This window comes from Euprymna scolopes, chromosome 14 (genome assembly GCF_053919585.1).
Source record: "Euprymna scolopes isolate OS-2025 chromosome 14, ASM5391958v1, whole genome shotgun sequence".
Taxonomy (NCBI): domain Eukaryota; kingdom Metazoa; phylum Mollusca; class Cephalopoda; order Sepiida; family Sepiolidae; genus Euprymna; species Euprymna scolopes.
This window is the reverse complement of record NC_136495.1, coordinates 124,373,808-124,443,673: the sequence shown is the minus strand read 5'-3', so window position 1 is coordinate 124,443,673 and position 69,866 is coordinate 124,373,808. Positions and strand designations below refer to the sequence as shown.

General features: G+C 35.0%; 2 protein-coding genes and 1 long non-coding RNA gene across 3 annotated transcripts; all 3 read right to left on the bottom strand.

The window, feature by feature from the left end:
- Nucleotides 1-9,989: 9,989 nt before the first annotated feature.
- On the bottom strand, nt 9,990-15,982 carry LOC145293262 (uncharacterized). Its single transcript, XR_013869702.1, has 2 exons — nt 13,860-15,982; nt 9,990-13,826 (listed from the first exon to the last, which is right to left on the bottom strand). It is a non-coding gene; the product is annotated as an uncharacterized LOC145293262 (long non-coding RNA).
- A 2,803-nt stretch (nt 15,983-18,785) lies between these two features.
- On the bottom strand, nt 18,786-35,789 carry LOC145293371 (uncharacterized). Its single transcript, XM_080140006.1, has 3 exons — nt 35,133-35,789; nt 24,611-24,706; nt 18,786-20,640 (listed from the first exon to the last, which is right to left on the bottom strand). Exons 1-3 carry the CDS (start codon nt 35,166-35,168, stop codon nt 19,324-19,326), a joined length of 1,449 nt encoding a protein of 482 aa, XP_079996132.1. The 5' UTR covers nt 35,169-35,789; the 3' UTR covers nt 18,786-19,323.
- Nucleotides 35,790-50,624: 14,835 nt separating this feature from the next.
- On the bottom strand, nt 50,625-52,576 carry LOC145293370 (uncharacterized). Its single transcript, XM_080140005.1, has one exon. The coding sequence runs from the start codon at nt 52,574-52,576 to the stop codon at nt 50,633-50,635; it is 1,944 nt and encodes a 647-aa protein (XP_079996131.1). The 3' UTR covers nt 50,625-50,632.
- Nucleotides 52,577-69,866: the final 17,290 nt, after the last annotated feature.

Sequence of the window (69,866 nt, the reverse complement as noted above, 5' to 3'; positions counted from 1 at the left end):
TACCATATCCATGACGACCTCTGACGCGTTTGCGTGCATTAGATAAGTATGTAAATATGAGTAGTCTCGTTACATGGCTTGTTTCACTTTGCTATGTTTTAAATAAATATAATTTATTGTTTAATTTAAACATCCGCGGTTGAACGGCTAAAATGATAAAATTAAGTTTAAAGATATATTACGATTAACTGGCAACTCGGCGTTACCCGGCCATACAATGCGCTTAAACATGATATTTTAATTTATGCAGATTGCGTATGTATTATTACATAATCAATCCCTTACTGGTTATTAAGAATAATTTGCCCGTCGGACTAATTCGCAAATATATAAATAAATAAATAATGATACTGTTTTTCATCAAATTCCGTCTGTGTTGGTTTACAATATCATGTCAGCTGATATTTGAGGTCGACGACGAATGCCCTGAAAAAAGTCACTTCTGATTAATGTTTACTTTTAAAATATGCAAACGAAGAAATGATTTGTGCCGATCTTAAATTAAACTCAGAAGAAGAAAAGAATAAAATAAAATGATGAGATACACATGGGCTTGAACAAGGGGCTCATTTGATCTGTGATCGAATGTTCTACCACTAAGTTATATCGCCAGATTATAATAAATATGTTGTTTGTTTGTAATTTTTTTAAAGAAGAAATGATTTGCTCAAATTGTATTATTTCCCTTAAATAAAATAATATAAAATATTCCCATGTAAAAATGATAATTTTTATCTATGACAGAGAAAAACTATTTTTAAGACCGGATTATTTCGATTTTCGATACGTATCGAATGAATTTCTGTACGAAATATATCTAAGAACACTGCCAGGCATATGAGTTAGCTTTGTGCGAAATTTGTAAAATATAGACTCAGTTATTTCTGAATAGAACGCACAAAATTATGAAATTTGAGACGTCGACAGTGATTATGGTTCAGTCACAGAAAACTATGCACTGTTTCTATTAATTCAGTAGAACCAAGTTAAATGAATTCAGTTTTTTTTTTTTCAGCAAGAATTCTGTTTAGTTATTGATGTTTTGGTCTTTGACTTCTTTTTAACGTGAGTTTTTCAAACTCCTTTCCATGTGTTTATTAATGTTATCGACCGAAGCGGCACTAACTCTAGGCTTGTTGAACTGTCTTCTTCCAAAGGAGAAAGTTTCATAGAAGCACAAAATTTACAAGCGGTCCCCACGTGCATGTATATCCTCGTTAGGGAAGAGGGCACGTTAGGTTTTTATAGTTCTTGCAAGGAATATCGATGTTTTCCCATACACAGTGCCTAGAATTTCCAAATGGTCACTCATTTGGTATTGACTAGACCAAACGTTGCTTAACTTCTGTGATCTAACGATAACTGGCGTGTCACCGTGATTGTGTTGTGCCATACTATTGATTATATCAAATCTATTTAGGATTCATATCAGTACAAGTTGGTTGTGTTGGAATTTACTACCAACTTTTACATTCCATTACTACACCCGCCTTAATGTAAAACAAATTTATCATATATATATATATATATAAAACCATTCAATATTATCCTTGTTACTATAGTGTCAATGAAAAATCTACCTAACACTTCCAAAGTATATCTTTCACTTAATGAAGCATGCGTATTCGAAACTTCGTGTACATTTCATCTTCATTCACAAATTATTACATTCAACCTGAACAAAATGCCTTTTTCAAATACGTATTATTACAATGATGGTAGCAAACATTTTCACTCTATATCCATTAGGTCCCTTCATCTGCCTCGTATCACTGATAGAAGATACTTAACAGATATCATTATTATTAGAGCAAAGGTTCTTCTCATATATACGTCTCTCACTCTTACACAGGGTTCAAAGAAGAGTCCCAAGCTACTAGGTTCCCCATTGTCAGCTAGGTTTCAATCGCTGTCCCATAGACGAAATGTTGCATCCTTCTGCCTGTTTTACAAGTATTTCAATGGTAGGTGCCCCGATATACTACAAACCCTTGTACCTACTGGACGAAAACACCCGAACAAATTCAACACGCAGCAAAATCCCATCCCTACACAGTAGAAATTTCCAGATTTAATACAGCCTTCTACCCTTATACTTTCTTTCATAGCATTGCTACACTCTAGGGGTCCCTGCCTCCTGACTGTATTGACACGCAAAAATTCAAGTGTAATTTAGACAGACGTCTTGCTGTTCAACTCCCTACATAGTACCCCTGCAAACTATGTCTCAGATCAAAGTGGCACTGTACTATGTTTGGGGTGAAAATTTAATTAAAATATACGCAAATCCAGATTTTCGATAAACATAATAACTCTAGATTTCATCAAACTTTTGCAACACCATTATTATATATCATTTATAACATTAAACAGACAAGTCGTATTAATAGCATTTCTTTCAAATACTAGAGAATCGTACACGTGTACAAATTTATTATACACTATACAAAAATATAACTGCACATGGACAATTCAATACATTTAATAATACCGAAAATATGATCCTTAACGAATAACTCATATTCCAACATTTTTTTACCACTGCATGTCCACGTAGAAAGCTTGAGTAATTCACAATTGTAATCTTTATATCGCCTGGAATGATGGCTGAATCTTTAACCCCCAGAAGATTCTCAGTAAGAACTTGATTTCACGAAATACTTAATTTGTTACGCCACAAGGACCCATGGCTGAATTTCGTGCAGATCTCCTGGTTCGACAGAAAGATTCTAGAGTCCTAATATAGACCTATGAAGAAGGTCGGAGATTTCCCCGACCGAAACGTGACATTAATACTCAAGCTAAGAACAACAGCCCGAATAATCAAACTAATACAAATTATCAACCGCCATCTTAAAATTCACAAAGTTCAGTGATTTCAATATTTTGTAGCAAGTTTACTGTAACCGCATTAGCAAGTGCGAATACATTCAACATTACTTCGACCACCACCATACTATAAAAACTGGTCCACTTATAAGGGTATAGCTTAGGGCATTAACAGTTTGTAGCCGCTAACTCATCATCAACGAGTATTAGGTATTTTAGATAGGCTCGCACTAAAGATTCTTCCTGTTTGATTACTTCGACCCCGAATCATGGACTGCCGCGGCGGCCACTTCGAGTTCGTATAGAGTCTGGACATTCATGGGACTTTCTTCCCTATGAGTGAGAAATTTGGTGTGGGAGAATGTTCTGAACATGGATTATCTTCTCTTTGATAATCCAAACTATAAAAGCTGTATGTTTCCGCTTGTCAAGTAGACGAGTAGTAAGATTTTTAATTTAATAAAACATTAATAGACGCGATCACTCGTCCTGTTTTCATTAAGACTTATTCAATTAAGAATGGAACCATTTATGCGAGGGTGGCGATTTACAAGAGATCCAGAAAGCGACACAACCGAAAATGCTGGAAAATTTGGTGGAGGACATTTACAAATTTCGTCGAGGTTCTACATTCAGAAAGATCGGGACGTCCCATAAAAAGCGTGCGCCCCCTATCAACTACCTATCTCACACTATCAACGAAATTATCTTGTATTGCGTTACCTACAAAAAAGCAATCGATGTATAACGGTACATACATAAGCCCCAAAATTGAGATATTTTCTAGACACTTACTTGCGACTCGCCGACAAGAATCAGGTGAAACATTGGACCATTTCCTTAAGAGCTTTCAGACACTGGACAAAGATTGCGACTTATGTCTAATGTCGGCATTAGAAGCCCAAAAGTAACATATTTTGGAAGCCTTCATTACCGGCTTACGTAATGCTCAGCTAAGAGAGCGTCTTCTTTAGAATAAGAGCCTTGCACTTAAAACAGCTTACGAGCAAACCTATACCTTCGATTGTGCTATACAGCAGTCTAGTTCTTATTTACAGCCAGACACAGTGGGCGCCGCGCAAAACCCACCTGTTCCTTCAGCCTCCTTAATGACGATAGTCAGACGAAGCTTCAAGAACAATCAGTTACTGCCGCTTTGAAAAGGGGCACCTGCTATTTGGTGGCTTATCTAAACACCTACAAGTTTCATGTTCTGCCAAAGATACTTGTTGTCGTAAATGTGGACAACTTGGTGATTTTTCCAAGGAATGCAAATCTCATAAAACTCGATACAAAGCCACTCGTCAAAGTACATCAACTGTAGCCGCATCTCCGGAATACCTTTCAAAAACTATTGTAAAAGTGAAAATTTATGGGAGATCTACAAATGCCTTGCGATTGCTATATTGTTGTTTTCAAGTTTCAAGTAATTATTATTATTATTATTATTATTATTATTATTATTATTATTATTATTATTATTATTATTATTCAGGTTTTCCATTGGATAATTGCATTCATTTAACTATTTCACTTTAATTCGTTTATGAAACGTTTTATATTGTGCATAGTTGGCTTTAGTTAAGGATGAAAATATTTTAGCATAAGGACCTATTTATATATATATATATATATATATATATATATATATATATATATATAACACCCCGAATATATCATTAACCACGTCCCTAATTCATTGAAAATAGAATTAGTACAAACTCATCAAAACGGGGAAATGCTTAATAGACAGAAACCTTTTCATGCAGCAGCTCTAAAAATAGTCGACATAATAATATCATTATCAACTATATTAAACTAACCTCCCCAACAATAAAAAGATCAAGGAAAGTTATTTAAAATAAAGATTAAAGATAAACTGGGTGAAAAAATCTTCAAGTTAGTTAACACCCACTTCTCTCCAAATAACATATTGCATAAACTTTTTAACAAAAACACTATCAAACTCAGCTACAGCTTCAGTGATAGCCTAGAAAGAATAATTAAAAATAACATAATAATAGATTACTTAATAACGACAACAATAATTACAATAATAACCGTAACACAAAAAAAAACTGCAACTGTACAAATCAATCAGATTGTCGACTCGAACAAAAATACCAAAAATACCAAAAATATGAACGTGATTTTAATAAAGATACACAAAGCTACGAAAATGAGGAAGAGGGTGATAGTTATAAGAATAAACTTAGAATAATTTACGTCAACATAAAAATCAGTATAAAGGCCATCCGTCAGATAAATACTCGGAGACACTCCCACTCAAGTTAGCGTTTTGTAAAGCGGTGGAAACCACGAGGATTCTGATAATTGCCTGCGCTACTTGCCATAAATTTAATGAAAAAGCGTCACATGTAACACTTTTTCATTTGTTTTGGTGGGGTGATGCGACATAATCCTTAAATTGGATCATGTATTTTAATGAAAATTTAATTGTAGGCCGACGAGAAGTGTATCGTTTTTGTTTTTATATTTTATCACCGAGGCAAAATGAACATGGAAGAAAAAGGAGAGTGTAGAAGAAAGAGAAGGAGTATAGGAGAGAGAGAGAGTATAGAAGGAAGAGAGAGAGGTGAGAGAGATATTCAGCTGGTGAATCAGCAGGTGACCTGCTCACCTCTGTCAACGACACATGTTATGAACCCTGCTAGTTACTAAGCAACAAAGAAAGAAAAGAGAGTGATAAGAAATGTATAGAGGAGAGAGCGAGATAGAGAGGGGTGAGAAAAAAAAGAGACCTTTTTGTTCAGAACAGAATCGCGCCGAGTGGAGGTGAAACATTTTCTACTACTCCGCCAAACGACAGATAAACGAACCGATGTCGAGATCCCCCCTCCATAAACAACGAAAGAAAATAGATAATGCCTGGGATATCAAGCCGGCGCCATCAAAATGCAGCATGTTAATTCCACGGACACAAGAGACACGATACTCCAAGAATAACAAAAACGTTGAATGGATACTATAGAGGAATATCGCATGTTATGAACTGTTGCCCGAGGCGAATGAAATGAAGATTAAAGCTGACTTTGAAAGTTAAAAAAAGAGAAAAGAATAAAAAAAAACCTGTAAGTTTCCTCTCTCTCATATATTAAGACAACGAGTTCATTTTACCAATGTTCTCTTTGGACCGATATATTTTTTGTATTGATATAGTTTTCGTTAGCATTTTCAGATAAAGATACCCCTTCAACGCACTCGTGATCCGTTTCTTTTATTTTTACTTAATCTCATGCCGCCCTTCCTGCCATTGTTTAAATTGGTATAATAAAATTAATTATGGAAACCTTGTCACTGGCGTACCTGTTCGTTTTTTTATCGGCTTTTTGTTGTGCCCGGGCTTCGTGTCTCTATTCTTTTTTTATCCACGTCACATGTGCGATAAATTTATTTGTTTTGTTTCCCATAAATTCCTTTTTTTACCCCCCCCCCTTAGGTAACGTGTTACAAAGATATACATTTATTGGTTTTTATCGTAAATTGCCTTTCACACCCCTACGTTTGCTTATTACTTAATTCTCAGCCCCCTTTATCACATATGTTACAGTATATATATATATATATATATATATATATATATATATATATATATATATATATATAAGTGAAATGTATTCAAGAGGGATAACTCGTGAATTAAAACGAAGTAATTAAGAATGCTCAATCAAAAAGAGCAAAATATATTTCTATTTATATAGACAAATATTGCAAAGTCGATACACTGAACATGATAATGTTTCAGACAACTGGTTGGCAAGAACCAAAAGTACTCGTCAGGCGGCGTAATAAATCTTATGTGCCAATCAAAGCATTTGGGGCTTTCTCCGTTTTCACATTAGATTTATTACGTCGCCTGACGTGGATTTTTTGTTCTTGCCAACCAATTTTCCGCAACATTAGCATGTTCAGTGTAGCGACTATGTAATATCTGTCTATATAAATAAAAATAATATATACTAGCAGTTCAACCCGGCTTTGCTCGGCCTTATGTACTGTTCATAAATATATATATATATATATATATATATATATATATATATATTAAGAAGTTTGGCTTATGTCCACGTAACCTACATCCAACATTTCAAGTGTTTAGAACTAAAATTGGCGGAGGAGTTTATTAGAGTGTGCAACAGTCAACTCTTTCAATTTGGCTACTTGATATCTGATTATAAAGTTTGCTGCATGTTTGAATACACTTTATGTAAAATTGCAAATGTTTAACCCTGTAACTTTTATTGTTTTGGACTCAAATAAAATTAAAATTTTGATCCATGTCTAAGTAACCGGCATCTAAATTTTCAAGTGTTTAGCCCAAAATTTAGCGAATGAGTTTGGTAGAGTGTTCAAATTTCAAATCGTTGAACTTTGACCTTTTGACAAACACATTTCTGGCCTAAAACCGATTGAAAAGATTTTTCCAAATCTCAATACCCTTATGTCAAATCTCTAATATTTCCCTTTTCCTATATGGATGGCTCTTGTCACTGTAGTGGTTAATGCGCCTATGGGTTGTATAAAAAATTTAAAACGTATATGTTATCTACTTGTGTGTATTTAAAGTTTTCATACTTAAGGAAGCGGCTAAATATACAAAATCAATTACACCGTTTACAAATTTTATCTTTTTGTATAATTCTTTTTGCCAGCGGTTGTTTTTCTTGTGAACCACTAATCGAAAACACCTTCCTTTAAGGAAACCCCATAACACCGAATTAGATTTTCATATGACCATTATTTGTTTTTATGAATGATCCCTTTCTTTGAAATCGGTACATTGTATCTCTACAATTTTCTTGTTTGTCCACTGGGGTGCTTCCTGTGATTTCCATGTCCGTTTCCTCCAACTCATTAGCTCGAAACTTTCTGTTAATGATTAGGTTTATTTCCAAACTATCTCGTTACATCATAACTCCACGTGATCAAAGACAAAAATCGGATGATTCACAGTTCTTACATATTTTGTTAATGGTAGTTAAATTTTTTTTCACCAAGTTTACATTTTGTGGAAACATGTTATCATAAATAATTGTATCTTAAAATATTTATTTGTATTATCTATATTTAAATAAATATTTATGATAGCATTCGGGTATTAAGACAATCTTTTCTTTGTTATCAAAATATTTCTAACCTAAGCACCGACAATATGTAATTGTAGGCTAATCGGTATTTTCCGAGAGCCAATAGTATAACAAACATAGTTGGAACATCTACTTTCCCAGAGAATGCAGTTCCTGCATCAACTAAGTTGGGAGTCAGATGAGCGTGTCCGTGCGTATATCGCACGGCAAATTCATTCATATCTTGTCGCTCCATCTCTTCAACCATCGGCGTGCGGTTTCATTACCAACACTGAGGTCTTCGTCCGTGCAGTTGGGCCCCAGTGGGCAAAATGTTAAAATGTGCTCCATGGTCTGAACTTGGGCACCACAGGGGCATTCAGCAGTTGTAGAGTAACCCCACATGAGGAGGTTGTCGCCAGTTTTTGCAACTTTTGCCCTTACCCTATTCAGAGTGACCCACTCCGAACGGGACAGGTGTGTGCCAGGTGGTAAGGTTCCACTGGGCTCTGACAGTGCTATATTTGTAGACTGAGGGTCTACCTCTCTCCACATCTGCAGCCGGTAAGAGGATGTAGGAGTTTCCGGTAGTTCCTCCGCTGTGGCAAAGCTTCGCCGGGACACAAGTCGTCTAGCCACCTCCGAGTAGCCATAGAGAGGGTGTCTGGGGTCTTCGAGTTGTTTAGTACGCTCAACTCTCGCAATTATATCCCGGCGGACTTTAGGTGGTGGTATGCCACTTAATCGGTATAGGGCTGGTAGAGGTGTGCTTTTTAACTTTCCGGTTATGATCCGGCAAGCTTTGTGGAGATCTGCGTCAATGCGAGACCATACTGCAGCGCCATATTCAGCCGTGGAGTAACATAGGGCTAATGATGCTGCAAATGAATCTTGTAGATGAGCTTTGAATAAATGAAAGTACTGCGTTAATATTACTCTACAGCGTGTGACAGCAAAAGGTTGATCCGGCTTATCGGTGTAAAAAAAATAAAGTTTCTCTTTAGTTAAACACATGAGATAAGACACCGTTTTGTTCCGTATCTATAAGCAATCACCACAGGTAAATCCGATGCTTTTTAACAATCACGGCCTGAATTTTCGAAAAATACAGGGTGGAACAATAAAATTGTCGCCCTGGAAAAGACGACATGATTCCATTTCCCTTCAATGAAAACCGGTTTTTTTTTCGTTGTAGACTATCTACTATTTGACCAATTGTTCACAAATCTCCAGACTGTATCCTTCTATTATGTTTGAAAGTTACACAATGTGCAACGAGTGAAATCGGAGATGGGCTACTGTACAACTGATGCTCTCCATCGATCCAAGTTATGACAACAGGACCATTGCCAGCACCCTCAAAATTCATCTCTGGGTTGCCATGAATAACAGGTGATAAAAACAGTATCCTGCAATGGTTATATTCTTTCGTGTTGTTTAAAGTGAGGGCCACATCATGCTATCTCACATCTTAGAGGTCGGCTTGAAAAGTCAACACCAAAGTGTACTTGGATGTGCTGAATAGTGTGGTGATCCACTAGTGAATAAGGTGACCGCTAACAGACCCATGGTGTGGCAGCATTTCTCTGTGCCCCAAAGATCCTCAGGCTTGTCTTCCGAAGGAGTGCTATGACTTTGTTCCTCTCTCTCACTAACCCCCTTTCTCCCTGACCTGAACCCGCCGGACTACTTCGTTTTGTAATACGTCGAAAACATCACCAACCAGCCTGCTCGCCGAGCTCCCGCCGGCGCTTGTGCAAAAGGACTGTTCCCAGTTCCGGACCCGTATTGAGGGGGTGATTAAGTCTGAATCAGCAACATGGAATAGACGTCAGCTCTACTACATAATCAACTTACCCGAGTTGAGCTTTTTAATAAAAGTTTTAAAATAAAGCTGTAGTGTTGTTTTCTTTAAGGCGACATATTTATCATAACACTGTATTATACATTCATCTAATCCCTATTTTTTTCTATTTGGTTGAAACTTGTTTAGGCAAAGTATTTTCAACGGTTAACGTTATCTCCTCGATAATTCTGTTGAATAAATGAAAGAAAGAAAGAGAAAAAAGCAAATATTGTTTTACTCATTTTATTTTTACTATAAAAATAAATGACCATGTTGGTATAAAATGAAAGAGATATATTTACATATTCTTGGCCATCAGACCATGTGGACATAATAAGATAACTGTTATTACATCATCACCGACGATAAATATTTGGGATTTTTATTTCTGTTAATCCCAAAGTTACAAAATAAATTCACTGATTGTTTTGAATGATTTCAATTTTCTTTTTTTTTTTTTCATTTATAATAAAATAATATCAGTGCATCAGATTCGAATTGACTGACAAATTCCTGATTTGTTTTTTGAAAGTTTATACGATAGTTTTTCTATCGTTAAACACAAAACTTTTCAATATGGTAATTTGTTTATAATTCACCGACGTAACGATATTGGATGGGTCGGATACTTTTCAGCTATCATCACAAAAGTTCAGCTTCGTAAACACTTCTTAAAAAAAAACAATCTGTTCATTTCAAAGAAACATTTGTTAAAGAGTGCATTTCATTTTAATTCGTAAGGAGAAATAACTCGTTAACAGTTATCTTCCTTGTTTTTTTAAACCTGATTTTTTCACAAACATTCAAAGACTTAATGTAGGTTGATATTTTTATGCATTTTATACGCAGTTTTATATGTTAGATAATTCATGCGCATTCCTTTATAAATGCCCACTAATTCCTTCCCGAATACATTTTTAGTCGCGTGCAAGCGACTCTATAAGTCACTCCGTCGGTCGATCGGTCGGTCGGTCGGTCTGTCCGTAACACTTTTGTGCTTGGCCTTTTTAGTTAAGATCAAATGTCTGTTGATAGATGCTGTTCTTAGCTTTTTACGCTTTTCTTGGCTTTTTGGCCAAGACCGTTCTTACTACATGCTGTACTTGTGTTTGTAACTTTGTGATATAAAGTGGGGGATCACTTTCATGTATTAATTTAATGTAAAATGATCACCCACTTTACAACCAGTCTCAAAGCTTTCAATTCATTCTCCATGTCATTCAAGTGGTTTTTGAAGGATTCCAGTTATTTTTAAGCATTCAAGTCATTCTTAAGGTCATTCAATTCATCCTTAAGTTCATTAAAGTCATTCTAAGTCATTTACTTTTTATTTATTTAAGTCATTTCAGCCCATTTTTCGGTCATTTTAGTTTATCTCTAAGAATTTCATGTCAATCGTACATTCACGCATTCATTCATTACACGAGAGCACGCGACTAATGGCTATCGGCCTTGTTTAATTATATAAACGAAAATTAATGATTTTTTAAGAAATGCAAATACTTGTCTTGCAGAAGTTCAAACTTTTGGAAAAGAGTTATTTATTTAAAATGGACAAAAAAAAACATGGCAGATTTCTTCTCAGCCAAGAGAGCTTATACGCTTGCACATGGACAAGCGGTTATGACAACCCGTATTCAAAAGATGTTTTACAAAGTTAATTGCTCTTACAATTAAAAGAATGAATAGGGTAATTCATATATACATGACAGACACTCACAGCAAGTATATATGAGAGAAATATGAAAGAGCAACTACGTGTGGTCTGTATGAAGTGTGAAAGGCAACATTTATTACAAAGTCATGAAAAATGGTTTCAAAATCACCGGAGAATTTGCATTCCAGCGCGCACACGTGATTCGCATTAAAAGTTTAAATACTGCATAGAAATATCAGCAATTAGATTCGAAAAATCTTGTAATACCTACAAACAAGCCTTTTCGCTGTATTTTATCAAATAGTAGAATTATGTGAATGCATAAATGTGTATTGTATTTTTGGTAATAAATTTGTTTAAATTGTATAAATATGTAAATATAGAAATGTGTATTATATTTTTGTATAAGATTTATTTAAATTGTATAAATATGTGAAAGTAAAAATGTGCATTATATATCTGTATTAAATTAGTTTAAATTGTATGAATATGTGAATGTATAAATGTGCATTATATTTTTGTATGCAACAAAATGTTACTGGCAGACTACTATTGAGTAATGACGCCGTATGTACTGCTTAAAAAAATTTCATCGCCAAATATGTAATGAATACCTTTCGAATAGTAATAATAATAATAATAATATCAATGTTCTTCTGTTTTATTTTATATAATTTGATATAATATCGATTAATTTTTTTTTTTAAATCGATCCTAAAGGGATTTCTGAGCGACTATTTATACTACCATAACATAATATTTAACTGTCTACTAAAACTATTACTACTCTTTATCTCTATAACAGCGTCACTCGATGCTTGCTAGAATTAAAGAGAGAAAGAAGGGCGAGGAAAAAAGACAGCATGTTTATATATACTCTCTCTCTCTCATATATATATATATATATATATATGTTTTAGTGCATTGAAATGTATCGAAAGTTATCGGCAACGGATAAAGCTATGTATTTGTGTTTTGTTTTAAATGATCAGCAATTTTGCAAGGTCATCGCTTAGCAACAGGAAAAACGACGCGACAACGTAATTTTTGTTATGGGATTATTTGTACTAATACTAAACACACACACGACCATTACAGCGTGATTTTGTTTCGTTCGTTCTTTTTTGCTTGTTTGACGACGTTTTGTACTGTGTGTGTGTGTGCGCAATTATTTATAACTATTTATTTAACAGAAAAAATATTCATAAAATGTTATTTTCTTCACAGAACAAAATATTATATGAAAAAAACTGAAACTTTGTCGTGTGCAAAGCGTAAAACTTGACATAAAATATTTCTTAAACATATTTTAAAATATCTAAATATGTAAAAACATATTTGAAAACATTAATTCGTAATATCGTGAGTTGATGGTTTTGCCCTCAAATATGATTTTAAAAATATTAAAATATTTTTTTTTAAACCGTGAAACTTTGCTGTGCGTAATAAAAGGAAAGACAAATAAAAATATTTGGCCGACGTACACGAGTGCTACACGATTAGCGAAATACGGATCGGCTCCGATATTGAACATTATGGAATTAAACCTACTTACAATCAAACCATACATTAACTTCTCTCTCTCCCAAATAAATCCTGTTACAAATTTAGTTGCTTCCACTGCATGAATTCCTACCTATCCCCACCTTCCATTTACAATGAAAGCAAAGCAATCTCCTTTCCAATCACTTCGAAGAGTGTAACTTTCCAGTAGATATATAACCTACTAAATAACCAATTATCATTAACTACCAATGCAGGGTACATAAATATCTGGTTTAGGACCCAGGCGCGGGGCAAACCCTCTCGGTGCTGATGGAGCCGTAGATCCTCCCAGATCCTCCGTCTAGGAGAAGAAAATTCCAAAGCTAAACCTAAGGGAGGGAAGTTTCTTCAGTCCTGGACGACAACCTTCCTAGAGCTGGCGACTAAAACAAATTACAAATTGGCAAACCTAAACCACTTAAGTAAATGGGCTCTGTCTATCGCCCTGCTTTCATACCCCTTTGCCTATTGGCCAGGCGTTGAGGCGCTATCACAGGGACTCGACAGAATCACCCAATGGTCGACCTTGTTTCCTGACTAGGGCAACGAACGCCGTTTTCCTCACTCCCGCCACATCCCATCCCCCTAAACTGGACACTGGAGTGCTTCAGTACCATATATGCCGGTACAGTTGGACTGGGCTGACGTTTGTCTGATGGGTTCTGAGTACCGGTGTGACAGTTCCTGGCTGCTGCTGTACAATATCGGGATGTTTGTAGTGCCATGTCGCGCATGGAAAGGAACCCTGCACTCATCCCCGGTGGGCTTTCATGGGGCCACAATCCACAAAGACAGCTGATGGTCTACTTGTATTGCATGTCTGATATTCTGCAGAACCACTCGTCCAGCACCCCTCACTCACCTTTATTAAACCCTAACCCTAACCCTCACTCACCTTTATTAAAACTTAAATTAAATAAAATCGAATGACAGTTCAATCAAAAATTACGTTTAAACCAGGACCAAAAAAAAAAAAAAAGCCTCTTCTCTTTAAGCTTGCATTTACGAATATCCACAGGCTTAGAACTAACATAGATTACGTTGAATCATTTCTCCTAGCAAACACCCCGGATATCTAACCTACACTTCTCCATCTCCTCTAACCATTTTAACATGCCTGGTTATCTCCCACTCTAGATTTCTAGGTGTATGAAAGCCTTCTACTCCAATAGTTTCTTCCCTAGAACTGCTAAACTTTGGAACTCGCTTCCGGGATTCTGCTTCCCCAACTGTACTGACATGCAGAAGTTCAAGTGTAGTGTGAACAGACATCTTGCTACTCATCTTCCTTCATAATACCCCTGCAACATATGTCCCTGATAGTAGTCCCCTACTTCAAAGTGCCACTGTGCTTTGTTTGGGATGAAAATTTGAATAAAAAAATATATTTTTGGCACGAATTTCAAAGTAAAAGCAGCTATTCTGCACACTTTGCATAAAATCGATTTGGGGCATTATACTTGCATTGTTAGAAATAATAATAACAAGTGGAATATTGTCAGTCACACCAACATTTCTAATGTCAATTTTTTTTTTTTTTTTTTTTTTTTTGAAAAATCATGAAGGAAGTTAACATTTGACAAAAAACAAGTCGTGTATCTAATCTAAACAGAAAAAAAGTTAGTGGTGGCTTTCTCCTTTAACATTCAACCATCACCTCGGCGTGGCATGTGGTTTAACTGCATCCCTGCAGGCAGCAGGCAAACAATGGCACTGTTATGAATCATTAAAACTCAATTGGAAAAAAGATTTCTGCTTACAACAGATAAATGTACAATAAAATGTTTAACCGGAAAATTATTTTACTAAAAACTATTGATCAATATTACACTTTAAAAAAAGGAAGATACTAAAAATCTATTCACACTCAAACAATTCAAAAGTTTGCTCAAAACTGACTCTTCAACTCTCAAACATTGTAATGAATGTCAATAAAATACTGAGCACTTGGAAAACAGTCACTAGAACTTTTCCTACTGCGATGAAATATTTGTGTGTTCAAATATATTTATATTTGAAAATTACAATCCTCAAAGAATTAATTCTAAAATTATGACTTTCAGTACAAAAAAAATGCATAAATTTCAATGTAAAAACAGCTATTGTGCACACTTATTAAATTTTATTTTGGGCATTATACTTGAATTGTTAGGAATAATACTAACAAGTGGAATATTATCAGTGGCACTAATATTTCCCATAATTTCAATTTTCATTCCAAAATGTCCAACAATATTGGAATTTCTTTTGAAAAATACAGGGTGGGCCAAAATAAGGGTCCTATTTTTAAAAATTCATAAATTCATGTAAGTTTTAAGAAGTGTTTTTCGGCCAAAATTTGTTTTGTTTATTTCAAAAAAATCTCGGAAGGGTCAGTCTACACACACATAAAGTTTGGTGAGTTTAACTTTTATTTTGTGGAAGTTATTCAAATTTAAAGATAGGACCCTTATTTTGGCCCACCTTGTATAAAAGAACAAATAATTGAGAAAAATCAGGCCATATATCCAATAGAAATAGCAGAAACATTAGTGCTGACCTTCTCCCTAAAAAGTAACCCACTACCTCAGCATGGTATGGGTTTGTAACTGCATCCCCACAGGCGAACGATGCCACTTCTATGAATCATTTAAACTCAAATGTATATTTTTTTGTAAATATTGAATTATGTGATTCTTAGCACGTGTTATTAATAAATGTAATGCTATTATTTCTGTTAATGTTGTTGATAAATATAATTTTAAAAAGTTAGGTATTTTCTTGAAAAATGTTTCTGCCTCAACAGAAAAATGTTCAACAAAATGTTTAACTGGAAAATTATTTTACTGAAAACTATTAACATTAAATTATAAAAAGGAAGATACTAAAATTTAAAAAAAATAATATTTTATTTACACTCAATTAGATGTTCCCTATGCACTAATAAAAATGTAATTGACATTTTGTTGCACTTTTTAAGATTTTAAATATATATCAATTTTCGAATTATAAAAAAAACGATTATTATATTGATTATAATTTTTTGACAAGAAATAAAATGAATTGCATATAAAACATTCGAAGAAAAATTTTAAATAAGAAAAATCTAAAATCAGTGAATTATCAATAAATTTTGTCATAATAAAAATACGTTTATTAGATTAATTTTAAAAAATTGTAAAAGAAAAAAAAACATTAAAAAAATCAAAATTTTAGTCTATTTTGTCAAAAAAACGATAGTTTTAATATTGCTGAGAAAACATGTTTCATTAATGTTGCTGAGAAAACATGTTTCATTAATGTTGCTGAGAAAACATGTTTCATTAATGTTGCTGAGAAAACATTTATTAATGTTGCTGAGAAAACATTTATTAATATTGCTGAGAAAACATTATTTAATATTGCTGAGAAAACATTTATTAATATTGCTGAGAAAACATTTATTAATATTGCTGAGAAAACATTTATTAATATTGCTGAGAAAACATTTATTAATATTGCTGAGAAAACATTTATTAATATTGCTAAGAAAACATTTATTAATATTGCTGAGAAAACATTTATTAATATTGCTGAGAAAACATTTATTAATATTGCTAAGAAAACATTTATTAATATTGCTGAGAAAACATTTATTAATATTGCTAAGAAAACATTTATTAATATTGCTAAGAAAACATTTATTAATATTGCTAAGAAAACATTTATTAATATTGCTAAGAAAACATTTATTAAGATTGCTAAGAAAACATGTGTTATTAATATTGCTAAGAAAACATGTGTTATTAAGATTGCTGAGAAAACATTTATTAATATTGCTGAGAAAACATTTATTAATATTGCTGAGAAAACATTTATTAATATTGCTAAGAAAACATTTATTAATATTGCTAAGAAAACATTTATTAATATTGCTAAGAAAACATTTATTAAGATTGCTAAGAAAACATGTGTTATTAAGATTGCTAAGAAAACATGTGTTATTAATATTGCTAAGAAAACATGTGTTATTAATATTGCTAAGAAAACATTTATTAAGATTGCTAAGAAAACATGTGTTATTAATATTGCTAAGAAAACATTTATTAAGATTGCTAAGAAAACATGTGTTATTAAGATTGCTAAGAAAACATGTGTTATTAAGATTGCTAAGAAAACATGTGTTATTAAGATTGCTAAGAAAACATGTGTTATTAAGATTGCTAAGAAAACATGTGTTATTAAGATTGCTAAGAAAACATGTGTTATTAAGATTGCTAAGAAAACATGTGTTATTAAGATTGCTAAGAAAACATGTGTTATTAAGATTGCTAAGAAAACATGTGTTATTAAGATTGCTAAGAAAACATGTGTTATTAATATTGCTAAGAAAACATGTGTTATTAAGATTGCTAAGAAAACATGTGTTATTAAGATTGCTAAGAAAACATGTGTTATTAAGATTGCTAAGAAAACATGTGTTATTAAGATTGCTAAGAAAACATGTGTTATTAAGATTGCTAAGAAAACATGTGTTATTAAGATTGCTAAGAAAACATGTGTTATTAAGATTGCTAAGAAAACATGTGTTATTAAGATTGCTAAGAAAACATGTGTTATTAATATTGCTAAGAAAACATGTGTTATTAATATTGCTAAGAAAACATGTGTTATTAATATTGCTAAGAAAACATGTGTTATTAATATTGCTAAGAAAACATGTGTTATTAAGATTGCTAAGAAAACATGTGTTATTAAGATTGCTAAGAAAACATATTTTATTAATATTGCTAAGAAAACATGTGTTATTAATATTGCTAAGAAAACATGTGTTATTAATATTGCTAAGAAAACATGTGTTATTAAGATTGCTAAGAAAACATGTGTTATTAAGATTGCTAAGAAAACATATTTTATTAATATTGCTAAGAAAACATGTGTTATTAATATTGCTAAGAAAACATGTGTTATTAATATTGCTAAGAAAACATGTGTTATTAAGATTGCTAAGAAAACATGTGTTATTAATATTGCTAAGAAAACATGTGTTATTAATATTGCTAAGAAAACATGTGTTATTAAGATTGCTAAGAAAACATGTTTTATTAAGATTGCTAAGAAAACATATTTTATTAATATTGCTAAGAAAACATGTGTTATTAATATTGCTAAGAAAACACGTTTTATTAATATTGCTAAGAAAACACGTTTTATTAATATTGCTAAGAAAACACGTTTTATTAATATTGCTAAGAAAACACGTTTTATTAATATTGCTGAGAAAACATGTTTTATTAATATTGCTGAGAAAACATGTTTTATTAATATTGCTGAGAAAGCATGTTTTATTAATATTGCTGAGAAAGCATGTTTTATTAATATTGCTAATAAAACATGTTTTATTAATATTGCTAATAAAACATGTTTTATTAATATTGCTGAGAAAACATGTTTTATTAATATTGCTGAGAAAACATGTTTTATTAATATTGCTGAGAAAACATGTTTTATTAATATTGCTGAGAAAACATGTTTTATTAATATTGCTGAGAAAACATGTTTTATTAATATTGATAGGAAAACATGTTTTATTAATATTGCTAGGAAAATATGTTTTATTAATATTGCAAAGAACACATGTTTTACTTCATAATCAATCATACATAAATTATGTCTTTAGTATGTGAAGAAATTGTTTATGACAAAATTTAATTATTTGCTGTTTTTGAATTTTTCGATATCGTTTTTTTTTGCAATTTAAAAAGAATCCAATAATCCTTTTGTATATAAAAATATTTTGACAATTTACTGATTATTAATATTTCAATTATTTTTTTAATTAAACAAAATTAAAATCAATTCAATAAATAATCGTTTTTGTTTTTTTTTACAAAATTTGGCAATATTTTTAAATATAATTGGATGATTTAAAATTTTTCTTCATAACAGTGCCATATACCATTATGCATGTATTTTGCCTTTATCCGTGAGGAAAATTTGGAGTAAGAGACCCTAATCTAATACGTAACAAGAATAAAAGTGAAAAAAGAAAACAAACTAATAAATGCTAAAAAGAAGAAAAAAACTAATAAATGCTAAAAAGAAAAAAAATACTAAAATGAAAAAAAAACTAATAAATGCTAAAAAGAAAAAAACTAATAAATGATAAAAAAAGAAAAAGAGACGGAATAAAAATATGCGTGTATATATATATATATATATATATTATATACACATATTTATGTCTGTGTATGTGTGTGTATTTATATGCACTTATTTATATGTATGTATATGTATGCTAATGTCTGAATGGCTTTGTAGACTAATTTATAATTGTTCTTTTTTATTCCTTTGTTTTGTGTGCTATTTACAAACTCTGGTTTCTTTTCGCGCATATGACACTACCAGGGTCTCCATATATTCACTTCTCTTTTTGAAGAACACGTAGAACTTCTTCGGAACTCAGCGGGAGTGTTTTCGCTTTCGGTCTGTTGGTCTCGAAACGCTTCATTGGAATGACTGAAAGTAGACGCGAAGACAGACGAATTGTAGCTTGATGCACAGAGAGATGCAGGGACAGGGAGACCGGGAGAGAAATTTCCTAAACCTGAGTATCCGGTTACACAGGAGGGAGCTGGGGTAGCAGCTTGAGGGCTACGAAGTCCCACAGTGGGTGGTGAAACAACTGCTGTACCGACTTGTGGTATCTGAAATGACAAAGTTCTGCCTGTATATGTTGGTGTGGCTGTTGTCATTGTAGGGGAGGTATTTGTCGCCGAAGATGTCATATAGCATGTTGTTGTTGGCAATGCACTAGTTGGAGCTAGGTACCAGGTCACTGGTTGCCCACCGTAGATTGGAGCTGGGATAATTTGGAACGATCCAGCAACTGTTGATGGGGAGAATTCGACCAGCATGGGTTTTGACACTGTAGATGTACTTTCATCTATAGCTGTCTTGGGCGTGATAGGTTTTACTATTTCTGTTGGGGTGTCATTTGTTCTTGGTCGAACTGTTGTTGCAAATGGGTGGATTGAGACTGTTTGTTTTGTGTGATGGATATACTGCCCTTGGTTTGGTGGAATGTCTATTGTTATCTTAGCTTCTGAGGATTTAAGCGGGTGTTCAACAGTGGGATTTGCCGCAACTTTTGACCTTGTCCTATAATGCTCTGGTTGTTTAAAAGGATCAGAGATCGAAGAATTATCACAGAGAGAGATAGCGCCTGTTGGGGGGCTGGGAATTGAATCAGTGTACGATGGCAGCATTGGGATCGCCATCTCTGAGAGCGGTAAGGAATTTGGAATATTGACTTCAAGGGACTTCATTGGGTAAGTATTTGATGAAGAGATTTTGGAAGGAAGGGAATTTGGTAAGTCTTGCTCCATCGCTTCTGGTTTCAGAAAGACATTTTCTGAAATATTTTCGTTTTCAATGTTTTCTACACACGATGGCGGTTCCAAATCCTGCTGTGGACCGTTTCCAATCATCTGAATTCTATTAGCGATGTAATCATTAATCCGATCACGAACATCTTCATCGAGGTTAGGAATCGAATTGATGTATCTACTGATTTCGTACGCGCAGTGCTTGTATCCGCTTCGGTATTTGGAAATTATTTGGATCGACTGCATGATCAATCGATTTTCAAGAGATTTTATACGATTGACGGTCATTTCCAAAATGTCGGCTTTCTCCAATTTAGAAGGCTGGGTTTTCTGAGGAAATAAAAAGAAAAAAACAGTTAAAAGAAAAAAAATTACCGGTGATGCTATAAAAATATTAGTTTCAAGAAGCTTAATCCTTACATTGTAACATTCTCATTAATATGTTAACACATCGCAAGGAACAGTGGACTACTTGATTCCTTTTTTGTTTGTTTGTAACAACGATATTTATTTCCTCATTCTACCGCCAGGCGTGATTTGTCGTTAATGCTGTGACGTCATCCACATCTATAACGTGATCGTCTCCTCTAACGTTCTCTCTCCTATTTTTATGTTCTTTCTTTTTTCTATACCGTGACATTTCGCTCGTGGCTTTGTGCTTGCATATAGCGGCCATACATGCTGTTGCAACATAGATCTTAAAAAAAAATAAAAAATAAAAAATAACAAACAGTGGCAAGGAGCAAAGTGTAGTTCCTTTTCTGAGACTATTCATATTTTCCGTCCTAAATCAGTGAAAGAGAAAACATTATAAACCGAGGAAAGTTTAATTGTTGGGCTAATCCTGAGTTCCTCTATTTGTGGAAGAATTGAATTGTTTCCACATCTATCTTTTCGTCATCAATGCTCTGATGTCTATCTGTCATCAATTAAAATGAATGGGTTACATCTTGGGGAGGCTTCATGCTTTGACAAGCTGCTGGGCTTAACCTTTACCCCCGATCTAAAATGGAACACGTATATCAAATCCATTGTCATGGTCGCTGGAAAAATTGTGGGATCCTTCTACCGCTCCAATAGATATCTCACTCCTGGTACAATTCTCTACCTATATAAAAGCCAGATACGGCCAACGATGGAGTACTGTAGCCACATCTGGGCAGGCGCTGCTAGAAGCAGCTGATCCTGCGTTGACAGAGTTCAAAATAGACTTTGTAGCTTCGTGGGGGATGCCCTTTTCTCTTCCCTGCAACCACTTTTCCACAGAAAAGACGTTACCAGCCTTTCTCTGCTTTACGTCATTTTCCTGGCAAGTGCTCACCTGAACTTCAATCTAGCCAAACTTTCACGAAAACACACGTCTAGCCAAAACCACTATCAACAATTTCCCATACTCTTTATCTGTGCCTAAACCTAAATGTAGATTCCATGAAGAAAGTTTCCTTTTTAGAACTGCACGCATGTGGAACTCTCTTCTGATTGCCTGCTTTCCAGCTGACTACAATCTGATTGTCTTCAAGTCAAACAAACAAGTTCTTGATGATCCATCCCCCTAAGTAATCCAATTTACAAAATTCCCACTACCTATGTTTACTACGCTATAATCACAATGTATACCCATTAACCCTTATCCTCAAGTGGCCTCCAGGCCCTGATAAGTGGTGATTCCTGTGTAAAATAAATTTAAAAAATATATTGAGACTGTCTACTCTTCTTCTCGATTGAAGGCAATTAATAGGGACCATATTGGAGGGGATCATGTACTGAGAATAAATCTAAACGGACCGGCTTCCAATTTTGCTTGGCGTACAGTAGAACCCCGGGATACGACATTAAAAATACAGTGCAGTATATAATATATAAGCATATAATCAAATAACATACATAACACCGAAAGGCGAGGAAAACATCGTAACAGGGACCGAAAAAATATATTATTCCACATCGTAACCTGAAAAAAAAAAGTATCCTTGGGCCACCGTACCCCGAAGTTTCACTGTATAGAAAATTAGCCGAAATACATCACAGAAAGAGTTCATTTTCCTACTATTATCAAGGTCAATTGCTACTCAACGAGAAATCTTAATGAGACTGAATGACTAAAAGTTAGATGATAAATATTATGAAAGTAGTGGTACTGACTAATAGCGATCATAGGATTACCTGTGTATCTTAAAAGTTATAAGACCCAACAGTAAAACACTTCGAATAAATTAAAAAAAAAAAACGTGTTCGTTATAAATAGGGAAAATACAGTTTATAAAACTATTTCTAATAATTTTATTAATTTTGTCTTGATTTTATGGCTTTGATTCCATTAAATTCAGAGAGAGAAAAATGTGAAAGGAATTCCATAATCTATCGTGGATAGCATGTTAGGTGCAAAATACTTTAAAATACAAAAGCAATTTTAAGCACACAACTTTTAGGAAAACTCCATAAAAATACACCTTAAGATATTGAAGTTATTGCGTTAAAAAGGTTTTAACTTTGAGAAATTGGGAATCATCACAACTAAAATAATTGAAAAGCAGCATAATTCATATATCCTCGAATCATACTAAAATTAAATATGGGTTAATTCAGTGTCACGTTTATGAAAAGACAAATATTTTCATATATAAATTATGGATAGTGTATTTAAATAGGGGATTATGTGTCAGTATGGTATCCATATCTATTTTAGAGTATTCTTTCCCCTTTTTTATATTTCTGTCAGTCTGCAATTCCAGTCTCTCAATCTTTGCAACTTTAAGAATTCATATCATGAAGATTTCTTTCTCAAAGGTTCATATTGATAATTTGCATTTAAACATTGATGTTGACCCAAATCGATTAAGCATTGCAGCTTTACAAATATCTACGAGTTTTAGGGTCCATAGAAAAAATAAGCCTAAAACTAAACTATTTCTATAGATTATACGGATAATGAATAATATGTATATACATATATAAAAATACACATATATATATATACATATACATATATATATACACACATCATCCATAATATACACACACATACATGCAAACATACATGCACAAACAGCTTTGCTCAGGCTCTATGTACTGTTTATAACTTTATGTGCATATATATATATTAAAAAATTTGACTCGTGTCCAGGGAACCTACATCTAAGATTTCAAGTCTTTAGACGCAAAATTGGCGGAAGTATTTGGTCGAGTTTTCAAAGGCCAATCTTTCAACTTTGACTTCATGCTAGCCAAAGTTTCGTCTCATAACTGATTTACAAGCTTTCTGTATGTCTGAATACGCTTTATGTAAAATTTCAAATATTCAAACCCAAAATTGGCTGAATTGTTTGCTAGAGACCAGAGGTCAAATCTTTTGAACTTAGACCTTTTGGCAGCCACATTTTCGGCCAAAAACGGATAAAAAAAGCTTGCTCTCTGACTGAATACACTTATGTAAAATTTCAAATGTTTAGACGAAAAATTGGCTGAGTAATATTGTAAACTTCAGGTCAAATTTTTTTGACTCCCTTAACATTTTTTTTGGGGGGGATGGCTCAAATCAATTTAAAATGTTTGACCTCTGTCCACTGTACATCTAAACTTTCAAATGTTTGGACGAAAAATTGGTGGAGGAGTTTGGTAAAATTTTCAAAGTCGTTGAATGTTGACCCCCTTGACAGCCAAATTTCTACCGAAAACCGATTAAAAAGACTTTCACAAAATCTCAAAACCCCTTATGTCAAATCTGGAATCTGTAGACTGAAAATTGACGGAGTAGTTTAGTAGGGAAATGTACACACACAGACACACACAATTCCATTTCATAGATATATAGATACGTATACTCACACTTAAGGACGTGTGATTTTCTATCAATTTATTTAGAAAGATAAAACAAATATTTGTACATTTAAAAGCAATAAAAATGACATAACATTTACACGTAGTGATTACAAACATTTTTTTTATTTAATTTCTTATTCAAAAACAAAACAAATATATGGCTAAATTGAAACATGAATGATTCATTTAAAATTAGATTCCGATAATTAAAAAAAAAAAAAGAATTATCACATGAAACTAGAAAAGATCTTTAAAGTTTATTTTTAAAAACATTTACTGTTCTAATTAAGAAAAGAGGCAAATTCTATTATCAATAAACAAAATCTACAAAACATTCACCAATTAATTGTAAATCACGTAGACTAATTTATGAATTATTGTATTCCATGCTACTAATCTCGTAGGACGTCACAGCCACATAGATTCCCCTGAACTTTTAAAATAAATTAATTCCTGTAAATGTGGAAAAACTCATACTTACACTTTTTTCCTGGTCTTTCGAGAGATCAACGGCGAGAATGTTGAGGAATTGATTGATCCGGGCTCGTCGTTTTTTCTCCATTAAAGGTTTATTGCCCTGGAAAAGAAAATATATATATATATAAATATTAGATAAAATGGAGATTCACTAACTGCCTGCAACAAAAAACTACGTCACATTACATATATTTTATGTTTTTGTCTAAAAATGTTCTGAGCGATCAGTGTGGAGCAAATAGTGATACTATTTCGCTTATTAACTGCAGTAGCTATCTGAGACTATTGCAATATTTTGAGAGAAAAAATTCCTTCAAATCGTGAAGAATGACATAAACCCGGCCGACGTTTCCAATTCATGCTTTTGTTTAAAAATATTAAGTACGTTTTTTTTTTTTTTTAATTTAGGTATAATGTAAATATAAAAAAAAATAAAAAATAAAGTTGTTTACTTTGAACTAAGAAGGAATCTCTATTGGGGAAAGGGGAGATCCATTACGGCAGTTGAGAGCTTTAAAAATAGTGCTTCGAATCAGACTTTATCTAGCAGCTTCTATCTTATAATTCCCCCCTCCCCGGAAGTTGTTAAGTCTTTTAAAGATTGTACAGTGCTATTGCAAAAGCAGCACTCAAAAAGAAGTGACACCTTTACAAATACCGTTTAATTAAAAAAAGATGCAAGAATGTTATACGCATACGGCAGTTACTTTGCAAATAAATAAAATCACGTGCTCACTTAATTAAAAAAAAAAGACTAGCGTAGACTTTGTTATGCAATTACGTTCATTGAAAAAGGGTACATTGGTTTCTTTCATTACGAAAGGAGAGTGTTTAGTTTATCAACACCGAGCACCCCATTATCCCTTAAAAAAAGAAAAAAAAATTGTTAACGCCTTTGATAAATATTGAGTGGGTGCAGTCGGGTTTTTTTCCGGGTTTGTAGTTTTCCGTTTTATTTTATTTTTTGACATATGGAATGATTGACCGATTAATATATAGTAGAGGTATAAATAGAAATACACGTTAACACCATTACTGCTCTATGCGGGTGAAATGCACACGCATGCCCCAAACTAGTTCAAATAACATGCATATTATAAAACTGATTTACAATGAAACACATACAACACATACAGACAGTTCTAATAACATACACATTGTAAATATTGGTTTCAAAAGCTTACACATCTCTAAAACACTACTTATTAAGACAGACACACACACACATATATATATATATATATATATATATATATATATATATATATATATATATATGTTTAATTACTCACAGACATTAGTGTTTCATCTTTTCGGGAATGATCAGTGCAGAGTGACAGAATTACCACCAATATACAGTATCGGCCATAATATAAGGAACGGAAAAAAAAAATTACAATTATTCATGTATATTTCAAAAATTAGTGCATGGATTTTTTCTGAAATACTCAGAATAAACAAATAGAACCAATGTGTATAAACTAGTACCAAAAAAATAAAAATAAAATTACGATTCAATATTGAGAAATATTATGGTCGATACTGTATATATATATATATATATATATATGGGGTTGTATTACTGTACACACAGATTCGAAAAAGTTGTCAAAAAACAAATATATAACAAATAAATGTTATCAAAGGCAAGATAAGTTACTTTTAAACCTAACTGGATATTTTTTTGTGTGTTTTTATTTAATGTAAAACGTTTATTCAGCTCGAAAAACATCCAGTGGTGACTGATGCGTTGAGAAATTCAAAATGGCGCCGAACTCTCTGCTAAACACGGTAAGTTTGGGAAAATGAGTCAAAATTAAAAAACTATACAACATACTCTTAAAACCCCACCGAATATATGTCAGCGTAAGCGTATGTCATGGTAACATATTGCGCTAGTTTCTGACAGTATTTTGTGTATTTGTTTATTTTTAACTCATTTTCCCAAACGTACCGTGTTCAGCGGAGAATTCGGCGCAATTTTGAATTTTCCAATACATCGGTAAACACTGTATGTTTTTCAAGCTGAATAAACATGTTACGTTAAATAAAAACACTAAAAAAAATGTCCAGTTGGGTAGAAAAGTAACTTATCTTGCCTTTGATAACATTTATTTGTTACATATTTGGTTTTTGACAACGTTTTCGAATCTCTGTGTACAGTAAAACAAACCCATATATACGTATATATATATATATATATATATATATATATATATATATGGTATATATTTTTACATACATTAGTATATACTTTTATATACATTAGTATATATTTTTTATATTGTAATTTTTTGTTGATGCTCTTCATAAGCTCCAAAACAATTTGTTGAGCTTTGCATTATTCCGATTAGTCACCTCTTGAATAATCGATCTTATTCTTAGAGAAAAACCTTTGCGAAAAAATGTTCAATAATAAATAAGGCTGTTTTGTGTGGTTTTTATTCGTATGAATATTGGTTGCTTCGCATTGCACTAATACACACACACACAATGTGTAGCTATATATATATATATATATATACACACACACGGCAAGTGAAAGATATTCAGGAAGGAAAACTCGTAAATTAAAACGAGGTTATTAAGAGTGCTCAATTAAAAAGAGAAAAAAATATTATTTTTTATTTATATAGAAAAATATTACAGCCGTTACACTGAACATGCTAATGTTTCAGGCAAATGGTCGGTCAGGACAACAAGTCTTCATTAGGTGACGTAATAAAGTTTGTGTTCCACTAAGGAATTCTGGTCCTCAAAATCAGTGGAACACAAACTTTACTACGTCGCCGGATGAAAACTTGTGGTCCTGACCGACACTTGTTTGAAACATTCAGTGTAGCTGCTATGAAATATTTTATATATATATATATATATGGTAAATATCCAGATTACGCTACTACAGAACACCGACCACTCTAATTTGTTTTTTTATAGGTAATTGAGGTCGCTGACACCACTTACAGTTAAAGAAAAGTACAACAAATTGGGGGATTTTTTTTTTTTTTTTTGTCTCGCGTAGTTTTTAATGTGGTTTACAAAAACATAAGCACCAAACATCTTTGCTTTTCATTCTTTTTTTGCGCGAGGGGGGTTCAATTATAGAACTTATGTGACTTAATAGGTGCTTTTGCAGTTTAGTTAAACGTTTTTCCGTCAGTAACGCACCGACATTTACCAATGAGAACACCATTTAACATTTTCCGTAGATTTTACTGTGTACATTGTGGGCGCGAGCGGGGGTGGGGCGGATGTGATGTTCGCCCCAACATCACATCCGCCCCCCCCCCGCTCGCGCCCACAATGTACACAGTAAAATCTACGGAAAATGTTAAATGGTGTTCTAATTGGTAAATGTCGGTGCGTTACTTTTGGAAAATTTGAAAATTCTATGTTCCAGGTAAAAAAAAAAAAAAAAAAAAAAAAACAGATAAATTACCCCCCCCTACTCCAACTTGGAGTGCTTTCCTTTTCTTGTTTTTTTCCACCCAAAAAGTGCTATAATGTATTTTTGAAAATTAGAAAATTCTATGTCCTGGAAAAAAAATCCCCTCCCCCCAACGTAGTTTGCTTGGTGAAGCCGTCGTTTATGCTACAGCGTGCATGCGCGTAGTATAAACGGAAGCTGCAAAATGGTGGAAAGTAGTTCGTGGGTTCAAGGGTAAATACCATGCAAACGGTAAATTTGCCCCAAGTTTGACTATCAGATTCGTTGTCAGCGACCTCATTTACTTACAAAAAAACAAATTAGAGTGGTCGGTGTTCTGTAGTAGCGTATCTGGATATTTACCGTTTTTTGACAACTTTTTCGAATCTATGTGTACAGTAATACAAACCAAAAACAAATTATTCTTTAACCTCTATAAATGTTGTTTTTTTTTTTGTTTTTTTGTTTTGTTTTTGGGTTTGTATTACTGTACACAGATTCGAAAAAGTTGTCAAAAAGCAAATATATAACAAATAAATGTTATCAAAGGCAAGATAAGGTACTTTCCTACCAAATTGGATATATTTTTCGTGTTTTTATTCAATGTAACATGTTTATTCAGCTCGAAAACCATACAGTGTTTACAGATGTATTGGAAAATTCACGATGGCGTCTGATTCTCTCTTTAACACGGTAAGTTTGGGAAAAGGTGTTATAAATAAAAAACTAGGGAAAATACTATTAAAAACCCGCCGAATATATGTCAACCTATGTCACGGTAACAATTATTGAGCGAGTTTTTAACAGTATTTTATCCGGTTTTTTTATTTATAACACATTTTCCAAACTTACCGTGTTAAAGAGAATAAGACGCCATCTTGAATTTTCGGATACATCGGTAAATACTGTATGTTTTTCGAGCTGAATAAACATGTTACATTGAATAAAAACACGAAAAATATATCCAGTTTGGTAGAAAAGTAACTTATCTTGCCTTTGATAACATTTATTTGTTATATATTTGTTCTTTTTTTACAACTTTTTCGAATCTATGTGTACAGTAATACAAACCCTTGTTTTTTTTTTTGTTTTTTTTTTTAAATTATATTTTACATTTTATACAAACTTACCGAAAAAAAAAATTCTAAAAACAATCTTTTTCGGTAAGATTGTATAAAATGTAGTAAAATATAATTTTTAAAAAAATCTTATATTTATTATTGAGTTTGTATTACTGTGCAGCACATAGATTCGAAAAAGTTGTCAAAAAACAAATATATAACAAATAAATGTTATCAAAGGCAAGATAAGTTACTTTTCTACCAAACTGGATATATTTTTCGTGTTTTTATTCAATGTAACATGTTTATTCAGCTCGAAAAACATACAGTGTTTACCGATGTATTCGAAAATTCAAGATGGCGTCTGACTCCCTCTTTAACACGGTAAGTTTAGGAAAAGATGATATAAATAAAAAGTGGATAAAATACTGTTAAAAACTCGCTCAATATATGTTACCGTGACATAGCTTGATATATATTCGGCGGGTTTTTAATAGTATTTTGTATAGTTTTTTTTATTTATAACACCTTTTTCCAAACTTACCGTGTTAAAGAGGGAGTGAGGCGCCATCTTGAATTTTCCAATACATCGGTAAACACTATGTTTTTCGAGCTGAATAAACATGTCACATTGAATAAAAACACGAAAAATATATCCAGTTTTGTAGAAAAGTAACTTATCTTGACTTTGATAACATTTATTTGTTATATATTTGTTTTTTGACAACTTTTTCGAATCTATGTGTACAGTAATACAAACCCTTATTTTATTTTCAGTTATGAATGAATCACTCATTGAAAAAAAAATATTAATACATTAAAATTCTATTTTGTTATTTTTTTTTTATACTCTAAACGTTTCGATTTTCATATATTTTGTGTTATTTATTTCATTATTATATATTTTTACGTTAGTGTAAACACTTGTTTATATTTGAGGTTCAGGTTCATATAATGGCCGCTAAATGTCAGTTACCTTCCTAAGAACAGGGGTCGATAACTCGTCCGATAAGAATTACGCCATCATCGAAAATTCCTTGAAAATTATCACTTTTGCTTTTGAAGTTTTTCAGGGTCGCTGAAAACGAAAATAACATTTAAGATTACGGAAAAAGAGTAGTGTTCAAGATATGAACAAATGTAAGTTTAAAAAAGTGGGTGATCACTTTTCTATAATAATTTAACATAAAATAAGCATCCATTTTTGGCCACCCCCCTTTTTTTTTTTTAGGGGTGGGGGCTTTCTTTCCGCCCTCGGAAAATACTTCAAAATTACTGTTTAAAATTCCAGGAAACAAGTAGTTTCCAAGATATGAAGATGCACCCACTTTACGGCCACCGTTTTTTTTTTTTTTTTTTTTTTTGAGGGGCGTATAGTTTTTTACGTGCTTCTGCAGTTTAATTAACCGTTTTAACGTAAGTAAAGCGCTGACATAAACCGAGCCGAAGAACCGTTTAATATTTCACCAAAATTCTGTTTATATTTGATTGGAGGCGGTGGTTGTGGCGCCTCCTCCCCCCTAAAAAGGTGGCCATTAAGTGGGTGCATTTCTTCATGTCATGGAAACTAGTTATTTCATAGAATTTTAAACGTTTGTGATAATTTTTTTAAGGATTTTCCGAGGTTGGAAAGAAAGCCCAAACAAAAAAGGTGGCCACAAAGTGGTTGCTCATTTTACGTTAAATTATTATAGAAAAGTGATCCCCCACTTTTTTTAAAACTAACATTTTTTCATTTCTTGGAAACTACTCGTTTGCCGTAATTTTTAACGCTATTTTCGTGTTCAGCGCCCCCGAAAACCTATTTAAATGATAAATTTAAAGGAATTTTCGAGAGCGGAGCAATTCTTCATATTCACCTTTAAAATTTTTCGAGTATACTGAAAACTAATATCGCATTTAAAATTCTCGCAAATAAGTAGTTTTCCGGATATTACACAATGTGATTCTTATGGTGAAAGGGGTTGGCAGTGTTGCTTGATAAGAGGTACTCAAAATGTTAGTGTCGCTACAAAGAGGGAGTAAGGATATATGAATACATTTATACTATAAGACGCCGGTGAGCACTTTTATAAGCCATAGACTTTCACTGGATTTCCATCTAGGAGATGAACAACAAAGCAAGTATATATATATATATATATATATATATATATATATATATATATATATATAATGTGTGTGCGTGTATACTTGATTTTTTATTCTTTTTTCCGAGATGGAAATTCAATTGACGTCTAGTGCTTATAAAATATTGCTTAACAACACACACACACACATATATATATATATATATATATATATATATATATATATTATATATATATATATATATATATTATACTAGCTGGGTAATCTGCCGTTGTGCGGGATTGAATAACGATTAACATCTCTTCCACTCTTGATTTTATTGTCACCAAAGTCCGTGAAATCTGTATTTTTTAATTAAATCGATTGATTGACTGCTCTGGTTGAGGAGTCCCTCCTCGCCGTGTACCGAATCTACTGTTGATTGTATAAAGTTATCTGTAAATAATGGCTTCACTTAAATTTTTAATGCAAATGTCAAAATCTTCGTTCAATTGTGCTATAAACAAATATTTATTTCGAACGTGCTTGCATAAAATCAACAGTTGATTCGGATATGTATTACTGTACACATAGATTCGAAAAAGTTGTCAAAAAACAAATATATAACAAATAAATGTTATCAAAGGCAAGATAAGTTACTTTTCTACCAAACTGGATATATTTTTCGTGTTTTTATTCAATGTAACATGTTTATTCAGCTCGAAAAACATGCAGTGTTTACCGATGTATTCGAAAATTAAAGATGGCGTCTGATTCTCTCTTTAACACGGTAAGTTTGGAAAAATGTGTTATAAATTACCAAAACAACGGATACAATACTGTTAAAAACTCGCTCAATATATGTTACCGTGACATAGGTTGACATATATTCGGCAGGTTTTTAATAGTATTTTCTCTAGTTTTTTATTTATAACACCTTTTCCCAAACTTACCGTGTTAAAGAGAGAATCAGACGCCATCGTGAATTTTCCAATACATCGGTAAACAACTTTTTCGAATCTATGTGTACACAGTAATACAAACCAAAAAAACAAAGAAAACAAAACAAAAAAAAAACATTTATAGAGGTTAAAGAATAATTTATTTTGGGTTTGTTATACTGTACACAGATTCGAAAAAGTTGTCAAAAACAAATATATAACAAATAAATGTTATCAAAGGCAAGGTAAATTACTTTTCCACCAAACTGGATATATTTTTCGTGTTTTTATTCAATGTAACATGTTTATTCAGCTCGAAAAACATACAGTGTTTACCGATGTATTCGAAAATTCAAGATGGCGTCCGACTCTCTCTTTGACACGTTAAGTTTGGGAAAAGGTGTTATAAATAACAAACTGGATAAAATAATGTTAAAACTTGCTCAATATATGTTACTGTAACATAGGTTGACATATATTCGGCAGGTTTTTAATAGTATTTTGTCTAGTTTTTTATTTATAACACCTTTTCCCAAACTTAACGTGTTAAAGAGGTAGTGAGGCGCCATCTTGAATGTTCCAATACATCGGTAAACACTGTATGTTTTTTTTTGGAATAAAAACACGAAAAATATATCCAGTTACATAGAAAAGTAACTTATCTTGCCTTTGATAACATTTATTTGTTATATATTTGTTTTTTGACAACTTTTTCGAATCTATGTGTACAGTATAACAAACCCTTTGTTTTTCTTTTTTGTACAGAAATATTGTATAAAAATATATAAAAATATAATCTTAGTTTGCACTAACTTTTAGAAAATGCAGTTTTACCGGCCTTTGACAAGCGACATCTGTCGGCGGTTCTTGAAACTAAAATACAAACGTTCGCCTCATGTAACTGTCATGTCGATATTTATGTCAAATCTAAAGGCTTAAAACTTTTATCAAATATGTCTTAACACAAATAGGCCACAGAATTAATTGTTTTTGACTAATTTCCCATTTGTCTTTTTTTCTAAAATTTTTCATGTGGAAAATTGTTTGAATATTCTGTGCCCCCAACCCCAAGAAAAAAGTAAAAACGACGCAGCCTCTATTACAGATACCTGTCAACGATTTGATATAAAAAATTAAAAAAAAAAAAACAAAAAAAAAACGGTTCTTGTCTACATTTTATCAAAGGTTTTTCAGAAAAAATGTTTAAAAATCTTTATGGCAAATGCGCATTTCAGCAGCGGAAATTATTTGACGGAAAAAAAATTTATAAAAATTATTTATTTTTATATAACATACATTATGGTTCATGGAAGAGCATAAAAAGGCCAAATTTGGCCACAAAAATGCCAATCTGGCAAGTCTTAGGAAGGCCAAAATTTCTAAACAAAATGGCGGTCTCGATTGTTGTACGTTTTGTGTAATAAAAAAATGTTGAAAAAATAAAAATTAAATTTTTTCAGGTTTTATTTCAGCGTTAGTGTCTAATGTGTTTTATATAAACATAAATGTTATAATTTTTTTTTTCCGTCAAATAATTTACGCCGCTGAAATACACATTTGCCATCTTTATCATGTATGTACCTGTCACCGCACGAAGATATGTTCCAAAAATTGGTTATCCTTTACGGAGATGGTCCCGACGTCTGCCTCGTTCTGAGTTCGGGAAGGGGCCGTCTGACGTAGGCGGTGTCGAGGCAGAAAATTACCCTAACTCTAAAATATGCGATATGTCCCAGACAGATGCTTTTACAAATATTGTGAAACAAATCGCAGAATTTTACAGGGTGGAACTATTCTAGCCATGTGGACTTTTTTTTTTTTTTTTTTAAATTCTAATTATTTGAACTGTTTATTTTGTAAAATTCCAATTATTTGAACTGTTGAATTATCAAAAATTTGAATTGTTTATTTTGTAAAATTCTAATTATTTGAACTGTTTATTTTTTTGAAATTCTAATTATTTGAACTGTTTAAAATAAAAATAAAAATTCTAATTATTGGAACGGGTTTTTTTTCTTAAGTTAACAACTGGGCACTTCATTGAAGGGGTAATTTGCTGCCTCGACGTCGCCTACGTCAGACGGCCTCTCCCCGAACTCAGAACGAGGCAGACGTTGGGACCATCTCCGTAAAGATTATCCATAATTTTTTTTTTTTTTTTTTTTTAAGTGTTCAAAAGACGTGTAAAACACGCATTTTTACGGAGTCATACTCTCGTACAGGTCAGCTGCTACATTTGATGTCGGACACAGCTACGGAATTCTAATAGGTGAGAGAGTAAAAAGGAGACGGTGGGCTGGGGAAAAAAAGCGCACGAGAATCGGATATTTTACTAATTTCGACATGACAATTGGTTCGTAATTAAAATGTAGCACAATAATAATAATTATAATAATAATAATAAAAAGTGTCGGGTTTTTATTACTGTACACATAGATTCGAAAAAGTTGTAAAAAAAACAAATATATAACAAATAAATATTATCAAAGGCAAGATAAGTTACTTTTCTACCAAACTGGATATATTTTTTGTGTTTTTATTCAATGTAACATGTTTATTCAGCTCGAAAGACATGCAGTGTTTACCGATGTATTGGAAAATTCAAAATGGCGTCTGATTCTCTCTTTAACACGGTAAGTTTGGGAAAAGATGTTATAAATAATAAACTAGACAAAATACTATTTAAAAAACACCAAATATATGTCAACTTATGTCACGGTAACATATATTGAGCGAATTTCTAACAGTATTTTGTCTAGTTTATTATTTATAACATCTTTTCCTGAACTTACCGTGTTAAAGAGAGTGTTGGGCCCCATTTTGAATTTTCCAATACATCGGTAAACATTGTATGCTTTTCGAGCTGAATAAGCATGTTACATTGAATAAAAACACGAAAAATATATCCAGTTTGGTAGAAAAGTAACTTATCTTGCCTTTGATAACATTTATTTGTTATATATTTGTTTTTTTTTGTCAACTTTTTCGAATCTATGTGTTCAGTAATACAAACCCAAAGTGTCTTACCTTTCGAATTGATAGAGGTATTTTCGGTTGACCCATGATGCTATATATATATATATATAAATATACTGTCTTTTTTTTTTTTTTTTTTCCTCCTAGAAAATCCTTTTGCGCGTAAGAATACAAAAATAATCACAGTGTGTTTAAAATAAAAAACGGATGGCAAAGTTTGATCATCTCATTATAACGGAAGAAGACGGCTGCCCTTCCTTATCGTTTTGGATCGCGTACGATGAAAACGGATGGAGCGCACACAGAATTACATTTTTTAAAAAAGATAGGAAAACCACGTGCAAAGCGTGATGATACAGCGAGACAGTAAATAATAATTTGTATACAAAATGAAACTGCGCGTTTCTTGATCGCGTTGGTGATATTATTTGTGTTGTTGTCGTTGTTGTGTTGCTCTGTAAATGAATTCAATACATAAAACTGCGACGTTTCATGTGGGAGAACTAAACTGGAACACAGGAAAGCATGCGAATGAGTAAAAGCGTAAAGAGACCGCCGGTTGTACTAGAAAAAAAAAAATTGTATAAACTAAAGTAACAATGGGTGGGACTTCTGTTTCTTCCACTTTTTCTTTCTTTTTTCTTTCTTTTTTTTTTATAAAAAAGGGGGGTAACGGTAAAAACAAAAGAAAGAAGAGACTCGCTTTCCGCGTGCGTGTGGCGAGGAAATAAACGCGCGCAAGTGGGCGGAGCTAAAATTATTTTGTGTTTCTTCTTTTTTTTTCTTTTGCAGGTGGGAGGGGTAGGAGCAAAGGAGGCGAAAAACTATCCCATTGATGAGAAAAGCTATGAAGAGGAATAGCGGCGTAAAACGTGGCGCGCTGGCGCGGTAATATAGAAAGGGGGTGGGAACAAAGGTAAGAACGATAGGAAATAGATTTTAGTGTAAAAAAATTTTTTTTAAATAAAACTTTGTAAGCCGGAAGTAAAAGTAACACACACACACACACACACACACACACACACACACACACACACACACTCTCGCTCTCACACACATATGTATATGTGTATATATTATATGTATATTTGTATTTTGTATATATATATATATATATGAATTTAGGTAAAAATGGCACCGGTAAAAATGGCACTGGTAAAAATGGCACCGGTAAAAATGGCACTGGTAAAAATGGCACCGGTAAAAATGGCACAAGTGAATAAATAGGTAAAAATGGCACCGGTAAAAATGGCACGTAATGGATTAATGAGAAAAATGACAAAACGAGAACATGCATGAGTATCTCACAGTATATTAAAATGGGAAAACGTGCGAAATTTGTCGAATTAAAAAGGGTGCTAGACGACCGATTGGTCTCAAATTTTACCCTCGTTTTGAGTTTTCCAAAAGTTAGGTCATGTACTGCGACGTCACCGGTGTTACAGAAAATAATGAGAAGTGTGTCAAATTTAAATAGATCCTAAATGCGAATCTCGTTTTTGAGATTTCCCAAAGTGCTGTTACGTCACAGGTGTCAGAAATAACTTTTTTCACCTCTTCTCCCCTATTATAAGTTGAACACTGGGCAGAAATAAATTAAAAAAATCTCTCTTTTATTTTAATTAGTTACTTCTATTTATTTGTTTCTTTATCATATATTCGATTCGATGTCTATACTAATAAATGCCTTAAAAATAAGAATTATCGAACATTTATTACTATAGACAACAAAATGAAAAAGTAAAATATACAACAAATAAATGCTACCAAACGCAAGATATGCTAAAAGTAAAAATAAAATAAAAATAAGCAGTTTATATATTTTTCAAAAATACAAACAAAATAACTTAGGTATAAACAATTATAGCGAGGAACAGTCCATTTGATGACGGCTTCTGATATTGAAATCAGAAATCAACATTATGTTATTCGTTCCTCGTAATTTATGTACACTTAGTGTTGTTTCTTTTTTATGGAACTCCTGCATCGCAACATGTCGGCAATGGAGACGAGTTATCGACCCCTTTATGAAACTCAAATATAAAGAAGTTTCTTCATAAATATTTCATGTTTTTTAAGTTACTACATTGATGAATTAAAATTATATTTTGATACATTTTATACAACCTTAATGTAACCCCCCCCAAAAAAAATACTAAAAACAATCTATAAATGTTTTTTTGCATATTTTTTTTTCAATTATGAATCATTCATTAAAAAGAAATATTAAAACTTTAAAATTATAGTTCGATACATTTTTATACTTGAAAATTAAGTACTCCTTGTGCGTTGAGTCTTATAGTTCACAGCCTAAATATTCAATGACCTCTTCCCTTGGTGCGGAAATAAACTTTTTTTTATTTTGTAAACAAACGAACGTATTGTACTTATGGATGTTTGATACCGAAAGAAATATGAACTTTAAAAAAGTAATGTTACTTTTATTTCATTAAATTGTTAGGTGAAAGTGCAAAATAGTTCACCCCACCTCCATGTTAAGAATGGCTTTCTAAATAGTTATTATTTCAACGTTGTTTGTACTCTCGGGGTGTCAAACATGTATAAGTACCTATTTTAGTGAGTCAAAACTGAACTCTGTCATATTTGGTCAGTAAGCTGTTATTTATATTGGAATCAGTTTATAATTTTATGTCAGTGACCGATTGACCCCAGAAATGTCCCCCAGAACGGTTTCATACTCAACTATGAGCATGAAACTGTGAGATGAATTGGTCATAAAACCTTTTCGCACGTATACGCGACAACACGTGTTATCTTTCACTTTAGTTTATGTGTCTGTTAAATTTGTTAATAAGGCAATAAAACTATTTTTGGTAATTAACAACATTGATACAGTTTAGCTTTGAGAATTTTGTGTTACTGTTCCCATTCCAGCTTTGGACTACTATTCTCATCTTGAGTATTCCTATTTACTTGCTTCCCCAAGAGGGCAAAGTTAGACACAATGTCGTTTTTTTTTATGTGGGCAATATCCAGCTCTCCTACAAGAGGAACTCTAGATCAGAACAAAAATTAAAATTGTCTCAGTCTGAAAGGATTTATTAATTCTTCGTTGAACAGGGAGATAATAGGTGGAGTGTAGCATCAGAAGTGATACTACACTTTGTTAACGTATCAGTCGATGCAACCTCCGACAGAAATTCTGTGCAGATTCTCGAGTTCAATAGAAACATTCCAGAGTTCAATATTTATTCAATAATAGCAGTTTTGGATAAATAAGAAAAAATGGCAAAGCCCAACTTATCAACGATAAAATACATTCAATGATAAAATAAATTTAGAGTGCACCAAAATTAGTTTTTTTCTTTTATCAAAGATAAAAGCCAGTCGAAGATAAGTGTCAACCAGGGAGCTTTTAATTACACTAAACAAAGTGCATCTTTTCTGGATCATTTTTATTTTGTTTTGTTTTAGGGAAAAAAACTTATCCCCGTGTGTGTTTTATCCTTGATACCTAGCGATTCATTATGAAAAAAGAACCCAAAAATACAACTAGAACTTGTCCAGAAAAGATGCATTTTGTTTAGTGGAATTGAAAACTTCCACATTAACCCTTATCCTCGAGTGTGGTTTATCCTTGATAAGTTGCGATTCATTAGTCCTAAGTACCCCATTTTGGGGAGCTAGATAGTCACCAGATTAAAAACCGACATTGTGTCTAACTTTGCCCTCGCGGGGTGCAATTAAATAAGAACCTTTAGATAAACAATGCTTCTAAACTGAGGTAATTGTAATTTTTTGTTCCGATCGAAAATGCCCCTTTTTGGGGAGCTGGATATTCCCCAGATTTAAAACCAACCTTGTGTCTAACTTTGCCCAAGCGAGGTGCAATTAAATAAGAACCTTTAGATAAACTGAGGTAATTGTAATCTTTTGTTCCGATGAAAACTGCCCCTTTTTTTTGGGGGGGGGGCGCTGGATATTAAAAATCGACCTTGTGTCTAACTCTGCCCTCTTTGACAGCAAGAAAATAAGAACTTTTACAAAACCCAAAATGAGGTTAGAATTTGGGACCCCATAGCTTCAGTAGCACCTTTTGGTGCCATTTTTACCTAGTTATTCACTTGTGCCACTTTTACCGGTGCCAATTTTACCGGTGCCATTTTTACCGGTGCCATTTTTACCAGTGCCATTTTACCGGTGCCATTTTTACCGAGCACCATATATATATATATATATATATATATATATATATATATATATATATATATATATATGTGTGTGTATTAATGTATATGTATACGTATATATGTATATGCATATATATATGTGTATATATATGCATATATATGTGTGTGCATATATATGTGTGTGCATATATATGTGTGTATATATGTATATATATATATATTAAGTAGATATATATGTGGATATATTCGTATATATATGTGTGTGTGTCCATTTTTATCTACCTATATATATATATATATATATATATATATATATATATATATACACACACTAACTGTACCCTGCCACGCGTTGCTGTGGCTTAATTTGGTGCAATGGAAAAATCTAATAAAAAGAGAAAATGCATGTTTCTTATATTCTTAGTACAGCAATCCACTCTAAAAAAAAAAAAAAAAAAAAAAAAAAATGATACTCTTGCAGAATTGGATCCTGATCCTCAGGATTACCGTCAATCATGGCTTGGGCTCGACCAACAATCAATGGATAAAACTAACGTTGAAACGCTAAAAGAAATTTTTTCTTTCTTTCTTTTCTGTATACAAAAATGTGAGTTAGTAATTAATATTTGAGTGATGGGGGGGGGGTTACTATACACAGATTCGAAAAAGTGGTCCAAAAACAAATGAAAGCAAGGGTAAGGTAAGTTACATTTCTACCTAACTGGATAATTGTTTAGTGTTTTTATGTAAGGTAAAATGTTTAATCGGCTGGAAAAACAGAAATGGTTGCAGACTGTTGAATACGTTAAGTTTGGGAAAGTAAGTTGAAAACTAAAAACTATACAATACAGTGTCAAAAACCCACCGAATATGTTACCATGACATAGGCTGACATGATCGGTGGGTTTGTGACAGTATTTTGCATAGTTTTTTAGTTTTAACTCACTTTCTCAAACTTAACATAATCAACAGTGTCCGCCACCATTTGTATCTTTGAAATACACCGATAAACACTGTTTTTCGAGCTGACTAAACGTTACATTAAATGAAAAGGGTTTGTATTAACAGATACAAAGAAGTTGTCAAAAAATGAATGTATAACAAATAAATGTTATCAAAGGCAAGAAAAGTAAATGTTCTACCTAACTGGATAAGATTGTAGTGTTTTTATGTAATGTATAATGTTTAATCAGTTCAAAAACATGCAGTGTTTATCGGTATATTTGAAAAATACAAATGGCGGCAGACTGTATCGAACACGGGAAATTTAGGGAAAATTAGTTTAAACTAAAAAACTATACAAAATACTGTTAGGAACTCACTCAATATATGTTACTGTGATGTAGGCTGACATATAATCAGTGGTTTTAAATTTTGATCGATACAGGTAACGACTTTTAAGAGTCCCTTTTAGTGATTACCTGGTTTGAGGATAAATGGCAAATCTGCCCCCAAAATCCGGTATTATTTTACTTTAAGGCCCGTCTCATGTTCGTATATAACGAAATATTTTATTGTAGATTTCAGTGTACTAAAAACGAATCTGCAAACCGTTTCCGTCGCAAAAAGAAAGTTTTCATGATATGAAGAAATTATTTTTTCGAAAAGTGGGTGATCACTTTTCAATTAAAATTTAACTTAGAATGAGCACCCACTTTCTGAGAGAGGGGCATTTTTCTGTGTGTAGGGGGGGGGCGGCCGACCCCCCCCGCCCCTCTAACCAATTTAAGCAGGTAATTTTAAAGGATTTTCCAAGGGTAGAAAGAAAGCCCCCACCCCAAAAATCGTGGCCACAAAGTGGGTGATCATTTTACGTTAAATTATTATGGAAAAGTGATCCTTCACTTTTTTAAACTAACATTTCATCATATATTGGAAACTACTCGTTTGCCTTAATTATAAAGGTTATTTTCGTTTTCAGCGACCCCGAAAACCTATAGGAGTGGTAATTTTAAAGGAATTTTCGAGAGTGGAGTAATTCCTCATATTTACCTTTGCCCCCGCCCCCCAATAACATAAGAAATTAAGAATTAGACAAATTTATGGTGCTAATGCACTTACCGATCCGTACTATTTTTTAAATCGTATTTCCAAGTTTAATTAAAGTTTGTTTTTTTTATTATTCAATTGTTTTCTAAATAATGTTAATGCTTCAGTACTGTTCCTTGTCTGCTTAAGTTTAATTTTTGTTTATTAAATTGTTAGGTGAAAGTCCAGAATAGTTACAAAACACCCTCTTCTCCCTATGTTAAGAATGGCTTTTTTAAATAATAACGTTATTATTTCAGCACGGATCAATAAGTGCACGAGTACCCAATTTCTTTAATAAAGAAAAAGCATTCATATTTTAGAATAGATGCAAAACTCCCTCCCCATGTTAAGAATAGCTTTTTAAATAACGGTATTATTTCAGCACGGTATTTTCTCTGCATAAGTACTATCTTTTTGTTTATTAAATTGTTAGGTGAAAATATAAAATAGTTACAGAACACTCTCCCTTGTTAAGAATGGCTTTCTTAATAGCGTTATTTCAGCACGGTACCTTCTCTACAAAAGTACCATGTTTTGTTTATTAAATTGTTAGGTGAAAGTACAGTACTAATGCAGAGAGTGATCCGTGTTGTAATAATAACGTTAATATTTAAAAACCCATTCTTAACATGGGGAGGGGAGGGTGTATTTTAACCTTACAATTGAATAAAAAACATATAATAAAACTGTAATTGCCTGAAAATACGATTTAAAAAATAGCGCGGACAAAAAAAACTGTACTTTACCAATCAATCTTATATCGAAAAACAAAACAAACAAAAAACTCAAAAAGCAAACGACCAACCCTTTTTTGGCCTTATATAATAAAGAAAAAATGTGTAAATTAAAAAATTTGGAAGATAAACAAATGAATTATGTTTTTTTTTTTTTTTAATAGCGTTCTTTCAGCACGGCATCTTCTCTGCATAAGTACCATCTTTTGGTGATTAAATTGTTAGGTGAAAGTATAGAATAGTAACAAAACGTCCTCCCTATGTTAAGAATGGCTGTCTAAATAACGTTATTATTCTATTATTGATCGTGTTGTAATAATAACGTTAATATTTAAAAAGCCATTCTTAACATGGGGTGGGAGGGTGCTGGAAATACGATTTAAAAAATAGCGCGGACAAAAATAAACTGTACTTTACCAATCAATCTTATATCGAAAAACAAAACAAAAAGCAAGCGACCAACATTTTTTAGCGTTATATAATAAAGAAAAAATGTGTAAATTAAAAAAATTGGAAGATAAACAAATGAATTATGTTTTTTTTTGTTTTCTTTTTTACTTCTCGAGTTAACAGAAAATGAAATCTTTCGACAATTCGTGGCTGTGAAATGAATCGAACCGGAAGTTCAGTTTTATCAACAGAACAGATTCGCAGTAACGGTAAAAAATATATATATTTATTTTATTTAATATTTTAATTTTAATAATTCGCGAGGTAATTTTTTTTAATAACATAAAAACATACCTCGACTCTAAAAATGGGTTGTCTGAAAATTTCAAATAAATTAGTAACGTAGAAATATGGTTTCATTCGGTTAGAATGGACCACACTTATATATATATATATATATATATATATATATATATATATATATATATATATATATATATGTTTATGCATAAATATGTGTGTGTAAACGTATATATATATATATGGATATGCATATATATGTGTGTGTATAAGTATATACATATATAAAAATAAAGATGTATATATGTATATGTATTATATATATCTATATATGCATTAAATATGTACGTGCATGTATACATATATATACATATATATATATGTATACATGTGTTTGTATGTATGCATATATATAAATATATATATATACACATATATATATAATATATATATACATATATATAAAAGTATATGCACTGTTACTTCGGGCTTACTAAGATTTAACATTTTAAACGGTCGTTTTTTTAGAGGCAGCGAAATGTAAATTAAAGAGAATCACAGAAAAATATTTTTATTATTACAAAGATTCATACATACATACATACATACATACATACATACATACATACATACATACCTTCAAGCAGACAGGTGAGATTTATATTATAGTTAATTTTGAGAATATAGGCCCGAAGCTTGAGCATATATGGCGTAATTTAGTGATCCGATTTTCACAAATTTAATTAGTAAATAACGTATCGGATGTGATATCTCAAGTAGTCTATCGTGTCTGGTTTATCAGCGTAGACACGCGACTTTACATAACTCCAAAATAAAATAATCTAATGGGCTTAAATTGCACGGAAGATGTGACGCCAAACTTTCACAAGGAACACTCATCTGTCTGAAAACACTATAAATAATTCCCCTCCCCACTCTTCATCTGTGCCTAAACCTAAACGTAGATTCCATGAACAAATTTTCTTTCTTAGAACTGCACACATGTGGAACAATCTTCCGTTTTCCTGCTTTCCAGCTGACTACAATATGGTTGTCTTCAAGTCTAACGTAAGCAATTTTTGATAAGCCGTTCCACTTAAGTTAACAAATTTACCGAATTTCCATTACTAACGATTACTATATTGTCCAATTTCTACTGTACACTCTTTAACCCTTATCCTCGAGTGGCGTTTGGCGAGGGGTTAACTATAGATTGAAGCTCAGTTGAGCACTTGAATTGAATCAGCAGTGAGATATCGACTGGACGATAGAAGGACCCTGCCATTTTTCCAGCGGCCTTGGCAACAGATTTGCTGTATGCGTTCCATTTCAGATCAGAAGTAAAGGTCAAGCTCATGAGGCCTTCCCAAGACGAGAGACGTTCATTTCAATTGATGCGAGATGGGGATCAGAGCTGTGATAATGTGAACATAAAAGCTAGGTTTTAGATGTATCAAAAGTAATCAACCACTTCTTTCCCCATTTTACCACATGCTGAAGATCAGAGGAGGAAGAATCGGAGAGAACTTAGTCGTTTACAGTCTTAGATGTGCTACCATAGATGGCAGTGTCGTGAGCATATATGTCTACGAGTGATCTAAAAGTCGCAGAACAGCTCAAATGATTGGATTTTTATGGACCATTGTTGTAATAGAACTTCAGCCGGTTTACATAGTTTTTAAGGGATCAAAAATGTGTCAACATTGAAAAAAAAAGCGTTATACATTTTGTACATTAATCTTACTTTATTTTAAATCGCTTCATATGCATGTCATATTGGTACAATGTAACGTCACCAGCTTTAAATGCTACAGTTCAGTTTATGGTTTCGATTCTAGCTGATGGCACCCAAATACTTTCTTTTTTTTATTTTTGAAATCATGACTCCATAATAACATATACGAATCTAGACAAATTAAAATATGATATTTAAGCGTATTTTATGACTAGACAAAGCCGGCGCCCCCTTCCAACACGACTTGTATTGAGAAAATAGTACATTCAAAATTAGTTAGGAAACAGCCCATCAGAATCGTTAGAATACGGATGTCGCTCGTCATTCTTGTTCTATAATGATAGCGATGTCGGTCTTACCCTCGATTATAAATATCTAGTTCAACACGATACTATATTTACATCAGGTGCCATTCTACCTAAGAAAACTCCAAACTGATTAGAATTTTTATTATATATATATATATATATATATATATATATATATATATATATATATATATATATATAGAGAGAGAGAGAGAGAGAGAGAGAGAGAGAGAGATACTAGCAAAAGTACCCGTCCTTGACTGGGTTCAAAAACAGCCTACAGAAAATGGACTCTGATTTATGAAAGTATGATAGGTTATGAAAAAGAAGGGTTGTAAAGAGATAGTTTCGAATTTGGGGGTATCAAACCAAAAGCAAAATATGATGAAAGTAAAAATAAAATAGATAAACCCCATGATTTATTATACCATACCTGTTCACACTGAAACACTTATCACAATAATCTGTGGATCTATATTAAAAAACCTTGTTAAACTTTGTGACATATTTCCATTCTATGGAGATCAGGTGCGAACGAATACCCCATAATTTTATTATACCATATTTCTTCAAACTGAAACATAATTATCAAAGTATACTTACGCAGATAGATATGAAAAGTCTTTATTAAAGTTTGTGCCTATTTCTATTCTATGGAGGCCAGGCGCGAACGCAGACCCCACAATTTTATTATACCATCCTTAGTCAAGTTAAAACATATTTATCAAAGTATTTATATGTACATCTATATCAAAAAAACTTTTTTTTTTTTAATTTTTAATTTTTGTATTTCCATACTTTGTGGACCAAGCGCGTATGCATACCCCGCAATTTTAATGAACCACCGTTCTGTCAGATCAAACATACCCATTCCTGTGTCTCGATACATCTTCTATCATTATATGTAATCAGTTTTTTAAACTAGTTAACCATATAGGAGCCTATTAATGACCACACACACACACACACACACACACACACATACACACACATTCAGCTTTATATATATATATATATATATATATATATATATATATATATATATATATATATATATACATACATACGACATAATCGCGTTGACACCGGTTCTCGTCAGATCACTGAAGTTAAGCAACGTTGAGCCTGGTTAATACTAGATGAGTGACCATTTGGGAATTCTAGGCACTGTATGTTCTCTCTGATTATCTCGGCATTTGTTTACAGTCGTCCTGTACATACACTTCACTTGCCCCTGGTATTTAACTATGTCGACGCAGGAGAGGTGTGAAATAAAACGAAGTTAGAACCAACCACATCAAAGCAAGGATCGACAAGACACAAATAAAAAACAGCAAATCCATATTCTTCGGACAAAGAGACGAAACAATAAACCACATAAAAAGTGAATGCAAGAAATTTAGCCGTAAAAAGAATATAAAATAGATACGATCAAATAAGGAAGGTAGTACATTAGGAATTATGCGAACAATTGCATCTTGGACACACAGACAAACACAACCCGGCATCCGGACTGGAAAATGAAAATTAAAAGATCCTATAGGGCAGGGCTATACAAATGGGTAAACCCATCCAAACAAGAAGACGGGATGTCATAATAGTTCCTATTTACAATGCCTCCCCACGGGACAGAGTTAGACACCAGGGTCGTTTTTTAATGTGGAGAAAAGGAACAAAAACAAAAATTGTCTCATTCGTGAAGGATTTCTCCTCCACTGACAGAGAATAAGAAATTGAAGTGCAGCATCCGAAGAACAGATGGTATTTATTTGCTCCCCCACCGAGCAAATTAGGCACAAGGCCGATTTTTAATGTGAGGAGTGAAGGGAGGGGAAAGGGAAAAAGGGGACCAGCTCCCGAGAGGTGGGAAATGGGAGCTGGTTAATGGTCAGGCATGTGGGGTTGCCCCCACATCTGGTCTTTGCTAGTCATAGCTTGCAGCATCTGCCGGAACAGATGGTATTTATTTGCTCCCCCACCGAGAAAATTAGGCACAAGGCCGATTTTTAATGTGAGGAGTGAAGGGAGGGGGAAGGGGAAAAAGGGGACCAGCTCCCGATAGGTGGGAAATGGGAGCTGGTTAAAGGTCAGGCATGTGGGGTTGCCCCCACATCTGGTCTTTGCTAGTCATAGCTAATCATAGCTAGTCATAGCTTGCAGTATCTGCCGGAACAGATGGTATTTATTTGCTCCCCCACCGAGCAAATTAGGCACAAGGCCAATTTTTAATGTGAGGAGTGAAGGGAGGGGGAAGGGGAAAAGGGGGCCAGCTCCCGAGAGGTGGAAAATGGGAGCTGGTTAAAGGTCAGGTATATGGGGTTGCCCCCACATATGGTCTTTGCTTGCAGTATCTGCCGGAACAGATGGTATTTATTTGCTCCCCCACCGAGCAAATTAGGCACAAGGCCGATTTTTAATGTGAGGAGTGAAGGGAGGGGGAAGGGGAAAAGGGGACCAGCTCCCAAGAGGTGGGAAATGGGAGCTGGTTAAAGGTCAGGCATGTGGGGTTGCCCCCACATCTGGTCTTTGCTAGTCATAGCTAGTCCTAGCTAGTCATAGCTTGCAGCATCTGCCGGAACAGATAGTATTTATTTGCTCCCCCACTGAGCAAATTAGGCACAAGGCCGTTTTTAATGTGAGGAGTGAAGGGAGGGGGAAGGGAAAAAGGGGACCAGCTCCCGAGAGGTGGGAAATGGGAGCTGGTTAATGGTCAGGCATGTGGGGTTGCCCCCACATCTGGTCTTTGCTAGTCATGGCTAGTCATAGCTTGCAGCATCTGCCAGAACAGATACTACACTTTGATCTTGTCCCGAGTTAACAAGACTAAAAAAGTCCTGCTAAATTGCAGATTTTGCCGTCCAGCAGACTGCAGTATGAAGATCAAGGAGACTGAAAATCGGAGCAAATGCACCGAACTGACCAGAGAGCTGAAAGGGATCTGGAAATGAAGAAAGTAAAGATAACACGATAATAGTAGGAGTGCTAGGAACGATTCTGAATATTTTTGACAAAACACGGGGAGACTGGAATCTAAGGGACGGGAGAGAAGATACAACAAATTTCAATCATGAAAACTCCAGACATATTTTAAAAAAAAAAAACCTTGAATGTGGAAACTAACACCACACATGAACTATACACAAACTGGACACAGAAACGATTACAGATGCAAAACACAACATGGAACCACGAAAACTGAAACTGTATGATTGACAAATACCGCTCCCAATTTGTTTTCTCTGTGAGCGTCACCATAAACAGGCACCACACCAAATAATGAGATTCAAGGAGGATGGAAAGACCGAGGAGAGACAGCACTAGACATACCTCCGCTGGAGGAGTGACAAAGAGAACTGCGACTTTGGGGAGGTTTATTTGTAGTACTTACCAACACAACAAACGCCCTCGTGTTTGTGCCTTGTATAGGCATGCGCGACAACAAAACTTGGGTTTTTATAAGCGGAAGTCTCGAGGTTGTCAGGAATCTACAGGCGCATGCGCAAGAGAAGGGATTGAGATAGTGGTATAAAGGCAGGTTGGGTGAGAAAGTTGGGGCTGTTGTTGTCATTGGACGTTACAGTGACGCATGCGTTAGCAGGTGATTAAGAGGCGGTTTATTTTTGTGTGTCAAGTCGCGCACCTCGGTGAAGGTGAAGGTCATATTGCCACCCAAATTCCAGTAAAAAGCAATGGTCGCCGCCGACGAGAAATTAATGGTAAGCGGATGAGAACGCATATTCTTTTGCAAAAGTTGTCGAAAGAGGTGGAGAGTACTGGAAATCTGTTGTCATTCAGACTCCAGGGAACACCACAGGCTGTTCTCAAATAGCAATCTTTGATGATGGCTCATGTGGCTCCTCCTAGTGAGTAAATAATAGGCTTGGTTGTTTTGTTTTACGGCGCATCAACCCTGTTCTTCATTTAATGCCGAATCCAATTATTTTAGAAATAGTCTTCATGTTGCATTCAGTTATTTTGTAGAAGGCTTTTTATTTTTCAAGCTTTTTGTATCTTCAATCGCTAGTTTGTAATGTTTGCTTTGGTTGTTTTATAGTGAATTTTATCGGTTTTGTTTCCTGTCATGCAGAACATGAATGCGTTTTGCAATGGGAGAGGAAAAGGGTTACAGTATTAATGTTTCGTACATTTTAAGTTAGGAAACCAGTAAGGAAGTAGGTGAGATAGAAAAGGAAATAAGAAAGAGGAAGAAGAAATAAGGGGGGGAAGTGAGGGTTTTTTTGTTTTCTGTTTGTTTTTTTGTTTTTTGTTTTTGTTTTTTTTCATTTTGCAGACCATAATTAAGTTTTAAAATGGAAGTAGGAAAACAAAAGCTGCAATGTTAGGTGTATTTCGTCTCAGAAAGCCAATATCTTCAGACAGCCTGATCTGGTAACACCAGGAGTAAATAATAATAATGATAATAATAATAATAATAATAATAATAATAATAATAATAATAACTAATACATACATACATACATACAAATATAGATAGACAGACAGACAGACAAACAGATATATAACCATTATATTTTCCTTTCAGTCCCCACCCCTCAATCATGCTTTCATTTTTTTCTCACAATTACTTATAACGTCACCTGGTGACTTTCGGAAGACTTCCCATCCGCTTTTCTTTTATATCGCAAGTTTCTTAAAACGTCACTAGCTAAAGTCCAGAATATGATCACGCCTTCTTTTTTTTTTAACGGTTAATTAAAAAAAAAAGAAGTCTTTTGAACACTAATATTTTTAAAGCCAAAATTCTCTTCTACAGTTTTCATTTTGGAGACGGAATTGTTTTTCGAGATAAGTGACTTCTATATTAATCCTACGTTTTATCTTTAGATTCAAATATTAATAACTACATTTTTATTTCAGTATTTAATTTATATATTTATTTTTTGATTGTTTTGTTTAATGCTGGCGTTTTTCTCGTCCATAAATGTTTATTTATCTATCAAGTTGATTTCAAATATAGATTAGGTAATTGTATTCATTTTTAGCTCGTGAGAGAGGAATCTATCACCATACTTTCCCTTAAACACGCCAGTTGGACTTTTATTAAGTATACTACTTAATATTTTTTTTTAAAATGGAGAGTAGAGAATGCATTGTGGATGCGTTATCGGCAGCTCACATTACTCTCGCTTCTTTTTATTTGTCCCTCAGTCCTCATTTTCTAATGAGTGATTTTTCTGACAAAGGCAGAAGAAAAAGCTGTATGCTTGGTTGGCAGTATTTTACGTGAACAGTCGGCAGAGATGGCGAAAATTTTCTGTTTCTATGTCTATCCTTGTATCAATGTAACTAGTAAGGGTGCTGGAGGTAAACGTTTTATCTGGGCTGACGTTATTCGCCTGATAGCAAGGGACTCGAACCTTAGAATAACCACTAAGGAGGCTGTCCTATCAGCAGGTGCAAAGTACTGGGGCTGCTGTATTGCCATTTGGTGAATGGATTCTGGACCATGCAGTATTTCTGGTGGGGACTCTCGATGCCACATAAGTGAGTAATTGTTACGGATTTTGTCGCTTGCATGACACTGCTGTCCGAACTTTCACTTTCTGGTCACCACTTGACGCGTCTTCTCTCCACTCCAAAACGAACTTCTGCAACTTTAGCTTTTCTCTCCCCGAATCCGACTTTTCTCCTACAAATACAACTTCTCTGCTCGCAATCTAACTTCAGAATGCGTTCCTTCCCCAAATCACTCCTCTTTTATCTCCAATCAGGAGCATCTCATTTGCATACCTCGTGGTCACCCTGTAGGCATATAAAGAAAACGGGCAGCCATTTTTGTTTCTTCTTCATTATGAACACGAGGTAAGCCACACAAAAACGCGGTCGGTTGTTCTTGTTTCTTTTTTCTTCATTTACACCACACGCCCCCTGATCTTCGAGATCAATAGGATACTTCGTAATCCTCCATCCAAGCAGGCCGCCTCCTCTCACGTTGAGGCCTCTGGGGGACAACTTCTCGGGGGTTAACGTTTTCAGGTTCACTACAACGCGGGCCTAAGTCAGGTCGAGCAGCATCATTTGCTTCTCGGTGGCCCTCGATTTCCTCTTCTTCACTGCCCTCACTGCATACCGGCAATGTCACGCGACGCAGGTCTAAGATATGCCGGGGAACGCCATTCACCATCACATTGTTCTTCGACTGCAATCCTGTTACGACCCCTCTTTTCCAACGAGTGGTACACTGTGCATTGGGGGGTTTCACCCACACCTCTTCACCTACTTTGATAGTGGCTTCTTCACTCTCAATTCCTGCTGTTTTGTTGCACGGATGCCGCCACTTATATGTGAAAACGGCCCTGTGAGGCACAGTTGTCTGATCTTGTTTGGTCTTCGGCGAGATGTTATACCAAAACACCGCCTCTATGGGTGATACGTTGCTTTTTTCCGCAGCGGCTTTAATGGTGCGATGATTCCTCTCCACTATTCCGTTGCCACTCGGCCGATACGCTGCTCTGAAAAATTGCCTTACTCCCCACTTATCGCACACCCCTTTAAAGGCTTCTGATCGGAAAGCGGGGCCATTGTCCATTAAGAGTTCCTCAACCGGCCCTCTCTCCAAAAATATCTCCTCGATGACCCCTCCGATCGCCCATGCAGCTTCTGCCCTGATCTCTCTCCTGATGGCAAACCTTCCCGGTCCACAGTCGACCATCGGCAGATACAATTTGTGGCGATAGTGTGTCACATCAATGGCCAATCGCTTCCAGTCCTCCGCAACGTGTAGCTCTCTTGCTTCGTGTCTGGACGGTCCAGGGTCAATTGATTGGCACTCTCGACAGTTCTCCACCACCTCCCTAACCTCCTCCTCGGTGGTCTCCGGGTAAACCTCTCTGGCTAGGAATAACGTTCGTTCTCGACCAAAGTGGTGCATTTCGTGTGACTCCTTGACTTCTTCCCCTGCACAGCATACCGAGGAGACCTCCTTTCCCTCCTGCAGCCAGGCCTTCTTCACGCGTGTCATCGAATCCGCCTTGTTTTTTTCTGACGGAACCAACACAACAGATACTCTCAACTGGAATTCCGCTATCAGGTCGGTGAGCGCTCTGAGTCTGCGCTTGATCAGCATTTCCGCAGCACCCCTGGTCTTAACTCTCTTATCGCCAGTTACTGCCGACCGAATCCACGACGCTACCGTTGCCGAATCGGTTTTGACTTCAATTATTTTCAATCCCCATTTCAGGGCCAGATTGATTCCTTTTATAGCGGCATCTAGTTCTGCTACGTTGATATGGGAGAAGTCGTTGTTTTTTCTTAGCCACGCCGCATCCCCCACAGTTACACCTCCTATCTCTAGTACGACGCCCAACGCCAGGTTACTGGCATCGTACCAAACCACACCCGCGTCTTCGCCGCTGACATACCATTTCCCTTTCACTGGGTCCTCATTCCTCACTCTCGCAATGACTTCTTGCAGCATGTTCATGACCTCCTTCGTCACACGGCCCTCCCAGCCATCAGTGCCTGTTTGTCGTTTAATGAAGCTGCATGCTATCCTGAGCCAGCCAGCGATAGGATAGTGCCCGACCAGCCTCCCGCAGACTGAGAAGAGTTCTCGCCTCGTCAGCTCAGATCCGACTTCGGGTATGGCATTCCCTCGTTCGAAGACAAGGCTTTCTTTTCCATCTCGCCTTAGTTTCAACCCCAACACCGCTCCTCCATCTAGGGCCTCCGCCGGTTTTGCGGTTAACCCATACTTCTCGACATGGCTTCTTACTTTCTCTGCTGTCACCTCCGCCTCCTCCACCAGTATGTCGTCAGTGTACGAACTAGTGGCTTCCTCCACTGTACAGTCTTTGCTCAGCACTGTCTTCAGCACGGCAGTCATAATTTTCGGGGCTGAACTCGACTAAAGCCTAACCTCGTCAGACAATACACCCGCCCCTTGTACCGGACCAGTTGGTACTGCCAGAGTTTTTCATCTACACGGATCTGCAGATATGCCGATTTCAGATCGACAATCTTAGTGGCCCGCCCCATTCTTCTCCATTTCCTCATGACCTCCTCACATACGTCGATCCCCGTTCCAGTGTGGCAGGCTACGTGTCTGTTCAATTCCCTAAAATCCAGCACGGGCCTAATCTTGTTTTTGGTAGGCTGAACAACCGCCAGTAGTGGCAACACTCCTTTTTCTTCCCCTGTCCACGGTTTCAGAATTCCTTCTTTTATCCACCTCTCCACTTCTTCCTCGAATCCTTTTCTTATTTCTCCTCGCAGGGTGTTTTTGTAGCAGCCCACCTTATTCTGTAGTTCTGGGGGCCCGGAGATCCATTTCCATTCCACCGTCCACCTCACGCCATCAAACTTCGCCAGGAAATCTTTGTCCTCAATGCAGCAAACCTCCGGTTTTGGGGTTCTGACGGTTCTATCACCTTCCACTCCTGCCATCCCCACTGCGCCGAGACGTCCAAACGTCACTTGGCCCCCTCTTAACGTAGCGCCCCCCAGTCGGTTAATTGCACTCATTCCTATAATCAAGTCGACACCATCGACCAGATGATTCAACACTAGGGCTTGCAGTCCAATGGGCACCCCTTGCACCATTACTTCCGCTGTCGTCTCTCCTAGTCATTTCACATCCCTGCCATCCACGGTCCTAATAATCCTGGTTCCGCTCCATGACCTCGCGACATTCCTCGCTAACAACGTTGTGGTGCAGCCTGTGTCGACAAGGGCTATGGCTCTCTTCCCATTGACTACCACCGGTAACCGAGGCAATGTTCCATCATGCGCCATTTCCACACAGAAGGGGTAACCACTGGCGCAATAGCTCCCCTTCACTCGTTTCCCTGGTCCCGTGCAGCAACACAATAGCGGCTAATATGCCCCACTTGTCCACATCGGTAGCACGTGATCCCCGGTCTCGGCTCTTTGCAGTCCTTGATCAGATGAGGACCCTGGCACCGGAAACACTTGATGGCAGGTCTCCCCTCCTGTCGCCTCGCCGAATGCCTCTCATTCAAGTGAGGCCTCATGCACATATTTCCACTCACAGCTGCAGCCACGATTGGGCTTTTAACATTTTTCACTAGGACTCTGGTGTGGACCAAGAGATCGTCCACTTCCATAGAATGGATCCCCGTGATTCTCTGCATGTTCGCAGAGATGTCCTCTGGGAAGCCGTTCACTAGGTACAGCTTTACCGTCATCTCCAGGCTCCTCCCCACGTAACCAGCCAACCCTGCCAGTCTCCTGATCTCTGCCGCAAAGACGTCAACGGACTCGCCGGTCCACCTCAAACTTGACAGCTTGCCAAGTGCTTCAAATGGGCCCTCAGCGAAGGCCAATTTCAGCCTTTGCTCCACTAAGGCAAGGTCTTCCTTGTCTTCATCTCGCATCTGCTGTGACCACATCTTCTATCTTTTGCAGCTTCGCCACCATTTTTAATTTCTCCAACCACTTAATCAGGTCACCCTCCCCAGTAAAGGGTCTCAACATCTGAGTGCTCAGTCTCCACTCAGCCATGTTAATTTGCTTAATCCGCCGAAATAGCTTGTCGCGTGCATGACACTGCTGTCCGAACTTTCATTTTCTGGTCACCACTTGACGCGTCTTCTCTCCACTCCAAAACGAACTTCTGCAACTTTAGCTTTTCTCTCCCCGAATCCGACTTTTATCTTCTACAAATACAACTTCTCTGCTCGCAATCTAACTTCAGAATGCGTTCCTTCCCCAAATCACTCCTCTTTTATCTCCAATCAGGAGCATCTCATTTGCATACCTCGTGGTCACCCTGTAGGCATATAAAGAAACAGGGCAGCCATTTTTGTTTCTTTCTTCTTCATTATGAACACGAGGTAAGCCACACAAAAACGCGGTCGGTCGTTCTTGTTTCTTTTTTCTTCATTAACACCACAGATTTACCTTATCATGTTCTACAAAAAAAAAACAACAACAAAAAAAAAAAATTTCTTCGTTTCTTTTTCTCTCTTAGTTTCCCCCCTCTGTCCTGCTCTCAGCAAATCTGATGACCTAGTCCACAAATTCCAAAATTCCATCGTGACAATTTTCAAGAAAAAAAAACACGATTAAACCCGGATCTCCAACTTCCAACGTAGACCCCCACTACCATGTCTCCTTCTCCAACATCAGGGGTCTAAGTTCCAACCTTCCAGAGGTTGAAACCCAATTATAGGAGACTAAACCAGACCTTTCATTTTTAAGCGAAACTGGCATTGGACAGGCTATTTCCCTAGAGGAGTTCGAAATTAAACTTAACTTCTAAATCTGACCTCCGAGATCGCCATGGGCATGGAATATGTGCCTATATTAAAGATGGCTTTCCATGTCGTAGGGACATCTCCGGAGAAGATCCTAACTTGCCCTATATGTGCTTCCGGGTTGCATTAGCTCACACTACTGCATTTATATTTATTCTATCGCCACCACAACAGCGGAGTTACTATCTTTAAAAGCATATCTGAGAAAATTGACCAAGTCCTATCTGCTTATCCTTCAGCTAACATTCACGTATGTGGAGACTTCAATGTTCACAATGTAAAATGGTTGACTTACTCAAACAGGCCCGATGATGATGGGAGGTTCTGTCATGATTTCTCCATTGCTTATGGCCTCACTCAGATTGTTCAGGAACCAACCCGTGTGCCCGACAATGAGGGTCAGTATGCGAGTCTACTAGACCTTTTTCTCACAATTTGCCCTGAACTATGTTCAGTTTCTGTTCTGTCTCCTCTTGGATCTTCCGACCACTCTGTTGTATCAATTAAGATAAAAATGAAATGTAATAAGTCACCAGACGTACCTCTCCATCGTACAGTATATCGATACACTAAGGCTGACTGGGATAGTTTCCGTACATTTATATCGTATCTCCCTCTGCTTTCCATGTTTAAAAAGGATGTGTCGTCTATAGTATTTGACCTGACTGAATGGTTAATTGTAGGTATAGACCGTTTCATACCCTCGAAAAATTTCCAGCAAAAACCTAATAGCCAGTCATGGTTCTCTCCAGAATCTGTTGCTGCCATTACGAACAGAAATCACTTTTTCCACTGCTTCCAACGTAATAGATGTATGGAAACTAAAGCCGCTTTCAGGACTGCCAGCAACCATTGTAAGAAAGTAATACAAAATCCAAGAGAATGGTATGCTCAGTCCGTCAAGTCCAAAGTAGCTGAGCAGCGGCTTGGTTCCCACCAGTTTTGGAAAATTGCAAACAGAATCCTGAACGGAAGCGTGTGCTCTATCCCAACTATCATCAATATACCTGAGGTAATCTCGTCAGCATCAGACAAAGCCAACTCTTTGCCAAGAACTTTGCAGCTAATTCTACCCTTTGCGACCAAGGCCGCCAACCCATAATATTTCCTTCTGTATCAGAAAGCACGCATAGTGATACAAATATATCTGTACGTGATGTTGCCAAGCTAATCAAAAACCTTGCTTCCAGTAAAGCAACCGGCCCTGACGGTATTCAAATTATAGTACTCAAAAAACTTCAACCAGAACTAGCACTCATTCATACAAAACTGTTTAAACGGTGTTTCAAGGAGAATTGCTTCCCATCACCCTGGAAAATCTCACCAGTATGCCCTATATGTAAGAATTCCGGTGATCGCTCATCCCCCTCTCAGTACAGGCTAATAAGTCTCCTGTGTGTCATGAGTACGTTGCTGGAATCTGTGTTAAATACAGAAGTAATCGACCAGCTCAGCAAAAATAACCTTCTTAGTGACACACAGTATCGTTTCCGTTCATCTAGATCTACAGCAGATGTGCTTACAGTTATATCTCATAGGATTAGCGAATCTCTCGACGGAGGCAACCTTTCTAGAGCAATTGCTCTTGACATATCTAAGGCCTTTGATAGGGTATGGCATAAAGGTTTACTTCACAAGATCTCTAGCTATGGTATAGCTGGAAATTTTTTCTCAGTTATTAAATCATTTCTTTCTGATAGGTTCATAAGAGTAGTAGTTGATGGGCAAAAATCAGAAGCTCACAGTATTAATGCTGGAGTTCTTCAGGCGTCCATCGTGGGCCCAACTCTTATCCTGATCTACATTAATGATCTTCCAAATCGCATCCTTTCATCATTTGTAATCATTTATACTGATGATACTACCATTTATGATAGCACATCCAAGACAGTAAACGATCAAGTTCTCTCTGATTCTCTCTCCTCTGATCTTAAACACGTGGTACAATGGGGAAAGGAGTGGCTGGTTACTTTTAATGCATCTAAAACCAAGCTTCTCTCTTTACATCATCAACGTTCTGATACACATCTGGCATCAATGAATGGGTCTCGTCTTGAGGAAGCCTCAAGTTTTGACAAGCTTCTGGGCTTTACCTTTACTCCTGACCTAAAATGGAACACGTACATCAAATCTGTTGCCAAGGCTGCTGGAAAAATGGTGGGATCCTTCTATCGATCCAGTACATATCTCATTGCTAATGCAATTCTCTATCTATATAAGAGCCAGGTATGTCCAAGGATGGCATACTGTTGCCACATCTGGGCAGGAGCTGCTAGAAAGAACTTATCCTGCCTTGATAGAGTTAAAAATAGACTTCGTAGCCTCGTAGGGGATGTCGTTTTCTCTTCCCTGCAACCTCTATCTCACAGAAGAGATGTTGCGAGTTTGTCTCTGCTGTATCGTTATATTCATAGAAAGTGTCCGACTGAGCTTCAGTCTATGGTACCCCCTCGCCAAACTTTCACAAGAAACACCCGTCTAGCTGAAAACATTATCACTTTTATCTGTTGCTAAACCTAAACGTAGATTCCATGAACAAAGCTTCTTTCTTAGAACTGCACGCCTATGGAATTGTCTTCCGTATTCCTGCTTTCCAGCTGACTACAATATGGTTGTCTTCAAGTCTAACGTAAACAAGTTCTTGATGAGCCGTTCCACTTGTTAACAAATTTACCGAATTTCCATTACTAACGATTACTATATTGTCCAATTTCCACTGTACACTCTTTAACCCTTATCCCCGAGTGGCCTCTTGGTCTTGATAACTGGTGATGCCTATGTAAAAAAAAACCCATTAGCGTCTATGTTATCAAAACACTACGAAATAATACTTTTCCTGATAACGGGAATACGAATATCTGTCTACCCGTCCAGGTTCGTTAATATTGAACAAGTACAATATATACTTAAATTTTTTTTTTTTCATATTGTGAATCGCACACGATTCATGGCGATAACTTGAAGCCTATTGGAGAGAAATTAGATGAATACGGAAGAGAACCTGAACGTCTACTAGACACTATTCCCGAGTGACTAATGCCTCTCTGTATAGGTGTTTGTCAGGATAAGGTGTCATGGGGGTAATTTCTCCTATAAGTATACCCTGATTAATATTCGACCCAAATAAGATCTCGGTATGATTAATCAACATTGGCTTTTCCGAGAAATGACATAGTTTACTGAAGTAAGTTCTCTTATGCATAGTTATCCCACAATTGTTTTCTACGAGGAATTGGTCATGACACACTTATCTTTGTATTCGACACCCTTTCATCGCGAAACATGCATTAGGTCATCAGATCCAAACAAATTAAATTTCTAATTGGAATTCATTATTGAGATGAGTATTATTTATATTAATTTATTTATTGCGGACTATTATTCTCATCTTTATTAGTTGCTGTTTCACGACGTTTCGACCAACTATTCCTCTGGCCTTCGTCAGATGGTAACCGCGACGGATAGAAACTTTTAATCTCCTAACGGGATTCTCAGCAATCACGTGGCCCATGGCGGAGTTGACAGATACGTTGAATCTCTACGGTTCCAGATGAGAGGCTTACTTGGCCAAAAACGTGGTGAGACGACAACAACGACGGATGGCAGTGATTGCTGAATATGCAGTTAGGAGATTCGAAGTTCCTGTCCGCCGCGTTTACCACTTGACGAAGGCCAGAGGAATAGTTGGCCGAAGCGTCGTGAAACAACAACTAATAAAGATGAGGATAATAGTCTGCAATAAATAAATTAATATATACTACATTTCGTCTTATCCAACCATAGGACATGGTCCAGTAATCTAGGAGCTTTGTTGACATGTCTTCAGCAAACTATTTGCGGGGTTTCTTATGTATTGTCTCCTGGAATGACAGCCATGCACACCGATTGCTTTATACGAGGAATTGTGCACATTCTCCGAGTTATATTGTCTGGAGTAAAAACACTAAACTGTATATTCCACCAGACTAGATTAATTCTTGTCCTGGAATCCGGTAAGATCAATATATCACAAGAACGGTATAATATAACAGCGTTAACAGATTAATTAGTGAAAGAAAAGTAATGTTCTTCACGTGTTTATTAAAACAACATTTGAAAGGTGCATGACAATCCTGATTGAACAATCTATGTCTCAGATATTGAAATGAAGTGTAAGCCGAGAAAAGTGACCCCTAATTTTTCGGAGAACTTACTGGAATAAAATGAACAACGTAGAGAAATCGATAATAAATAACAAGTTACACTTACGAAGGTTCGAAAGGGGTAAAGAAGAATTTAATGGAACACTCGAATATCTAGGTGTCTGTTATTGTCCTGTGACTGTCCGGAAGAAAAACAGAACTCAGTATTTAGTGGAAACAACATGTATTGGACATAAAAACAAATACAACAAATAAAGAGTGTGGTTATACGTCAGTCCGACAGCCATAAATTCGCATCATTTGTGGATAAATTGTGTTAACGCCGGTAAACATTTTTTCGGTCTTTTTAATAAGTGGGAAAATTCATTATTATCCGTAGGGTGGACAGACCACAATACTATCTCATATACAGATCATCTGGTAGCCCAAAGAAAGTACCCTTTGATTTCTGAGAACTTTGTTTAAAGTAATCTGAAAAAAAAACAACAACAAAATATAATCAACTCGTATGCATGAACACAAAACTCTAAGTTTTCAGTTCTCATAATAAAAAAAAATATTACGTTTCCAACCATTACATGTTCTCGTTCAAATATTTGTTTTATCATTTATATTTTACTAACCTTGGTTCCCGGCGTTGCCTGGGTGTTTGGAGGTCTGTGCTGAGACAAAAAAGAACAAAAAAGTGGAAGTAGGCAGGCAGGCTCGAACCCATGTCGCGAAGGCGGAAAAAAAACGTGAAAAAAAAAAAAAACCTGACGTCTTTAACGTTGCCTCCATCCTCAAATCAGAAGTGGCGAAGGTGTAAATTAAGACTAGTCAATCGAAAAGAGGGGATGACATTCGAAAATATCGGCGAAAAAAGTTACCCCCACCTTTTAGGAAAGTACCCAGTTGAGGGTGAAGGAATTAATGTTTTTAGCCAATTTTTCGAGATTTGACGTCCGAAGGGTCGTGCTTCAAGACGATACCAATCTCGTGAAAATCCGCTCCCTTTGTCGAAAGTATAAGGCATACATACATACATACATACATACATGATGATTGCAACGTCTTGTCAGACGAGTGCCACTCTCTCAGCCACTTAAAGTCCATGAGCCCCAAAATTACTTCCATCGCCACAGGACCATTTTAATAGACAAATGCCTGATGGAGTATCTGGAGACAGATGATGTTACAGAGTCTTAGCTTTGTACGACAGCTAAGTCTCTCTCTCTCTCGTTTCAAAATGTTGAGATCTAGCAACAAGCAAGAGCAAGATAGCCAGCAACAAGTTAACTGCAGACCAGCTTAATGCGGGTACTGGTCTCCCATTTTCCGGTTTTTAAAATCAGAGATTTGCTTCTCCTAAAAAAGTTGCACACACACACGCACACGCACGCACGCACACACACACACACACACACACACACACACACACACACACACACACACACACACACACACACAGTAGGTGTGTCAGAACTTTGGGTAATTTTTGACACCCTTAACACAAAACTGCGAATAAAATATACAATACTCATAATTTATTTTTCTAAAGTGAGTTGTTTAATTTTTTTATGAAATATAATTCCAAAATAAACTCTTAAAGATTTTTTTAAATTATAAAAATATTTCTAATTTTAAAAAAAAAGTGTTTACAAAGTGCATGCGCTCGCTTATGCAGCCATTTTTTTTTACGTAATGAAATAAATTGAATTTTACGACTTAAATTTTTTTCAATTTAAAAATCTATCAAAATTTTTCTATTGGTTGCATTTTTAAGATTTTTTCAAGTTTAATGTATACGTGAGCATTTTATAAAGAGAATATATATATATATATATATATACATATATATATATATATATATATATATATATATATATATATATATATATATATATACAGGGTGGGCCAAAATAAGGGTCCTATTTTTAAAAATTCATAAATTCATGTAAGTTTTAAGAAGTGTTTTTCGGCCAAAATTTGTTTCGTCTATTTCAAAAAAATCTCGGAAGGGTCAGTCTACACACACATAACGTTTGGTGAGTTTAACTTTTATTTTGTGGAAGTTATTCAAATTTAAAGATAGGACCCTTCTTTTGGCCCACCCTGTATATATATAGTGTACTTCGGCGGTAAGAATTCCATGAATATATATATATTTTTTTAATTTGGAATATTTATTATGTTATTGTTTTATATATATATATATATATATATATATATATATATATATATATATATATATATATATATATATATAGGTAAAATTATAAAATATATATCTCTAGTAATTAATCCACACGGAGCCTTCCGCATTTCATACCTGTAAGAAATCGTCAGCTAAAATGCATGGAATTTGTGTTACCGGGCATTTTTATATATACACTTAGTTTTTAGTCCGTCAAGTTAATCAATAAGATTTTTTTTATTATTTCCTCTCAGCGGTTAATGTTTCTATTATAAAGTATATTAAATAAATGGTTACTCCTCACTGGAGTTAGCTTCATTTGTGTCTAGTATATGACTCAAGTTGCTGGGCAAATTATCATCATTGTTTTGTTTCCTACTTTGAATTTCATAATCATATCATATGGTACCAAACGACATTGCTTATTTTTGTTTTTTTGTGGTTTTCCTATGTAATATTTGTTTCAAATTGGCTTTTGGGATGCATATTTTATTCCAGATCCATCTCATGCGCGTTCGTAATGCTGTTTGTATTTTATTAGTAATTATTTTAATAATTGGTCGTTTGTAGATAACTTAAATATTCTATTGGAGACATTAATCTTACACACAGATGACTGGAGGTGCCAATCGTGAAAGTATAATCTGTTGATTAATCACGTTGACACACCGGTTACAGCTGGATCACCGAAGTTAAGCAACGTTGAACCTGGTCAGTACTAAATGGGTGACCATTTGGAACTACCAGGTGCTGTATGTGCTCTCTACTTATCTCAGAATTGTTTCCAGTCGTCCTGGACTTTTCCTTGCCACTGGACTCAGTGCTGATTCAGGAGAGGTGTGGTTGGTGAATGCGCAACCCTTGCCTCATAATTACACGTGCAGCTGGCCCTACAAGGGGAATCCTTTTTCTTTCGAGACTGAACAAAGGCATCGGTAACCTGTGATTGTGTTTACAGCAGAGGTGAAATATTTTGTTATTTAAAATGACTGTCCAGAAAATTTACTATATTATAGCTGACGTCTATAGTTAATTTTTATTATCAAAAACGCATGCACACTTTTTTTTTTTTTCTTCAAGTTTCTATTAATAAAATTGACAAAGAATAGAACACACAAGAATAGTGACTTCAACAGCTGCGATATGTCTTCAAATATGTTATCGAAACTATAACACCTCCACCATATCTATGACTTCTACCGAAACATGAGTTCTCACAATTATATCAAGGTGAATTTCCAGATGCTTACTCTGCAACAACTTACCATTGTATGCTATTAATGTTTTTTTCAAGCTGATTTAATAATGCAGATTTTAACTTTAGATATAATGATTTCGTATCGAGACATGTCACATTCTTCAAAAAATAATGAGAATCTGAATCAATGTCAAACATAATAAATTTACATTTCTTATGTGTAAATCCTTAAACTAAAACTAAAACCAGAAGACTACACTGAGCCTTGGAGAGTTTTCGTCCGTTGAATACGCCTGCGTTTTTATCCCTACGCATTGGTTATTTCCCCATTTTCGGTATGTGTACAAATATATATATATATATATATATATATATATATAAATGTAGTAGTTATTTACGGACACGAGTTTTGTCGTCATTGGGGTTCATTAACGGGTCTCGTTGATCTTGGGTTCAAATCCTAACATTTTTAGGCAGGCTTACAAGAAGTTGTGATGGTGCAACATGTGCCCGTGTATAATTCACACAGACACACACACACACACACACACACACACACACACACACACACACACACACACATATATATATTTATATATATATAAATTTTTATGCTCTCTCTCTCTCTCTATATATATATATATATATATATATAGAGAGAGAGAGAGAGAGAGAGATAGATAGATAGATATAGATATATAGATAAATATATATGAAATCGTGATGTAATTGACTTATACCGTCTTTGTATATGTTTTCCTAAGTAAATTACATATAAAATATCCTAACTAAAATGTAATATGACTGCTTGACATCCCAAACGAACAGCTGATTACAAATGATAATATATATATATATATATATATATAACTACTTCATTTACTCACATAAAATTAATATACGAAAGTATAAATTTATGCGTAAACTAAGTATTTACTTCAAAAGTACTCAATACGTAGGTAGAGCTAGTTAGTTAGTTATAAAATATATATGGCGATTAAGCTACACTGAATATTCCGCGTTTCATCCACTCTATGATTCTTCAGACTTATACGCGAATTTTGTGGTTATCTGTCCTTTTTATACACGCACCGTCTATTGAGAGTTTAGTTAGTCAATCAGCTTTCTAGTATCCACTGTGCCCTTCCTATCAACCAATGGGCATGCACTTACTGGACAAAGGCCTATTTGACCTCTGGTTGACCTATTCCTTTGTGTATGCTCTATTTTGCCTGGATATCTAGTTTTAAATTTAGGTTAGTTTGTTTATGTTAGTTTATATATATATATATATATATATATATATATATATATATATATATATGTACACATAAATATATATATATATGTGTGTGTGTGTGTGTGTGTGATAGTTTATGTATATTCATGTTTATTTTATTTATTTATTTGTTTATTTTCTATTGTTAGGTTAGTTTTAAAATTATTTTGGATCGCTATTCTAGAGTAAATATTATTCTGTGAACACAATTGTTCGCTATTTCTCTTCTACAGTTTGCTAGATGTTGGGGTTCTTTAAAGTACAGGATAGCAAATTTTTCATGAAGGCATAATCTACATGGATCGTCTAGGTCCCTACATGACTGAGCATGTCCTACCCTATTTTGGGCGGAATTTGGATGATAATGCCATCTTCATGCAAGGCAATGCTCCCATTCACACAGCCGGCAATGTCAAGAGGTTCCTTGAAGAGCATGATATTCCGTGTGGATTAATCTGAACAATATCCAGACCTCAATCCTATCGAAAAAGCATGGCATTACAGAAGCAACCGTTACGCAATGATAAAATTTCACATTTAGAAGAACTTTGGACAAAAATTAAAGAAAAGTGGGATGCCCTTCCCCCAGAGTATTGCTCCAGTCTAATTCAAGGAATTCCCAAAACATTGCAGGCTATCAAATTAAAAAAGGGCTACGCTACTATATATTAACTAGTTCATTGTGTTCCTGTTGTATTTGTGTTCCATTCATGCCCTAAAATTACATTTAAATAACAATTTTATATTGTGTGGATTTATTTTTGCCTCCTCAATATGAAGTTATTTTTTAAATAGGCGTGAATACTAGAATATTTCAAGTAAAAGTCAAATATGAACAGGTAAAATTATAGAAGAGTAAAAGGCAAATCAAATAAGATATCGTTTGTTCAAACAGTTACATTAAATTTAGTTTAAACTTGAAGTTTTTGAAAAAATTACATGTGAGGACTTTCATATATATATATATATATATATATATATATATATATATATATATGTATGTATGTATGTATGTATATATATGTATATTTGTGTGTGTATATGTGTATTGGGGGGAGAGGGCTCCCGTAAGCCGTAGTGAAGGCAACCTTTCTAGGAGAAGCAAATCTCTGATTTAAAAAAAACATAAAGCGGAAGACCATTACCCGCATTAAGCTGGTCTCGGTTTAATTTGTTGCTGGCTATCTTGCTCTTGCTTGTTGCTGGATCTAAACATGTTGAACCGAGAGAGAAACTTACCTGTCGTACAAAGCTAAGACTCTGTAACATCATATTTGTATAGATACTCCCTCAGGCATTTGGGCTCATGGGTTTTAAATGTCTAAGGGAGTGGCACTCGTCTGACAAGACGTTTCAATCATCATAGATATAGATATAGATATAGATATAGATAAATACATACATACATATACATATGTAAATAATCTAACCCGCTACTTAATTGGCTGAAAAATGTGAAGCTCACTGTTTGTTTATAAACAAGCGGTTAGAGCACTGTAAAAGTGGTGGACAAATGTTTGTTTAAATAGACATTTGGCGAGATAATTTGCGGGCGCCGCTCCCTTGGATCGATCAGAAGAACTCCTCTTTGGGAGAGGTGCTAGTCTAGCGGCACTGATGAGTTGCGATACAACGAAACAGGACTGTATGTCGATTGATACAAATCTCTCTCTGTATATATATATATATATATATATATATATATATATATATATATATATATATATAAACCTTTGGATGTTCAGTACATTCTAATTGCACTCTTCTACATAATATCGCTAAAACCAAAACAAAAAACATTTAAGTAAATCGCGATATATCCAGACAGTTGGCGAGATGGGTCAGAGGTAAGGGGTTTAGGCTCATTACCGCGGGGTCCCGATTTCGAATCTATTCAGCCACTCTGATGAGTCGTAGACGACGAAACACGTGTCAGTAGATAATTAAATTTTAAAAATAATATATATACCGCTCCCTATGTGGGGGTACCAAATTGGTTAAAGGGAACATTTTTCCCAGCTGGCATTTAGGTAAAAATGCGCTTTCGTAAATAATTGAATTCATTCAAAACATATCGCTAAAACCAAAACAAACAACATTTAAGTAAATCGCGATATAGCCAGACAGTTGACGAGATGGGTCAGACTTAACGGGCAGGCTCATTACCGCGGGGTCCCGATTTCGAATCTCGCTATATCCAGCCAGTCTGATGAGTCATAGACGACGAAACACGTGTCAGTAGATAATTACATTTTAAAAATAATATATATATATATATATATATATATATATATAGAGAGAGAGAGAGAGAGAGAGAGATAGATAGATAGATATTCCTATTGCGCGGAAGAGTGCTATTCAATGTACTGACCCCCCGTACCCGCAAAAAGAAATTCACATATATAACATTATAACTTGTAGCTCTTTTGGTTACAATGTGTCTTGCTCTTATTAGTTTAACTCATTTCTGAACACATGTTTCGTATTTTAATCCAGGAACATATAATATGAGAACTTTGCATATTTTAAGTAGATCTAATACCACCGTATTCTGTGAAGTTTCTTATTTTCTAGTAAATAAACGCGTATAATTACAACGTGGCACGAGTAAAACAGAGAACCTCTTCTTTAAGGATGATTAAGAAAAGCAAAACCTAACTTAATGATTTAAGACGGGCTTTCACAGTGAACAGAACCGACCGGAATTATTGTGTCTGTGTGTTGGTGGAGTCGATTTACAAATGGTTCAGAAAGTCAGTGGTCGCTTCGCTAGTGACGTCATCGCACACACATGCTTACATAGAAAACGTAGCTAGTAAACCTGACGTAATGATCTAGATTCAGAGGAGGGAACTTATTAATATCGATGCCCCTAGGATGCTTATTTAAACAGGAGCTAAGAGGGATAAAATAACGTCGTGTACCAAGGGTTAATGTAGGATATAAAAAAGGAAACTGGAATTTTAGGAAGATCTTCATTGTACCAGTAATTATTAGAGCAACTGGATTCATAAAAAAAAAAAGAATTTAAAAAAATACCTTGCGATTATTAACGGTGAACCAAGTTCAAGAGATATTACAAAATAAAGTTTTTGAGTATTTTACAAATCTAAAAAAAATAAATCTTTCGATTTAGGTCTTTGAAATTAGGGGGAAAGTCTCGTACCTGGTAGAATGGCATATCCCCAGTAAAACCGGAATTGTACGAATATTAATACACACACACACACACACACACACACACACACACACACACACACACACACACACAGGGTATCCAAAAAGTCACTGAAGAGTTTTGAACTTAAATAGATTCTTTATTTTCAATGCTATATTTCTGTAATTTTAACACAGTCGTACTAGGGCACTCGAAAGTACTTTTTAAATCTAAAAAACAATAAATCTTTCGATAAGGGGGAAAGTCTCGTATCTGGTAGAATGCCAGATCCCTAGTAAAACCGGAATTGTACGAATATTAATTCACACACACACACACACACACACACACACACACACACATATATATATATATATATATATATATATATACACACAGGGTGTCCAAAAAGTCACTGAAGAGTTTTGAACTTAAATAGATTCTTTATATTCAATGCTATATTCCTAATTTTAACACAATCTTACTGGGATACTCGAAATTATTTTGTAAAATTAGATGCAAAATTCAAACAATCTTTATTCAAGAAAAATAATATCTTTTAAACGTTGCCCATTTTCAGCTTCGCATATTTGTGCTCTTTCCAAAAATTTATTCATGACGGATTGCAAAGTCTCTGGACTGCGATTTAACTCCCTTATTTCGTTCTTGAGGTTTTCCCTCAATTCTTGCATATTTAGCTTTTGTTAACTACACTCTTTCTTTAAGATGCCTCCACAAGAAAAGGTCGGGGCTAGTCAAGTCTGCGGAACGTGCTGACCATTTGCTATGGTCATAGCGAGAGATAATGTCACCAGAGCATTGCATAGGTTGTTAAATGATATACATATTCATAATTGATTTTCGAAATATTATCTGGAAAATATCTGAATTATAGAAACAAATAATCATTTATGGTAAAATGAAAAAGATTTTTAATCTTTCAGTAACTTTTTGTACACGCTGTATATCTTAATTTATTTTTATTTCGGACTATTATTCTCATTTTTATTAGTTGTTTTCATCTTTATTGGTTGTTGTTTTTCACGACGTTTCGGCCAACTATTCCTCTGGCCTTCGTCAGGTGGTAACCGCGACGGACAGGGACTTCAAATCTCCGAACTGCATTCTTAGCAATCACTGCCATCCGTAGTTGTTGTCGTTTCACAGTCGAGAATGCAGTTAGGAGATTCGAAGTTCCTATCCGTCGCGATTACCACCTGAGGAAGGCCAGAGGAATAGTTGCCCGAAAAGTTGTGAAAAACAACAACTAATAAAGATGAGAATAATAGTCCGAAATAAAAAATAAATTAAAAAAACCCACAAGCAACTAAGTCCCACCCCTTTACTGTATAGCTCCCTAGGTGTAAGAAAGCCTTTTACTCCAATAGTTTCTTCTCCAGAACTGCAAGACTTTGGAACTCCCTTCCGGGATTCTGCTTTCCCAACCGTACTGATATGCAGAAGTGCAAGTGTAATGTTGCCAAAAATCTTGCTACTCCTCTCCCTTCATAATGCGCCTGCAACTTATGACCTCGATAGCAGCCCTCCGACTTCAAAGTAGCCCTGTGCCTTGTTTGGGGTGAAAATTGATTAAAAAAAAAGAAGGTTATCACCTTTTTCAATATTTAGCTTTTTGAAGCCATAGACAGAAGAAAATTCAAAAATACCTTCATCAGAATCTTTGTTGTAATTTATTTGAAGAATCTAGAATTTGAAAAATGTGATAGTCTAAACACTGAATGCATACATGTAGCCCAAGAATATAAGCGTAAATTTAATAATTTGTCATATTCTTTGATTTCATTTACTCGGAAATCTCGCACATTTTAGAAGACGTGGGTTCTTTTATTTTATATAACATTAATATAAATTCAATCGTACATGAATAATTGCAAGAAAAATACCGTAAAATGTACGAGGGGCGTGCAATAAGTAATGCCCCTGACCAACTTTCAGTTGTCTGATCTAGCTGAAATTTTGCATGTTCGGTGATTTATATCTCTACTGTTTATGTGGCAAATTACAGCTATGAACTAATGGTGGTTTGTGTTTAACAGGTGTTTGAACTGAGTCAGGTGTGAAATGGAGCCTGTTGAATGTCGAGCAGTGATCCAGTTTTTGTATTTGAAAGGACGCACACCACAGGAGACTTTTGATGAAATGAAAGAAGCTTATGGTGATAATGCCCCATCATATAATCTTGTAAAACGCTGGCATCGTGAATTCAAACATAGCCGGAAGTCTGTGAAAACAGCTCCCAGACCTGGTCGGCCCCTTTCTGCCATTGATGGGGCATCTGTCCGTCAAGTTGAGGCTGCCCTTTTGGAAGATCGGCGCATTACTATTCGCCAAATAGTTCAAGATGTCAAGATTAGTACAGGGTCTGTGGAAACTATCATTCATGACCATTTGCATATGCATAAGGTGTCTGCCAGATGGATTCTCAGGTTGCTCACACCATTCCAGAAGCGAGAACGCATCGAATGATCGAGGATGAATTTGGAGATGTGCCAAGAAGATGAGTCAAAGTTTTTTCAAAAGACTGATTATACAGGATGAAACCTGAGTCCATCACGATGATCCAGAGACCAACAGCCGTCAATGCAGTGGAAGCACTTGAACTCACCACCTCCAAAGAAGCCACGGGTGCAGCCCTCCTCTGGCAAGGTCATGCTCAGTCTTCTGGGACCAGGACGGAGTAGTGATGACAGATTTCCTGGCAAAGGGTATCACAATTACAGGAGCCTATTATGCTTCACTTTTGAGGAAATTAAGGGAAGCTATCAAAATCAAGAGGCGGAACAAGATCAGCAAAGGTACCTTCCTCCTGCAGGACAACGCTCCGTTCCACAACTCACATGTCGCCAGATCAGAACCACGGGCGTGTGGTTATGAAATCATTCCCCATCCTCCCTACTCTCCTGACCTTGCACCCTCTGACTTTCA

Bases quoted from the DNA above. Each gene is read 5' to 3' on its own strand.
- LOC145293371 (XM_080140006.1), bottom strand. From the start codon at position 35,168: ATGGGTCAACCGAAAATACCTCTATCAATTCGAAAG. The intron at 24,707-35,132 runs GTAAGACACTTT...TTTCTTTTCCAG, and splicing joins TACCTCTATCAATTCGAAAG to GGCAATAAACCTTTAATGGA. The intron at 20,641-24,610 runs GTAAGTATGAGT...TTATTTCCTCAG, and splicing joins CGAAAGACCAGGAAAAAAGT to AAAACCCAGCCTTCTAAATT.
- LOC145293370 (XM_080140005.1), bottom strand. From the start codon at position 52,576: ATGACTGCCGTGCTGAAGACAGTGCTGAGCAAAGACTGTACAGTGGAG.